The 72,089-nt window shown below is 40.3% G+C and overlaps 2 protein-coding genes across 4 annotated transcripts; one reads left to right on the top strand and one right to left on the bottom strand.

Annotated features, from left to right (window-relative positions):
* The first annotated feature begins 16,585 nt into the window (after window positions 1–16,585).
* Window positions 16,586–43,717, top strand: rps6kb1a (ribosomal protein S6 kinase b, polypeptide 1a). 3 transcript variants are annotated; one of them, XM_050040179.1, is made up of 15 exons: window positions 16,586–16,818; window positions 17,856–17,899; window positions 18,884–19,004; window positions 22,542–22,610; window positions 24,400–24,547; window positions 24,735–24,792; window positions 26,853–26,953; window positions 27,114–27,204; window positions 27,492–27,582; window positions 27,707–27,814; window positions 27,920–27,982; window positions 28,103–28,180; window positions 28,268–28,375; window positions 30,150–30,262; window positions 43,266–43,717. In XM_050040179.1, the coding sequence occupies exons 1-15, from the start codon at window positions 16,747–16,749 to the stop codon at window positions 43,288–43,290; spliced, it is 1,290 nt and encodes a 429-aa protein (XP_049896136.1). In that variant the 5' UTR covers window positions 16,586–16,746; the 3' UTR covers window positions 43,291–43,717. The 3 variants fall into 3 exon arrangements, with proteins under 3 accessions (XP_049896136.1, XP_049896137.1, XP_049896135.1); XM_050040180.1 differs by lacking the exon at window positions 43,266–43,717 and adding an exon at window positions 35,223–40,684 and having other exon boundaries at window positions 18,919–19,004; XM_050040178.1 differs by lacking the exon at window positions 43,266–43,717 and adding an exon at window positions 35,223–40,684.
* Window positions 43,718–44,180: 463 nt separating this feature from the next.
* rnft1 (ring finger protein, transmembrane 1) lies at window positions 44,181–51,138 on the bottom strand. Its single transcript, XM_050040948.1, has 9 exons — window positions 50,950–51,138; window positions 48,704–49,167; window positions 48,552–48,628; window positions 48,358–48,458; window positions 48,092–48,245; window positions 47,825–47,983; window positions 47,051–47,116; window positions 46,860–46,961; window positions 44,181–45,299 (listed from the first exon to the last, which is right to left on the bottom strand). Exons 1-9 carry the CDS (start codon window positions 50,973–50,975, stop codon window positions 45,165–45,167), a joined length of 1,284 nt encoding a protein of 427 aa, XP_049896905.1. The 5' UTR covers window positions 50,976–51,138; the 3' UTR covers window positions 44,181–45,164.
* Window positions 51,139–72,089: the final 20,951 nt, after the last annotated feature.

Here is a 72,089-nt window from a genome sequence, read left to right as displayed (position 1 = left end):
CACCTATTATTTCCATGCAGTGTGGATCAATCAGTCAATCAATCAGTGATGGAAGCATAGATGTTGCACCTGAGTGATGATTGTAAACCATAAAAAAACAAAAGCTAGATATCATGAATAGACTGGCTAACAGTTGCTGCAGGAAAAGCTTTATTAGCAACTTGAAATTGTTGCCAGTGGTCAACAAAAAAAAAATCCAACATACATGGTGTTTGGTTCCAAATGTGTAAAAATAAAATACACAAATACAGTTTTGAAAAAAGGCACAAAAGGGAAAAAGAAATCACAACAGTGCAGAGTTTCAGGCAGTCCTGGTCCAGCTGCTCCTCTTCCTCATCCTAACAGTTTTTATTTCTGTCTCTGCTCCTCCAGGGTGTTTGGTTAATAAAAACAAAAAAATTACCTTGTTGATATATATTTCCATTTAATTAAACAAACTGGACAGCCCAGCTGTTGAGCTGCTGTTGTTGCAGAAGTACAGACTTTAACTTTTACTCTCATTTAAATCTCACATGAAAAAAACACCTGTGCCATAGTTAGTTTTGTTTATCTGTTATTTGTAAGTGTCTGTTTCATATATGATTATTATATCTTCTTGTTTTGTCTGTTATACTCCCATGTTCAGGAGAGAAATATTATTTGTAAAAGAATAGATTTGAAAGTCTACAGGGGAGGTTTTCACCATAAGCCCTTTGAGATATCTTACCACTCCTGTTTCCTACCATTCCCTGCCACGTTTATTTTTATATACTTGTTTTTTCTCCCATCTTGTGTGCTAATACAATTCAAATTCAAGATCCATAATGTTACAGGGTAGGAAAACGTTTTGTGGGACTGACTACACACTGTGAAAACAGCATGACTTGTGTTTTGTTAAGTGTGGACCAAAGGATGTTAGTGATTATAAAAACCTGTCTTGTAACACATTTGTGACTAAATGTTGTAATCACAAGCAGCAATGTCATGTTGCTAATATAAACCTTTAACTGCAGCAACTCTGTCACTTAATATTTTTTTTTATCCTGTAAATTCTATAAAGTAAAAATTATTCTAATTATTCTTGATTCAGATCCCATGTAGCTGCCACTAAGGTAGCAGCTACTCTTCGTGGGGTCCACACACAACAAATAAAACAGAAAATAAGACATAAAATATAAAAAGTCTCATTAAGAATGTGTCAAGCCAACAGCTAAACATCACAACACGTGACATTGCATTAGACATAATTCATAAAAAGTCGACAACAACATATTCAAGACAAAAACTAAACATAACATATGACATTGCTCTTTAAAAAGTTGCCTTACTGGGTGCTGCAGTGATCATCTTTGGAAGACTGTGATGCATCGTGATGGCTCAATTCATCACAGAATTGCATAAAGAGATCTTGTGTTTCAGAAATACCAGCATCTTTGCATGCTTTGAAACCCACATCTGAACCAGACTGTGCAAAATCAGGATCACATACAATAGGTGACTCGGGAGTTTTTTAATTTTAAGAAAATGAGCTATGGTTTCATGAAATGTGTTGAAACAAATGAGGGAAACTGTAATGAAGACAATGTGGCTTTGAGTAGAGCATTAGCTGTTTGGATATTTGTGTGATGTAGGTGTGTTAAGAGTTTAGAAAAAGGTAAAAGCTCGTAAGCAACACTCTGCTCCAAATCAGGTTGTGTATTCGTCGTCGTACTTTCATGCACAGTTGAAGAACTCTGCAATCACAACATAAATCACGGTTCAGCTGAATTTAAGCTTCGTCTGGCTTCGTTAGTTTGTGGTGAAGCTTTCAGAGGAAAATATCAGTGACTAAACTTTGTGTACACTGTTCAAAACAAATCACAAATAGGCTGCATGACTTACTTCATGGGTCGAACACAGAAAATCCTTTTCTCCTAATGTGGCTACGTGTCATAACAAGACAGACAGAGAGGAGTCATAATGGCTCGTCATGCTACTCCCGCCTTTTGTGTCCCAGCAGGAGTTCTGCCAGGCAAACTGCGTCATTCAGGTGTGTCATAAATTCACAGGGGAGAACACGACTGTGTCGTAAGACGAGATGGCACAATAATGCAGCAGCATGCCTGAGAGTAGAGTGGGCGTACAGCTCCAGAAATGTACCTAATACTCCAACACACACACACACACACACACACACACACACACAGAGAGTCAGAAACAGCTCTTTGATGTGAGAGGACGTCACTGAGTAAACCTTTGGAATGCTAGTAATCTGACAGTATGGACTCTCCTCCGCAGCCGTGGCAGATTTTATCCTCGGGCGCTGAGTGCAGCTTAAGCACAGCTTTACATGTCAGTGCAGGTTTCTGTGTCATGACATGATGCCATCTCAGAAATATTACTCAGGAATGTCTCACACTGCCTTCCAAGCATACCAGTGATGGGAATATGTGGTCTGCCCTTTCTGCTGGATGCAAATTAGGCAACACTATACAATTACGCTGAAGAACGACCAGTAGATGCAAATCTGAACAAAGGTTTACGTTCAGTGGATGGCACTTGATTTATTGACAGGTGTGGAAAATGCTAATGGCAATAGTCACTTTCCAACTTCAGGTGGTTGCACAAGAGGAAGTCACCCGAGTCAGGAGGATTCTTTCTCAGGGGACGGTGCGTTTTTATGCCTCTGTGCCAGCCGTGACCGGAGGCATTATGTTTTCGGGTTGTATGTACATACGACGTACGTCCTGTTCTTGTGAACACAATATCTCAAGAACAACTCAAGGGAATCTATTCAAATTTGTCAGCAACGTCTACTTAGACTCAACAATAAACTGATTAGATTTTGATGGTCATAGGCCAAAGGTCAAGGTCACTGTGACCTTGTTTGTCTCATTGTTAAAGCGATATCTCAAGGACACCTAAAGGGAATTTTTTCAGATTTGGCACCAACATCCTCTTGGACTCAAGAATGAACTGATTACAATTTGGTGGTCAAAGATCAAGGTCACTGTGACCATGAGTTTGTCTCATTCTTGTGAAGGCAATATTTCAAGAAGACCTTGAGGGAGTTTTCTCAAATTTGGCACAAATGTCCACATAGACTCCAGGATGAACTGCTTACAATTTCGTGGTCAAAGGTCAAGGTCACTGTGACCATGCATCCCTCTCATTCTCGTGAACGTCATATCATATCATTTCCAGTTTTTTTTTTACATTTTTTAAGCCAAAGAACAAATTATCAGCACAAATTTCATTTTACATCAACACATTCTCATTCCAACCTTGTCACATATTGACGCTTGCTCAGTACTTTCCACGTCCATACAAGATGTGTGGTGCGTTGGTTGTTGATGTTCTGGGATGCCGTGCCAAGTTCTGCCTGTTACATCCATTGTCTTTTTTCAAAATGCACTTCCGTTTTCACAGGAAACTTAACGTTAATAAATGCACTACGTCAGTAAAACACCACGAATTGAGTTGAATTTTTTTTTCCTTCAGCAACAAAAACATGACGTTAGGTTTGCAAAAAAAGAGCAGGGTTTGGCTTTAGAATCTTATGGGACGAGATCACCGCTCTCTCTGGAAAAAGTCTGTTTGTTGGACCCATCCACCACCCCTCTGCCCGCCCCAGTCGGACTTTCGGCACCTTAACTTTCGGCCTTGTCCTGCCGCATTTCACCCTGACGCCATCGGGCGCCATTAAACTGTAATGGCAACCGGCCGTGTATCATGCCAACATTAAAGGACACCTTTTTTTGTTGGTTTTTGTGACGCTGCAAGTCACTGTCCAAGCGCCAGATTTTGATGACTTCAGAGAGAGACCGGGCTCTTTACATAGAAGAGTTTTCTCAAATTTGGCACAAACATCCACTTGGACTCAAGGATGAACTGCTTATAATTTGGTGGTCAAAGGTCAAAGGTCAAGGCTCACAAAATATATTTTTGGCCAATATTTATTCATTCAAATTCTAATTTTGACAAAATTTCACACAAATGTCCGATAGAATAAAATGATAAAGTGATGACATTTTATAGCCAAAAGGTCAAAGGTCAACAACATTTGGTCAGATACTGAATTGGTGACACTAATCTTGGGTGTCCACCTTGAAACTGTGCTGCCAGCTGTGAAGCATCCATGCTTTCACAGACATGCATGTAAACTGAAAGTGCAACTTGACTGGTGTGCGGGGGTGTACAGTGGCAAGGCGGTAATTCTAGTTTTAACTAATGCCATGGCATTCCATCCAATAGTGGTCAAGACAGCTCAGGTAAAACCAAAACTGTTAGCTCATTGTAGTCTGACTCACCAGACTCACTCACTCTTTCTTTGCGACGTTTCCTGGTATGTTTTTTGTATGTTTTAGAAAACCTGTTCGGCCACTGCGGACAAATATAAATGCATTTTCAGACCACTTTGTTTCAGGTTGTTAATGACCCCTATACCCAATGAGGTACAACCAAAATATTACAGCTCACAGATCGAACATTTTATTTCTCTCCAAAATAAAAGTCCTGCCATTCCTGCTACCACAGAGGCACTTTTGTGCGTGTGTGTGTGGGACTAAGATTTGGATCATGCAATAAGGCAAATCTGCTCTGTTCTTTCTGTGAATTGTTGTAAAGATCTACAACGAATAAAACAACTTGTGAATACACCTTGGAAAAGCTCAGATTCCGCTAGCAGGACTTTTGTGCCTGATGTTTATCTGTTTTCTGACACGGCCAGTCGGAGTTGATTTGCCACATCTTTTTACCCTTGCAGTCCTCTGTGGTTTTAACAGGTCCAGTGAGCTCCTCCACAGCTCAAGTTTAGTCAGGCTTCACCTCTTGGGCACCGATTATCAAATTATGTTTGTCTTTTTTCTATGAGAAGTTGAATCACACAGTCAGCATTCTGTTACTGTTTTTTCTATGCTTGCAGAGAGTTGCCATTTTGATGACAGTGCTCGACGCACCACGTCCAAAACAAGAGAGGGGTTCGCCAAAACCAGTAGGATTCTTCCCCTTGGGATCATTAGTGTGCACAGTCAATGTGCGGGTTAATAGAACAAGTTTGAAAAATATGCATATTTGCTGTCTTTTTCAAGAGTTATCCATTGTATTAGATTGGTACATCCTAATTCATTAAGAACCAAAGAAAAAAAACGTCCCTCCAAACTGAACATTTTGTTTTGATGTTGAACAAAATACAGAAATCTATCAGGCACACCACAGTACCCCCTGTGTCTGTATACCGCCATCAAAAACATATGACATTACTATTACCAGCTCAAGCTCTCAGCCTTTATGGCATTGCAATCAGGGCTAATTTTAGTCTTGTCCACATACTCTGCATGAGGTCTGTTTACCGCATGCAGCGCGGTTGTAAGCAGCGTGCCCATCAACGTGCTGCAAACAACCACAAAGAGCAAACAAAACCAGACACATCCATGCCAGACTACACAACAAACACACTGTGCTCCCAGCTCATCTGGACTGACTTTTCTGCAGGGATATTCCACCAAAGGACTTTTACTGCTTTAACAACCTCACCTGAGCCTCACAAAAATACTTTAGCTGTGATAATCACCATGTCTATCCTTCACCTCCACTGATCCTTTCAATACCAAAAAGGGGGACTTCTTTAAGAGGAGACAGGACTCTGCAGACAGCAGGGTGTCTATAATTAGTGCCACATACTGACAGGGTTTTACAAAAAACTTTGATTGATTATAAAGATATATCAGTGCTTGACTTTATTTTCTAATCTAATCACTGTCCTGATGGAAATTAAATTTCTTGAAGGAAATTAAACGTTTACGTACTTATTTCTCTTTTAACAGCCCAGTCAGCAGAATCAAATGCTGGCATTGTTTGTTTCAGCAAACCACAGCTGTGTTACATTTGTATGTTTCATGTATATCATATTAACATTTCTTAAGTGACGTTGTTTCAGATGACATGTATTTGAACTGGATGGTGTTACACCCACGTGAGATGGCTGCCAAGCAGCAGACAGCAGCAGACCAGTGTTTAAGACTAGCATTCAACAAAAGTAGATGCTTTTAAACAACAGGTTTTGACATTTCCATCTGTATCTGTTGCAACCAAACCAGGTATTTTTTAACAGCATATTGAGACATTTTCCGCCATGTTTGTTGCAACCAAACTAGCCATTTTTTAACAGCATGTTGGAATATTTTCAGCCATTTTCGATCGCTACCAATCTGGGATTTTTTCAAAGGCATGTCGGAACGTTGCCAGCAGTGTTTGTTGCAACAAAACCAGGTATTTTTAACGTCATGTCAGGACATTTCCAGCCGTGTTTCTTTTTGACAAAACTGCATATTTTTAACAGTATGTTGGGATATTTTCAGACATAGTTGATGCAACAAAAGCATGCATTTCTTAACAGCATGTTGGAACATTTTCAGCCATTTTCGACTGCGACAAAACCGGGCATTTTTAATGGCACGTCTGGACATTTCAAGCTTTGTTTGTTGCAACAAAACCAGGTATTTTTTCACATCATGTCGGGACATTTCCAGCCATGTTCTTTTGACAAAACTGCATATTTTTTAACAGTATGTTGGGAAATTTCCAGCCACAGTTGTTGCGACACAACCAGGTATTTTTTAACAGCATGTTGGGACATTCTCAGCCTTTTTTGATTGCGACCAAACTCAGAATATTTTAAAGGCACGCTGTAACATTTCCAGGCTTCTTTGTTGCAACAAATTGGGTATTTTTTAACGTCATGTTGGGACATTTGTGTCCAGGTGTGTTTTTTAAGAGTATGCTGGGACATTTTCAGCCATAGTTGTTGCAACTAAACCGGTGTAAGTACCGACTGTGTCCGGGCTGCCAGATTTGTCCTGGGTCCTGCGCTAACTGATGACGTCATGCATTATGATTGGCTTTATGGCAGACACAAATCCTGATTGATTGTAGCCATGGTTATGACTGGAAGTTTGAGGAAATTGTTGTAGAGAGTTTGAGGAGAGAAATAAAAATAATAAATCGGAAATTTTCTCTTCAGCTGTATGCTGAATGAAATATTAAAACATTAACCTGACAAGCGGCAAACATTAACGAGATCGGCTTGGTTCGGATTAGCCTTCTTACGAGATCGGCTCAGTTCAGATTAGCCTTCTTTTAAGTTAGCATTAAGCTAATGGCTAGCAGCTAATCATAAAACAACTAAAAAGAAGAGAAATGCATAAGAAACATAACTGTTTCTGTTAGATCGGCTCGGGGTCGGAGGGTGTTTCACAAATCAATGTACAATGTTTCACAAATCCAGGGTTAGTGTATCATACACTATATTTATGTGTAGGCTATCTGTATACAGTATGAAAAATAAATAAACATAACAGCATGTCATTGTAAGTTGGTGGTACGTGTTATTTTCAATATAGTGTCTCAATTCAACATAGAAATTAAAATTTTCCCAATTTTTCTCCATCCTTTTCAACTCGCCTGCCACTAACGCTGTTTTCCCTCTCGCATAACGCTGTTTCTCTCACATTCAAATGCAGCCACTCAGCCAATGCCGTTTGTCTACGCACCACTCAGCCAATGATAGTATGTCGCGTCATCAGAAGTCGCGGGACCCCGGACAAATCTGGCAGCCCGGACACATTCGGTACCTACACCGGGTATTTTTTAACAGCATGTTGGGACATTCTCAACCATTTTTGATTGCGACGAAACTGAAAATATTTTTAAGGTACGCTGCGACATTTCCAGGCTGGTTTGTTGCAACAAATTGGGTATTTTTTAATGGCATGTCGGGACATTTAGAGCCATTTTTGTTGCGACCAAACTGAGTTTTTTAAAGTTGAACCCAAAGTTAACTCAAAAGTTAAACTTGTCAGTCTCAAACACAGCTTTGCTGAGTCAATGCCCGGCGCTGAGTGCCGCAAACACTGCAACAGATGTTGTTGTTTGTTGGTCTCGAACGTCGCTCTCCAGGGTCAATTTGGTGTTTGCTGGACCCATTTACCTCTCTTATGTCAGTTGCTCTGAGCATCTAATAATGACACAGATGGGTTTACACTGGATTGGTTGGAAAGCCTGGTGCGTCTTAGTCAGACGCCTAATGGTGCCCCCAGCATCATTATTGTGACGCCGAGGGCAGCCTTCTGACGCAGAAGGAAGGGTTCGGCGGTTAGGTCACTAAAAAAACCAGCCAGCATTGAGCAGCACAAGCATGGCAGTAAGAGGGGGTTGGCGGTTCGGTTTAGGCAAAAAAAATACTTGGTTATGGTTAGGATAAGATCACAAATGCGGCAATGGATGTTGTTGCTTGTTGGTCTCAAGCAACGCCCTCCAGGGTCAAAGTCCGGTGTTGTCCACCAGTTTAGAAACCAGTGTCAAAACATTATTAAATATATGGTTATGCCTGTGAGCTTCAGCTTCAATTCTGTTGCACAATTTATTCATCTCCTACTTTGAGGCATTGTGTCGGGTTAGACATTTCAAACACGGTTTGCTGTTTAATTGTTCCCACACAGATCTGAGCCAAAATCCAACACAGCTGACCTGACGTATGGCAGAGACCGTGAGAGGAGTGGCACAAAATAAACAGGGATTTGCTCTGCAGCCCATAATGTCTTTCGGAGAAAACACTCCCTCACCTCCTCCAGTATGTTGATGTAAATTCTGCTGTCACTTTTTCACTAGATGTTGCTGTTGGATCTCGGCTCTGATCAGATAGCTTATTGTGATTATTTGTGTCAGTTACAGGCTGCTGTACCGTTAAATGAGAACACCTGCCATTTTAACAGTTTACAGGGCAACTGAGCGTCACAAAAACAGATACTGTTTTCTGAAGTTATTGGTGCTTATTGTTCACATAAAGAACGTTCAGATTACGATAAAAGAACAATCCACAAGTCTTTATCCTGCGATAAACACCAGTCAATCATTCAAGGAAAAAAGAAAACATTACATCAAGACGCTGACAGCTTTCGCCCTCCGTTTTAAATTAATGACCTTCCATATTGACAGAGTCCAAACATGAGAACACAGCGCAGTCAGTTGATATGCAAAGTGATTTTTGAATGAACACAACACTGACCTCAAGTCATCACACAGACCCACAACAGAGCTCCGAGACTTTCTGACAGTGTCTAGTCTGTTCTTTTGTAAACATAAACAAAGCTAAACAAAACAGAGAACACACACAGAAAACAGATTCTGTTACCCACTGCAGCTGGTTTTGATCACCGGGCAATCAAAGTAAAACAAACGATCAGATGGAATTGAGGCAGAGCTCAAAGTAACGCCGCCCTGCAGGGGGCCCGTCCCGAGCCTCTTGGGGGAGAGGTTTCAGGCAAACCCCCACAATAAAAGAAGCTGTGGTAGAGAATGACCTTCTCGCTCCGAAACCGAGGATGTAATGGGAATTTCATCTGCAATCATTGTCACTTTTACTAAATTATGGTGGAGATCAAACATGGTTCAACTGTTCAAAGACTCTTTTAGGAAAAATCTCATCAATACTGATGTCGTGCTGCAGCTGGAGAAGTATATTGAAGGAAATCAGCAGGAAGCGATTCTTGAAGATTACGTTTATTTAAAGGTCCATTGTGTGGGATTTAGTGGCATCTAGTGGTGTGGTTGCAGAACTGGAACTTCTACTGCGTGCCAAGCGAGTAGGGGAACTACGTAAATGGAAATGACCCTATCTAGAGGCAATGATTGATTCGTTCCGTCTGAGCTGCAGAACAATAACATGGCAGACTCTGTAGAAGACAGGCTCCCAGGAAGTGCCCTGGGCTTTGAAGCCAATTTGAAATAGTGGCCAACAGTTAAACCTCATCCAAAACTCTGCTGCCAAAATCTTGACTGGGACTGGAAAACATGACCAAGTCACACCAATCCTGGCTTCCCTATACTCGTTACCTGTTACTTTTAGAATTGATTTTAGGATTTTATTGATCACTTACAAAGCAAACAACGCTTTTATTGCCCTATGTTCCTCCTGGCACCCTGAGATCCTCAGATGCATCTTTTCTTGTTGTTCCGAGGTCTGAAGTAATTCACAAAGGTGACAGAGCCTTTGCAGTTAGAGCTCCATGACTTTGGAATGACCTGTCAGAGGAGATCAAGGCTGCAAACTCAGTCTCATCTTTTAAATCACTTCCGAAAACTTGTTTAAAGTTGTCTTTCAGTGATTTTAACTGCTTTATAATTGTGTGTCTGTCATGTGATGCTATTGGGCCCAAAAAGATTTTTACCATAGCATCACATGCCGAAAGAATTCTCTGTAAATCAAAGGATTCATTGTTTGAGTGCCACAACCCTCGCAAAAAGACTTGTTTCACCTTTGAGATTTGATCTGTGCGGTCTGAAATACTTTCAAAAGTCTAGAAGAGCTGCAGAATTGAATAATTTTATCCCGATTCAAGTTAGTGGAGGGCTAAACCAGAAACGCATTCTCATCCCAAGTCGTCACTCATCAGAACTTTGTCAGTAGACTTTCACATCTACATATTATGCGGTATCCTCTTGAGTCTGCTGTTGACTTTCCAGGATGTTGCTTCCGCACTGGGACATCAACAAAAGCACATGTTAGGTTTAGAAAAAAACTTCATGGTTTGTCCCTACATTCATACAGGAAGCAAACACCGAGCTCCTGGGTGAAAGTCCGGGGTTTGTTGGACCCATCCACCACGCCTCCAACCTGCCCTATAGGGACTTTCCAGCTCCTTATATTACGTTGTTGCTGGCAGTGTTTCTGTGGTGTATCATACCGCTGCGACAGGTGCCTCTGGCTGCATTATGAACTGACGCCACCTGTCTGCGTATCATACTGTAACGACAAGTGCCATCCGACCATCCAGTGGCGTACCATAACACTGTGAAAAGTTCCATCCAGCATAGGTGTCTGACTCCAAATCATCCAAATCAAAGCAGTGGTATTTGAAGGCTCCGGAATGAGAACGGACTGGTAGAATTGGAAGTATCGGGACCAGCTAGTGGAAGTCTGTAGTGCACCTGCTCTATGGGCCAAATAATGCAGAAGATCCAGGTAGTTTTACACCCAGGAGGTTGAAATATTTTGGAACAGTGAGCAGAGCCCCGCCTCAACACTGACTAGGTGCGTTAACCTCCCCCTCCTCACTTTCACTGGTGGTTTCTGAGGTGGACGGTGTGTCAGAGTCTCTTGCTCGAATAGTTACAAAACAAGTCAGAAATACCGGTAGAAATACAGCTGATTGGCCAATACGTGAAACAAAAAGCTAGCACACATGATTGCACATGATTCATGGATAACAGTTAACTTTTCATTAGCCTCTTTTACACTGCCTGTTTAAGGCGGGAAATTTGCGCTGTAATGCCACCTCGCTGTGCTGTATATATCTAACCTTTAAGTCACCATGGGAGGTAGTAACAGTGCTGCAACAGTGTCTTACTAAACAGGACAGCTTCAAGATGGGATCACGTTTTGACGATGTGTTATGTGTGTGACCAAACGCAGGAGATTTAAAACATAGCTGTTAGCAGTTAGCAGCTAAATCAAGGGGAAAAAAACAGCCACCATAAATGTCTGCAAATTAGGAAAGCAATGAGATTCAGGAGCTCTTTACTTTCTGAGAAGAGGACAAGACCAGCCGCCATAAAACAGGGACGGTAAATGGTTGTTACTGCCATGTTATGCCATTGTTGTTGTTTATAAAGTGCTGCTGATGTGTTTGTTTTATGTCACACCAGAGGCTGACGCTGTGGTGCTACGTCACACCTGTCATGCCTCTTTTGATTTTGCAAAGCCTTGATGCAGTGTATAATCACACACTGGGGCAGAACGATGCTGTTGTTGATTGGTTTTGTGTAAAATTTGGGTCTAATTGAGTCTTTATATTAACTTTACATAAGTAAGTCACATGTGCAAATTATTTCATTCACAACATAAAGACCTCATCGGGGTCACGGACCCCTGTTGAAGACCCAGGTTATAAGCCATTTCTGCCAATAGATGCCCCTAAATCCCACACACTGGACCTTTAATACGCACTTACAACACCTCCTGTTTACCCCACTATCATCATGAATAATCGTGCCCTCAGATTCTGAAAAACACTGACCTAAAGAGTGAAACTGTTTCCCTCATATCACTGTAAAAATCCTACAGATGACTTGTTTCATTGTTGTGCAGTCAAAGCGAGTCATCTGCTGCTATCTGACACGAGTGTGTCCTATCTGTACTGAATTAGCTTTTTAAAGTCCCCCTTCACTCAAAAATGTGTTCTGCTTATCGTTACTTCTCCTGATGCTTCATCTTCACTGTGCACAATGGTGGTTTATGTGCAGAGTTTGACACTAGAAGGTTGTTTTCACATTCATCCACAAAGGGGGGGAAGTTTCTTTGTACCCACCTTAAACACGTGCGTAGGAGCAGGATTTTATGACATCACAAGTTCGTAATCCAGTCATGGTCTAACATGAAATTTACATGAGTATGATGTGGAAACTTGACACTGAGAACTTATTTACAGTGAAGCAGTAAAACTTTCAGATTCTGGATTTGATGGAGTTGAAATAATTGATTACAGTTTGTATTAAAACAAGTCTGGCTGTGATCTTTAAAATTGTTTAAATTTTATCAAATGAAAAGGAAGCAAAATGTTTCTGATATTAAGAAATTAGTTGGAATTCAGCTGAGGTGCACTGAACTGGATAAACTCAGATTTTTAATATAGTTATCACCACTTTTGTTGTTAAATCTTCAGATGAAAAATTTTATTAGATTATCTCAAAATCAGTGTTTGTCTATCCCCCGTTATCTACTTTGGAAACCGAAATGCAAAACAACTGCTTTGGAATCTCCAAATCACATTATCTTTTAGCTGAGGAATCCTCTGAGTCTTCTTCACTAAAATCTAATGCCTGGACATCAGCTTTACTAGAGGATTTCTCTTCGGAGAACCAGGAAAGCCGCATAAGCACACACAAAATGTTAATTCTCGGCTCAGATTGCTGGATGCATCCATGTGACACCAGGAAACCCAAACGAGTACGAGAAATAGCTCCATCCTGGACCTGTGTATTTGGTGTGCACAGGAGAAAGGGACCTGTCTTCATTGTTTTTGGTAATTTGATGATGTGAAAGAGTTCTGGAGGGAGATTAAACAAGCTCTGGAGAATATATTAGGCATTTGACCCAAAGCTTTTCATTTCAAGTTTACACCCTGATGAACATCATACACCCAATAAAGACACTGCTGTCTTAGATCTTTGTTTACTGCTTGCAAAGAGAGTTATCTCACTCTCTTGGAAAACAGCCAGTAAACCAAATTTCATTAACTGGTTTAAAGAATAGTCCATTAACTCTGCCTCTGGAAGTGATTTGTATTTGTATTTTTATGTTTCTGCCTTTCAGTCACATTTTGCTGGACACAATAAGTTACTAGCTATCATGCAATCGTTCATATATTTATATCAAATTTGTATTTTATATTTTTCATAGGAATCATTATTCATGCATTGTTTTTACTTTTTAATCACCTTACATTAGCACTTACAGTGACAGCTCTCAACACTTCACTGCTGTTTTTATTCCGTTTCTATTCTTTAATCCTGTGTCATATCTGGGTGATTCAATTGTCATGACCTCTGTGTCCATGTCAGAAAAAAGAAAAAGAAAAACATGTTTCTTTTTTCATTTTATTCCACACTTAGCTGACACCAAAAGGAACATATAAAAATGAAATGATAGATCAGTCATTATTTTTATTATTTAAAAAGTGTCCTTCTAAGTGTGGTTTTTGCTATATTTCTTTTGTTACCGAGCCAGATTTTGACCTTCAATCTTGTTTAATTCTGATTTTAATATTAACTTGAAATACAAATGACATATAAATTCCCATTTTAATGAAATGCATTATGTGTTATAAGATATATCAGCATTTTTTTTTCATTAAAACAACACCTGTACCTTGGGGTTACTGTCATTTTCACCACACTGTACAAAATATCAATTCAGGGAGTGTTAGTTTACTTGTTGACCTACAGTCATGTGAGAGGAGAGCACATGACTTCATAGAGGGAACTGAAACATGACAAAATCAAAAAATATGTCTACTGGCTGTCACTTTCAGACTTTCAGCTCATATTATATTATATATTATATTGTGTAATTTGTGTATATTTAATGCTATCTCTCTCTCTCTCTCTCTCTCTCTCTCTCTCTCTCTCTCTCTCTCTCTCTCTCTCTCTCATGCCATTTATTATGATCTAAGACTGGACTGAAGTGCTTCAATAACACAGTCAGATATTAGGATGAATGAAAAATGGCTTTCATGTCCTGAGGAGGATTTCCTTTTCCTCTCTGCCACCTACTGGTGAGACCAGGCTGTTGTAGACAGACCCTGCAGTAAATTACAGGGACATAATCTGATTATGACTGGGTGGAACCCACTACAGTCTTCAGACTTCACCTCTTACAGTAGCCAAAAATAGGTCTTTTTCACAGCAGACATTGTGACTCGTCAAAGTAGGAAAAGCACAGGTGTTACTAATAACATTAACGATGGCTCTGTTTTATTCAAGTATCTCCATAGCAGGTGTCACACACTTAAATTTAATGCTTTTAAAGAGCTTTTTTAAGTTAATTTTTGACCAGATTCAAAACAGATTTTTGGGTAAATCATCTTTTTCTTATTCAAGCATTGAAGGTAAGTGTAAAGTTATGTATGTAGTCTTGTGCAGAGGTAGGTTTTATTTAGGAATATCGTTGTTAGAGTGAGATAAGGCTAATCCACATTTTGCCAAAGTAAAAAGACAGTAGGTTCAGGTAAAAAAACTGTAATATCAGAAACTTTCACACAGAAGTGCTTGACTCATTTTGACACATGGACATTAAAGGATGGATAAATTAAACCAGATAAAATATGTGTGGCAATTATGACCTCATAAATTCAAATTTCATACTATTTAATGACTTTTAATACCTGATATTTTTATAATTTAATGGGACTTGTTAATGATTTGCGTAAGCCAATCACAGTGTGTAAGTGAGGAAGCATGCATGACAGTAAGACCATGAAACTGGAACAGCAAAATGGAATTCAGCCATGATAAGTTTTATTCTTTAAACCTGTGTTTGCCACTGTGATAGTTACAGTGCTTCGCTGCTGTTGTTCCTGCATTGGATATCAGTGATCTCCACTCAATAGACAAAAAAAAAAATTGTATGTGACCAAATGAAAAGAACTGGAAAGACAGGAAGTCCTCTGCTCCAAATAAAAAAAAGTGTTTGTTTTTCCACGGTGTATTTCCCCACATTGCTGACGGCCATGTTCTGTGTCATATAATGACCAGATGTGTCATACAGAAACAAATATAAATGCTGTCCCACAAAATGACTTGCTGACATCACAGAGTAATGTGTTCCACTGTTTGGACGGAGAATTATTCAAAAGAAAACTATGGTTAAAGAAAACAGTGATGGAGGAAGTACTCAGATCCTTTACTTCCTCCTTCTTTTGTCATTCATACTGGGAACCTGTTATTGGCGTAGTATATATTGTATGTATCAGACTGCACCTTATTTGCACCTTACTGTCATGTTGTTTAGGTATATTGTAACTGCTGCACAATAATGTCCTCAGGATAAATAAAGGTCTGATTTATCTTAGGGTAAAAGTACCAATGTTGGACTGTAAAAATATTCTGTTACAAATAAAAGTCATGCATTGAAAGTGTTACTAAAGTAAAAGTATGTAAGTATAATAAAGAAAATGTACTTTAAGTATGAAAGGTACTCAATGCAATATGATACAATACTATATACTTTATTGTCCCTGTAAGAAACTCATCTTGGACTCAGGAGCTGCACAAGCATTGCTGCCTTACAATGATTGTCCAAAAGAAATGAAAAGAATACACCCTAAAAACATTTAAAAAAACCCCCACATACTACACATAACAGTATTGCACATCAGCAATTCATATATCATGTGTGTATCATGATATATACAATTTATCAGAAATTATTATTACTCTCATGCATTAATGTAAAAGCAGGATTGTAGTTGTAGGTGGAGCTTATGTTTGTATTGTACAGGACTGCAACTGATGATTATTTTTCTAATGGTGTAATCTGCTGACTATTGTCTAAAGTGATTGTTTAGATTGTGAGAAATGCCTGTCGATTAATCGCTGCAGCTGTACTTCTATACACTGGTGGGTAGTTTATTGGATGAGAGAACATCTCTTACAAGCTCTCTGTATGTTTGAATGCAGAAATCTTAGTGTGTAAGGTAACTAAAGCTGTAAAATAATTGCAGTTAAGTGAAAAATACAGTATTTCCCAGTGAAATGTAGAAGTAGAAATGCAAGGAAAGGAAAATAAGCTCCATTTTCTTTAATTTAAATTTAGCTAAAGTACTTGTGTAACTGTATGTAGTTACACTGCATTACTTGGACATAACTAATACAAGTTTGACTTCAACTAATACAATGCATTTTTTGAGTGATGAAAAGTAGATATTTTTAATTAAAGGCCAGCTAATTCAGTTAATTTGCATGTAAATCTTTTTTAATCCATATTATATTATTATTGCAGGTTGTCACTTCTTCACTAGTGTGTTTTATGTGTCTCCGGCGCAGCCTGCGCAAAGTAGTGCCGGTGACCGACACTAGAGGCTTCTCCTGCCGCCCGGTCCCTGCCTTGTTTTGGTTAGCTGGATGTTAGCCCATGCTTTCTGCCGTAGCCGGTTGTAACGGTGATGGCTCTCCCATGAGGCGGGGGAGCGGGACTGTGTTTTCTGACTAAACGCCGAGTGAAGTGCCGTGGCCATGGCCGGGGTTTTCGACATCGATTTGGATCAACCGGATGAGAATGTCTCTGACGACGAACTTGAGGACGGGGTGAGTTTACGTTAACGTTGAGGCTAACACCGCCGCTGTTAGCCGCTAGCCGCTTAGCTAGCCGGTTAGCTAGCATTTAGCAGCTCCGAGGCCTGCCTTGCTAACAGTAGTGATTCCATCATCGGACGTGTCCTCGTTTACCCTCTTTCCCGCGGAATATGGCAGCGCCCCCCAAAAGTCACTATACTGTATTACAATAAATGTCCATCGCTGTTTTTACTTATTTAAATTGTTGAACAGTCTCATCATCACCGACACTTGTGGTCAAGCACATTCCGCTTAATCCCAAGTGTTGACCGCGGACAAGTTGGTGTTTCCCGGCTTACCGTATGTTACGTTCAAGCGCACAACCTAGTGAAGCCACTAACGCCTCCGTGTTTGTAATGAGTTTTAGGAGAACAAATAAAAAACACGACGGTAGGAAACAACCTCACTGAAAGCTGAATACAAAGGAAAAAGTTGCCGTTACGTTTCACCGGGCGTTGCTACTTGTCCGACAATGGAATCATGCACAAAGCGGTCTTCCGAGCTGCATCGGCATTCGCCTGTTGTACGGGTGTACATTACCGTGTCGGTAAATTAGTTACATGTAGGTTACGTTTATAGTTTAACAACTACTTTGACAATGTTAAAAAACGCAATATAAGTGAATTCAAAGCAACAACAGGGTGAAATCCTGCCAGTGCTAACCGGACTGTAGCTAGAAGGAGCGTACTCCTTGCTAGCTTCCCCACCGCTCACCTAACGTTAAGTTAGTAGTTAGCTTCATGTAGCAGATATTGGCTTTCAGTCACAAACATAAGCTTTTTAAATATAATGTTGGTTGGAGAAAGTGTGTTTCTATTCAGCCAGTCTGATAAGATAACTTGAAACAAAAGCTAAAATGTTTTGCAGGGGAATAAACTCATTAACCCTTGTGGTAAAATCAGTGTCAGGTCCATTAAATATCTATAAATAAGCTCAGGTTGGCTGGGAAATAACAGTCCTCCCCTGCATTCCTGTTGCTGAGATTTTCTGTCCTGTGCCTCGTTTTTCAGGGCCAGCTCAGTGAATACATGGACCAGTGCAGTGGCTTTGAATTGTAAGTACAAGCAAAACTGTAATTCACCAGGTTTCCAAAGGGCCAACTAAGTCATGGTGACTGGAAGTTATCCTCATGGGGTTGTAAATAACTTCTAGTCAGTGGTGGAGGAGGTATTTAGATGTTTTGGAAATAGTCCAAGTACAAGTCCTGCATATAAAACCTCACTTCAGTAGAAGTGTGTAAGTGTTAAAAGCAAAATGTACTTAAAGGAACAGTGTGTAAGATTTAGGAGGGATGAGCATGTGAATGGATAATTGTTTTCTCTATATCACTGATTTGCTCCATTCTTCCATTATTTAAATTGCTTTGTCGTCTCTTATGGTCGTATCTCACTTGAACTACGCTACATTGTCTCCGTGATCCCCGGGGGTGCTACTCCTTTTCGTTGAGCATAAATGAGCCCTTAGGGTTAGTATTCTCTGCTCCGTAGATGTTTACCGGGAGGCAGATAATCTGCAGAGGTCTCTTCATCTCCAAATAAAATGGACCGAGTGATTAAAACTGGTAAACACACTGATTGAAACTAGCTCTGTAGATGATGATGCACCCTCTATGTAAATATAAAGGGCTTAAGGCCACGAAAACATAAAAAATCTTATTTTCAAGTGATTATACACCAAAGAAAACATCCTTATTATATTATTTTCCATTTCTCCCAATATGTCCCCCTACACACTGGACCTTTAAAGTATTAAAGTAAAGGCATTCATTGTGCAGTAGAAGAGTTTTCTTTTATTTTTCACCGATCCATATGGACCTACTAATGATTTATATAATCTTGAATAGGGTCTCTTACAGCAGTAATAACTAAGCTGGTCACTGCATTGATGTGAATCTATGTTAAGGCTCAAGTGCTTGTAACTTACACTGATAATACTGTTGTGTGTCTTTGAAACTGTGAACACAATGTTGACTGAATGTTTTAAATGTGATTTTTTTTAATCCACTTTATTTATTTTTTTGTTTGTTTTGTTTTGCCAGTAACATGGATGACTGTGAGAAGTTTGAAATTTCAGAGAACAGCGTGAACAAGGGAACAGAGCAGATCAGGCCTGAATGCTTTGAGCTGCTGAAAGTTTTGGGAAAAGGTGGCTATGGAAAGGTGAGGCACCTGATTGTCCGTCATGAAAATGTACTTATGAATACAACACCTCCTGAGTTTTCCTCTTTATAATGCAACATGACTTGAATTTGGATGTTGAAGGTATCAACTATATATTCTATGTACAGGTTGGAAACTAAGTGCAGAGCTGTACAGTTTAGTGTTACATTTTCAGTGGGCACTGTATGTTAGCCTTTACTTACACAGTTATGGACGCCCATTCCCCACAGTGTGTTGGGAAATAAAAGATCACGTTAAGCCGTGAAGATACTAAGTCATTATTTTGAGATACTAAGTCATTATTTTGAGAAACGAAGTCATTATTTTGAGATATTAATTCATTATTTTGAGAAGTCATTATTTTGAGATATTAATTCATTATTTTGAGATACTAAGTCATTTTGAGAAAGTTTCTCATTATTTTGAGATACTGAGTCATTATTTTGAGATACTAAATCATTATTTTTAGATACTAGGCCATTATTTTGAGAAACTGAGTCATTATTATGAGATATTAACCATTATTTTGAGATACTAAGTCATTATTTTGAGACACTAAACCATTATTTTGAGATACTGAGTCATTGTTTTAAGATACTAAGCCATTATTTTAAGATATTAAGTCATTATTTTGAGAAAGTTTCTCATTATTTTGAGATACAAAGTTATTATTTTTAGATACTAAGTCATTAATTTGCGATACTGTCATTATTTTGAGATACTAAGTCAATATTTCGAGACAATGCGTCATTATTTTAAGATACTAAGTCATTATTTTGAGACACTAAACCATTATTTTGAGAAAGTTTCTAATTTTTTGAGATACTAAGTCATTATTTTGAGGGACTAAGTCATTATTTGATAAAGGTTCTCATTTTGAGATACTAAGTCATTATTTTGAGAAACTGAGTCATTGTTTTAAGATACTAAGTCATTATTTTGAGATACTAAATCATTATTTGAGAAAGTTTGTCATTACTTTGAGATGCTAAGTCATTATTTTGAGATACTAAATCATAATTTTGAGGAAGTTTCTCATTTAAATGACTTAACATGATCCTTTTTTTTCTCCATTACACTGGCAGAAATGGACTTCCATACACAGTCACACAATTCAGTTTTAATAAAAAATACATGTTTCTACTCAAGGTCATTGAAATGCCCGGAAAAATAAGATTTTAAAAGTGTGGATAACACCCCTTTGTCTTTCGTGTTTTGGCCTTGGACCTGCCAACATGTTGCCAGTATATGGGGGAGGATTGCAATCATCTTGAAATTCCAATGGGTGGGGACTTTTTTTAACGAAGTTGCTGGAAATTAAGTTTGCACACAAGAAACCAGAGCAGTTTTGTTCTCAACAACCTTTTAATCCCCAGAGAAATATTACAGTGTGTTTTTGCTGTGGGGAAAATAAAAAAAATCTACTGCACCTTTTCAATAAAAGATCTGGCATCCCAGAACCATCTCCTCCATTATCCATCTCAATGTAATCCAGAGCTGTGATCACCAGCACCCACCTGTATCTCATCCTAACACCACTGAGATCAGAGAATCTGCCTCCTTGTTATGGTTTTATTTTGGTGTCAACATCATGTTATTTTGGAACACTGGACATGTTCTGATGTTCTCATTTCCAACCCTAACAATGAAAGTGCACATCAGTTATTTTGGAAACACTTTTCGCAAGCAGACGCATGACTTATTCTTCCTTGAAGTGGTTTTGTGTACGATGACTAAGAATTTTCTGCAGCTTGGGAATTTCTCAGCATTACAAAGTAATTATATTTTTTGAAACACACTGTCATTGTTTTAAGATTCCCGTGTAGTTACAGTATATATTCTGGCACAGACTTAAAGTTCCTTGGCCTTATAACTGAGAGCAAATAGTCTTTTAAGAGTTATGCTGGTAAACAGAAACTCAAAACACAGACTTTGGCTCACGCAAAGTCAGAGCAGTCCCTGGTCACTCTTAAGTCAGAATAATGGACGAATATTTTCACACACGAAGTCAGTGACCTTGGTTGATTCATTGCTTAGCAGAGTGAATACACATTATGCACAATAGTACCTTCTGAACTAAAAAAATCCCTTTTTTCCCAAATCATTTCTCTGAATGCCCCTGGCATGACAAAATGTATTTTTTCAAGTCATACTTTAGACATAGAAGAAAACATCTGGTCTATACAGCCAAAGAAATAGTGATGCAAGGGTATCTGCAGGTCTTAAAGTCTTCAAAAGTCTTAAATTATATCTATAAAACCCACTTAATATTTTCTCTAGCCAGACGTAGGCAGTAGTGTAAGTTATAAAATGTTTTTGTATCTGATTGTATGCTGTTGGGAGAAGTCATACACTCATAAACTAAACTAAAGTGTGAATTGTGCGTTGTCCCTGCAAATGAGAAAAGAATTGGCAAACTAGCCACCACACGGTCCTGCCGCCTTGCTCCTCGCCGCTTGGGTTGCTTCCCCGGTAGGAGAGCAGGCAGCAGCTCTGTAGAAAGACCTTCGGGCGGTGTTTTTAGCGGCGCGATTCTGACCACCGCAAACTCAGTGCCAGTTGTCACAGCAGCAGCACCAGATCCAATCTGTGTAACAGCAGCAGCGAGCTTTCAGATCTGATGGGGAGTCAGAGCTGTCTGGTCTCCTGGAGCTGGGGTTTGTGCTGTTGGATTCTGGTTGCCGTGGCCACTGACTGGGGGTCTGTCTCCAGAGCGGCTGCCTGCTCTCATGGCGAGGTGGTCTGTGGTGATGGGGAGTGAGGCAGAGGACACACTGTGAATCATCAGCTACATAAACGTGAACTTGAAGCCACAGCAATGAGCCTTAAGTTCCGGTTAGCAAAAGGCTAATCTATGAGCAACACTGTGCCTCCATCTCTGAACGCTTCGCCGATATTGACGCAAGTTTTATTGCGTTTATTGTCTGACTCTTCTAGGCTCTCTTTTTGATAAGTTTATCTAACTTTTTTGGGGTGCAGGAAATGCTGAAGTAGCAACTTCATCTGCAGGATTTTTCTCACAGTGAATCAGGAACAAGGAACATGAATGCGCATCTGAATTTGTAGAGGAGCCAATAGGAATGCCAAAGTCTCCCGTCACAGCCTAGACTTTTTAAAGCCTGAACAGAGCCAAGGGAGGAGGTGCAGATGTCAGGTGTTCTCTCAGTCCACTTGAATTACAAGATGCTCAGAGTTTATTATGGGAATTTAGCCCAGTGAAGCCAAAATGAAACTGTCTACCCCAGCTTTAATTTTTTAATTAGGTTCATCCATCCATCCATTTTCTGCCAGATGCAGATCACATTAGTTAAACGAATTCTATCATTAGGAATTATTGGTGTATACTGCTGGAAAGTAGAAGATGAAAATGTGACATAATATTAAATAATTCTTGGCATTATTGACATTCATGGTCTTCCAGCATACTTTCACACTCAGGTATTAAATTGTATTCTGTGTTTTTTTAAAAAAAAAGTCTTAAAAATCTTAAATTTAACTTGAAGAAACCTGTGTAAATTTCTATGTTCATTTTTACAGGTGTTTCAAGTTCGGAAGGTAGCAGGTGCTGCATCTGGGAAGATATTTGCTATGAAAGTTTTGAAGAAGGTGAGTGAATCTGCATGTCTCAGGTTTGGTTGAAAGTTTTGATAATAATCAACAAGAATACCCTCATCTATTTTAGAGAGTAAATCAGTTATGCTCATTAAAGGTGGGTCAGACCGCCCCCTGGTGTTCATACAGTACAGTGTAGTGTGAGAGGATTAGATTCTGCATTATCTAATCTAGACGTAAGCAAACACAAGTAGTTTAAATCTGTAAGGAATTGGCATCTTAAAGAGTTGACACTGAGGCCAAATGCAGCTTATGCCGGGTTTCCAAGCAATTTTACCATTGCAGACAAATGTACAATGTTGGAATAAAGTCTTTTAGAGCAGTGGTTCCCAACTGGTGGGTTGCAGGTCCATTCTGAATGTTTTTTTATTTTATTTTTAAGTACAGTGAAATTCTGGCACAGAGCTGTGCCATAGAGTGAGTGACTAACGGACAGCTACTTGACAGAGATAGCAAACTAGCTCGAGGACATGGTCAAATGCTAGAATGATGCTGAGTGTATTAAACTGTGTGGAACCTGAACTGTAGAAAAATGTGGACGCCGTGTCTGGACCAGTTGGGAGCCACTGTTTTAGAGTTTTACCTCAGTTGGTGCGTGCTCCTGTGAGGTGGTCATCAAACTCAGTCCGAATTGTCTTAAGTCAGTCTTTTCTTGTTTTGACTACTGACAAAAAAGTTCAAAACATTGTCAACACCCAACAGCTGCTCTCTGACCAGCACCAAACAGGAAGAAGCAAACCAGGTAGACAGCAAACAGGGAGGAGACCCTGGGGAGGTACAAGAACAAGTCTCTGTTCTCTTGAACTGTGGAAAAGGAGGAGAAACTGGCGGAGTTGAGGAGTGAACAAGAGTCTGATTCTGTGTGTATCTGATCTACCAACCAGCACTTATTTTAGTGAGATATCTTAGTTTTTGAAATGGTTCACCTCATATTTCCACAGTCTCCGCCCACTAAAAACGTACAGCTAACCAATGGGGGCTGGTAGCGAGTTGAGGGGACAAAATCTAAAATGTAAAGTTTGTATGTAAGTCTTTAATCTTTGTGGATTATACTGATGCCAAATTGGCAAGAATAATGTTGACATATGATGCCTTTCATCTTGTGTTTCTGGAGTTATGTGTTTTTGTGGACATGTAAGGAATTGTTAACATGTCATAAGGGAGTTTTTCCACCAGGACCAGACTGGGAAATGATGTCAGAGGGAATCTAGTCTTAGTCTTGCAAATAGTGACCCTGCAAGATCCCCAGTCTTTGAAAAATCTTATAGTGTGTGACTAAAACTCATAGATGTGAGAGGATGTCAGACTTTAGTCTTCTAAAATTGTTCTCAGTGTCTTCTAGTATATGGTAGGCATTAACTGTACAGTGTTTCACTTATACTGTATGTCACTGTGTGCCTTTTCTGGTGGTGACACATTGGTGCATTCAGCTATGAAGCCAGAAGCGAAGGGCAGACCACCCAAAAATAATGGCAGCAGGTTTTTTCCCATGAAACCCCAGATCTGCCGCTTCTGTTCAGCTTGGCCTCCTCTCTGCAGCTGACACAGGGCTGGTGCCAGACTTTTACTTGAAAAGCCAGCTCATATTCCCCGAAGCTTGAGGTTTTGGTTAATGACTGTGTTTATTGGCTTAATGAGACTTGACTGTAGCTACCAACCTGGTGTCCTGATTCCTGCTCTGCCTCTGATGTTGAAGCTGCCCTGACACCAGCTAATTGGGTTAGAGTTATTGCCTGAATAGTTTCACACCCCGACACTCCTGTGCTTTTCTGTCCCTTGCCAGGCCATGATTGTGCGCAATGCGAAGGACACAGCACACACCAAAGCAGAGAGGAACATTCTGGAGGAGGTGAAGCATCCTTTCATTGTGGACCTCATCTATGCCTTCCAGACGGGGGGAAAGTTGTACCTTATCCTGGAGTATCTGAGCGGTGAGCAAAGAGATCAGACACAAAGAACGAGACAAACCCCGACACTCTAAATTGTTTTTGATCATTTTATGAGCATGAGACATTGTCTGTGCACTGGACAGTGGCGTTTTTCTTTCACTGAAGTAAAAAATGTGTGTCTCCATTTCCACTGTGAATACATTTTACTGATTGTTTGTGGTGACTGCAGGAGGGGAGCTGTTCATGCAGCTGGAAAGAGAGGGCATCTTCATGGAAGACACAGCATGGTAAGTTAGTTTGTCTGTCACTTGTAAAGCCTCAAAGGGTAACTTCAGCATTTTTCTACCTGGACACTCTTTTCTTATGTTTTTTTTTTTTGTCAAACGGGAACTACAATTTTTGAAAGCGTAGCTGTCATCAACTCAAGTTATCTTCACCTCTCTGTCTCCACCGCGGCATCATTACTCCGTGTTTGTGTGTGTAAAAGTGGCGCAGCAGCCAGGACGCACAGACAGCAGGAGGAGACGCTGCAGCATGAAAATAAATCACACCCAAATGTAAAAACGTAGGCTAACAGTTACAGATAAAAGGGCCGGTAACGTCGGAGCTTCTCAATACTGCAGTCGTTCATAACTTAGCACTGCGGCTCGTTTACTACCGGTGAGATTAACGGGGTTAAAGCTTCACACATCGTGGGAAAAAGTGCATATTAGATCGATCTCGGATTTTACTAATCGATATTGGGTCATTCCAGTGAAGATCGATTTGAATCGGATGAATCGATTTTTTTTTAACCCAGCCCTAAAGGTCAGTGTGACTTTGTCTGTCTCGTTCTTTTTAACGCAATATCTGGGAATTTCAAATTTGGCGCAAACATTCACTTCAACTGTAGAATTAACTGATTGGAATTTGGCGGTCAAAGGTCAAGGCCACTATGACCTCACAAAACATGTTTTTGGCCAGCCATAACTCAAGAATTCATACCCTAATTATGACAAACCTTTACACAAATGTCTGACTGGATAAAATGATAAAGTGATGACATTTTATATCTAAAAGGTCAACTTCACAGTGACATCATAATATTATGCAAGAAACACTCAATGTCTTAACTCAGAAACAGAGGGGGTGACATTTGGTCAGAAACTGAATTGGTGACACTAATCTTAGGCGTCCATCTTGAAACTGTGTTGATTGTATAGATCTTCAGTGAAGCATCTACTTGTTCACAAGCAAGGATGTAATCTCTAAAAGAAATTTGACTGGTGTGCAGAGGCATACCATTGCGGTGCGGTAATGCTTGTTGGACGTATATTGACAGCGTGCACATGCCTCAAGTGGTTTTCTTTGCAACCTGTTTTCGCAGCTGCCGGCTACAGCAAATAGGGTCCAGGTTGAAAAGTACTGAAGTTAGCCTTTAAACATCTGGCCAGGGACAACATTACCCTTTTGCCTTCCTCTGACTAATTTACAGTGTTTCTGGTGGTCGATGGGAGTTTATCCTGAGGAATTTTTTAAAACTATCCTGTTACAGGATGTTTTGCTTAAACATGTCAAATCTAAATTTGTTTGAATCTTTTCATCCCCTTTGTCACTCCCATCCCGTGTTTGTACACATATTTTAAAGGCCACCGCCATGATTTACAATATAAAACCATTTCCAAATGGCAACAGTGTGGGCAAAAACACACAGTGTTGCCAGTTGTCTCCTAGTGGTCTTTTTTGCTGACTCATGTTGTAAAGGGCTTCTAATGCCAGATGATGTCTGAATGGCAGTGTGATATGTTGTCTCTGGCAGTCTAAGGCCCAGATCAGACAGAGCGTGTTTTGTAGCTTGTTGCATCTTAAAATTATTTTTTTACTGTTAGGAACTGTATGCACGTACGTTAATTATTACTAGTATTTGTTGTGATATATCTTGCAGCTTTCCTAGGGCGATTTTGAAAGTGAACTTTCCATTAACACAAACAAGATTGCCTCCCGGCCTCTCACTGAAAACATATACAACTCTTTTAAGGTAATATTAATTGTGAAGAATTCAGTTTTGTGAAAAGAGGCAGATGTGTGACACTGTTTCTGAGGCGTGTGAGGGTCACTTGGAACAGGGACAACGCACTTTCAGTACCTGATGTTGTGTTTTATAAACACAGCCTGTGGGTGAAAACAGTGATTACATGAACCAAGCTGCTGAACAAATAAGGGTGTGTAGTATTCCTGGAATAACCTAAATGACATTCAGCATAACACCTTAACTGCAGATCACAGAGGAGCATTTAGAATATCTTGTAAAAACAAATTCAGTTGATGTCAATAAAAGTTTGCCTCTTGCTTTTTCTTCTGTTGACAGTTTCTACCTGGCTGAGATCTCAATGGCGCTGGGTCACCTGCACCAGAAAGGCATCATCTACAGAGACCTGAAGCCTGAGAACATCATGCTCAACAACAACGGTACACAAACCTCAAGTGTTCCTCACAAAAGGCAGATTAGAAAAACTAGATACATGTTTTTTCCACACATGACCATTTGTTCTCAGATTTAATTCTTTCTCTCGGTAATCTGATAACTGAGTTTCTCTCATGGTCTTGCTTTGGCTCTGTTTCATTTCAGGACACGTGAAGTTGACAGACTTTGGTCTATGCAAAGAGTCCATCCATGACGGGACAGTCACCCACACCTTCTGTGGCACTATCGAATACATGTATGTCACATAAACATGCATGCTCATTTTTGTAGACCTATATAGTAGGGATGGCCATTTTAAGAAACTTCCATTTGTGCACTCGCATTAAATTATTAAAGAGTACTCATGTAAAAGTCATGTTCACATGTGGGAGATTAGGCAGCGATTACTCTTTGCCTTGAAAAAATACTGATGTCCAAATCAAGTGCTCATGCCCATCCCTAATATATAGTCGCATTTCCTACCTCCTACCCAGTGTAGTGTATCCGCTGTATTCACTTAGTCACTCCCTTTTCCTTTGTCAGGGCTCCAGAGATCCTAATGAGGAGTGGACATAACAGAGCAGTGGACTGGTGGAGCTTGGGAGCTCTCATGTATGACATGCTGACAGGAGCAGTAAGTCCACACCAGTTGATCCCCAAGTATCACTGTTAAATGAAGGAAACTGTAAGGCTAACTGAGATAGGAAGCATGTGCTACTCTTTCTAACTCTTGTTCCTGTCCTGCTACTTAATCACAGCCTCCATTCACTGGTGAAAACCGAAAGAAGACAATTGATAAAATCTTGAAATGCAAACTCAGCCTTCCACCTTACCTCACACAAGAAGCCAGGGACCTCCTGAAAAAGGTGAGATGTAAAAGCCTTCTTCTGCCTCATGCTTCACCGGACTTGCTGTCTCTGCTGAAGCATTTGGAGTGTCAGAAAAATAAGTCTCTGAACTTCCTCTTTCAGCTGCTGAAACGAAATGCCTCGTTGCGACTTGGGGCTGGACCAGGAGATGCATCTGAGGTCCAGGTAAATATATCTGTAGAAAGTAGAGTGACAAGTGTATGCATGCATCAGAAAATGAGACTGCTTCTAGGAAAACCTTATCATGAAATATAAAATCCCTGCTGCTGTCATTGTGTTTCCAAGGCCCACCCTTTCTTCCGGCATATAAATTGGGACGACCTTCTTGCTCGCAAAGTAGAGCCTCCATTTAAACCATACCTGGTGAGTTAGTCTGTTCACACAGCAACGTCTTCTGTGACTTGCCCCCTGGCCCTGCAAGATGATTAACAGACCTGTTTCTTTCGGCAGCAATCGGCTGATGACGTCAGCCAGTTTGACTCCAAGTTCACCAGCCAGACTCCAGTGGACAGCCCCGATGACTCCACGCTCAGCGAGAGTGCCAATCAAGTCTTCCTGGTGAAAATCTAGTGCCGTACCTCTGAGCAAACAGTGGACATTTGTGCTCCTCTGTCTCAGTTTCTAGTGTAGAGTTTCCAGAATTTTTCATAACTTGATGATAGATTATGGAAGCAATTATCCATGATAAAATGTACAAAACAACAGGTGACCACATGGCCACTCAAGCTAATTGGGGCCACTCTAGGCATTTCAAAACACGGCACAGCACGTTTCAGAATCGTCCCAGAAGCTAATTAAAATACATGCCTTGTCTAGTTTTGACAGTGCCGCTGCATGTTGCACAGAGCAGATCGATTTCTCCTGCTAACAAAATGGCAGTGAACATAACATTAAAAAAAATGGGGATATATTCGTCTCGTGTCTTGCCTAACATTGGTGGATCATGACATATCAGGTATGGATGCTCCGGTACAAAATGAGACCAAACCTTTTTTATGGATGTCAGTTTTTGAGCCGTAATGAAGACTAAAATGTGGCCTGCAACAGACTGTAAGGCTTGTTGTTTTCAGAGTTAGTGAGTCAGTCACAGGTAGACTTACTCATTTTGCGTCTGAACACCTGGTCGAGTGTGGCTTGACAAGGCTGGCTGCTAGCGTTAGCATCAGATGCTGTGCTAGGTTCACTGCTAAATGTTTTGAGGTGATATGTCAGGCAAGAAGTACTCCGATGGTATGAAAATTCCTCACTGCAGAAATTTCAGAGTACAGTTCTCCTGTCAACAGTTCCTTCTAGGCTTTTTTAAAATGTAAATGTTCTTTTTTCTGTGTTTAATTATCGAAATTAAGGTGTTATTTTTGACAGCCCTAATATTTATTAATTTAAGAGCAGTCGTAGTGAGTGCCATTTTATTTTTCGAAGTTGCTAAAAGTTCCCCAAAAGCTTATCAAAATACTCATTTTTTAACCATAATTCTTATTTATTTATGATTTAGTTAGAAGTTAAAGAAACTGGAAGCAGATCAAAATATTTTATAAATCATTTATTTCATATATATAAATCCTTTAAAGATAATCTTTCACCCCAGAAACAGAATGAGTGTGTTGATAACTAATCATTTTCCAGGCTTTTTTGGTAGGACATGAGTTGTCTCAATTCTCAAGACTTGGTAAAATACAATAATAATATACAAGTGAATAAAATTAAGTCTATAAACTATTCTTGATCACAAGTGTGGCTGAATAGGTAGGTTTTAAGTTTATGGCTAAAGATTTCAACTCTCAAATCCTCAGGCAGACTGTTCCAGTGGCTCGGAGCATGTTAACTAAAATGATGAGGCTGCAATGTCAGGTATCAGAAACATAACCCATGTCTGAAGTGGAGCCAGTCACAGTCGAGTATTTTCTTTGAACATGGTATTAGCGTTATGTGACTCATAATTTTAAAATTAGAATCAGAAATATATGATGGATATTTAGAGAAAAGACGGAGGGTTGTTAATAGAATACTCTGGCATTAACTTTTACACTTTAACTCCTCCTGTGTTGTCTGCAAACAAACATACAAACGGAGGCCAGCCTTGTCTGGACATAATGTTTTTTATTTCTGTCTCAACAAGTAGGTCTTACGAGAATCAGTTAATGTGTCCCATCTGGTGTAGTCCTGTTGGTTTTCCTGGAAGCTTCACTCGCATTTCCACCACATTGCATGATATGGTTTACTCAGCGTTTCATTGCTCATCATCAGCTGTGGGTTGTTTTTGGAAAGACGGTCTTTGAAGAGGTGGACTCAGATCTCTCTCTCTCTCTGTTTTTGTCCCCCCTCCCCTCCCCAGGGTTTCACATATGTAGCCCCATCTGTGCTTGAGAACGTCAAAGAGAAGTTCTCTTTCGAGCCAAAGGTGCGCTCACCACGGAAGTTCCCTGGAAGCCCGAGAACACCTGTGAGGTAACAGCAAGTTGTTTTTGTTTCTGGTTCCACCGAATCTGTTACTCGAGCAAGTTTTTCACAAAAATCAATGACTCATTTGCTGACCTTGTAAATGTAGCAGGCTAAAACCATCGCTAGAAGAGTAAATAAAAGCTTCTTCCCAGAGGCAAACAGGAACTTCACAGGGCTTGAAAATAATTCTTCACTTATTCAGAGGAATTTTAGCTGAAAGGAGAACACTTGCTTGTCAGACAGATAAAGGAAATTTATGTCTGAATATCTGCTGACTATTTCAACAGTGGTTTCTTCTGAAATCATTACTTCATCAAACACAGCTGCATTCACACTGGTCCTCTGGCAGTTTTAGAGTAAATATTATGTGTGCTGTTTTCTCACTACACAATCACATGCCTGGTTATAGCTGTGTGACACATGGCATGCTCAACCAGAATCAGTCAGATGTAGCAGCAGCTCAGTTTTAGATAAATGTGGAATTCTGTCAATGTCTCGATTTTTGGTCATGTTGGGGTTTGTTTGATTTTAGATAAACAAAACTTGGCTTTCAGAATATGAAACTTTTATCGGCAAATTCAGACAATAAATACAGTTGGGATGCTTGTAAATGCACGATGACAAGCCTTACAAGCTTGACTCAGCGCCACTTTCCCTCCTTCTATGTCTTCCTGAAATTATGAATGAAAGGTTTGACGTTATAGTAACATGGCAGGGTCTGGAGCAGTGGGTTTACGACGGATTTCATATAAATGAAGTCTATTAAAACTCACCGGGTCAGCCAGTTCTAAGTGGCTTTGCATTGCACATCAAAATATATTATTAAATGTTAAAACTTTTGTTAATATGGACAGGCTACATGTCGTTAGCTCTGTTAGATTTTCCACAGTTTACTCGCTCAGTTCATTTTACAGAGCCTTTTTAAATAGGAATTGTGCAAATTTGCAGGAAAGCCCAATCAGTCTTTTGTCAGCATTGGCAGTATAAAAACAAAATCGGGGAGTGCAGCAAAATGCCGCCTGCCTACTTTTGTTTATACAGAATGCGCCTTTTTCGGGGCAATGGGGGGCGTGAGCAAGTAACTAAATGTGTAGGTCAGTGTGTGACGTAAACAGTGACATGGGAGGGAAGCCGCGGCTAGTCAGGTGGCGATTCTCTCGTAAATCGGCCCGTTCTTTACCGTCCCCATCTGACGGTTAATGGCCTCTTCATTTGCAAGGGCAAGGAGGGTGCGCAATTCCTTGTCTCCCCAGTTGCTCATCTTTACAGTGTCTGTCAGGTTTGCGTTTCCCTCTTGCTACAAGCTGCTCACTAATTCCTGCTATCAGCTGTTTCCTGTTTATCCACCGCCAGTGGGTCGCACGTGCGGCGTCATCAACAGCTCCTCTCACAAGTCTTCAACAGCCCCTCCCGTTGCGGAAGGCCGCCTCGGTCTGTTTAAACTAAAAGGGTTCTGCCACTATGTCTACCCTACGAGGCCGAAAATTGGGCGCCTCAGATCAACTCGCCATTCCGCCTCTGTGTGTATAAACACTCGCAGCTGGCCGGCAAATCGGACTAACATTTGCGGAAAATCTGGCAGTGTAAAAGGGGCTACAGAAACCATGAGCACCAACGATTTATTCATTCACATTTACGGGTCTGGTAAACGAGGGACGAAGAAAGTGGTGACTCCATACCTTTGAAGTTCGAATATGTGTCCAGTCCTCGATTAACTATTTGCTAACTATCCTTTAGTCCGTAAAAGGGTCCACAGATTAAAAGAATCAAAATGGTTTTCATAAATTTAAACCAAATTGTGAATATTGTCATGTAAAGTCCATTAACTTTTTTGGACTGTAGTTCTTCCGATATAAACTATACAGTATTTTTTCATCTTCCTGCACCGTGTTGTTGGGTAAGCTTGTTTTTGTTACATTGCTGGTTATGAAATTAAAGTTCCCGCTCCCACTTTGGAGGGCCAATTGGCTCTGTCGCATATCTTTGCAGCCACTGGACTGCAAACTCTGAAGGCCTTTTTATTTAAAACAAGGCTTGGTGACAGCCGTTATGTAATATGTATTTTGGTTAATATGTGGAGTACAAAAACAACACAGATGTTATTAGAAAGCATAAAATCTCCTCTTTGCAAATGTCTTGTCTCTCAGTGAAGTCAGCTTTATTTATACAGCCCAATGTGACAAATCACAATTTGCCTCAGGGGGCTTTACAATTTTTACAGCAGACGACATCCTCTGTCCTTAGACCCTCACAAGGGGCAATGAAGAACTCACCCCAAAACTTTTACTAGGGAAAAAAATGGAAGAAACCTCAGGAAGAGCAACAGAGGAGGGATCCCTCTCCAAGGACGGTCCGCCAGGAAATAGATTTCATGTGTACAAAAAGACAAAGTAAAACACAGAATGTGAACATATATGAAAGATGGATCTGGGAGGATGTCAAGCAGCTTCCAGATGTCGGCAAACGGCTCGAGGCTGAGATACAAGCCCTCCTCTCCACCATGTAACCTGGAGAGAAGACAGACTACACAAACACACAGGATGCAAAGCTTAATCACGGTTAAATAACACAGATAGCAGAATGACACAAACACAGAGACAAGAGAGACTTAAACTCCTGGAGTGTGGAGATCTACTTTCAACATGTGGAGTAGGCAACAACAGCCAGGGGAGAGAGAAAGAGAGGTCTCATGATGGCAGATGGTCCAGCACAGAAGTCTGAGTTCAGAGAAAAAGAGACAGAGAGGCACACAGCAGTGCTTGTGGGACACAAACGGCAAAGGGTTATGAAGAAGCAGTGGCTCAAAGCTAATGTTCTCGTCTGCAAGACTAATAAGCTTAGATTACCGAGACTGAGACCGACCCGCCAGCTGGATAATGGAAATGTTAAAGGATAATTGAACGTTGAAGGAATACTTCACCCCCTAAATGACAACTTGTATATCAGTTAATCACCCTGTGTTATATTGGATTTGGGAAGAGAATTGTTATTCTTGCATTCCTCCAGCAAACAAAAAAATCCAAAAATTGAGAAAATTCTGTATGAATTAATGTCTCTGCCTTTAACAACATCAAAACCATATCAAAACATCCGTTTACAGACTCTCACACAATTTTGCAGTCTAATTTAAGTCTCATTTATCCAGTCGTATGCTCAGGATTTCCAAGACAGACAACCCTGTCTGATGGGGAACTGAACTAAAACTAAAACTTATCTATGCTTTCCTCAAAGCCACATTCCATCAGTAATTTTACCTCACTGAACATGGGAGTTGCTGCTCTACTAGTGCCTCAGTCGCCAAGTTTGTTTGTGTTATTGTGTAACTTTGGCGTTTAAATGGTTACTTCACACAGTAACACAAACAACTAACCAATCAAGGCAGCGGTAGACCAGCAGCTCCTGTGTTCAGTGAGGTAAAATGACATGTCATCAGAGTCAAAGTTGGAGAGAGCATAGATACCTTTTACTATTAGTTCAGTTCCCAATCAGAAAGGGCGTCTGTTACATACGACTCAGTGCTGTACAGTGCAACATATATGTCGCATGTGCGATTGGGAAAAAATGTTTGTGCAATGAATTTATTTGCCTAGTAGCACGCGTGCGACAGGCTGCTTGCGAGCTGCTTGTGTGTGTGTGTGTGTGTGTGTGTGTGTGTGTGTGTGTGTGTGTGTGTGTGTGTGTGTGTGGGGTCTGTTTTTTTTCTCGTTTGTTTCACTAGACGACAAGAGCGTCCACTGCTGTGCATCGTCTGGCAGCCAGGTGAGTTGGTTCATTAGCGTAATGAACAGAGGGAAAGCTCTTGTCATCGAGTGTCTTTGTCTCTGTGGGGGAGGCGGGGCTATGGGCTACACATACACACACAGTGCGATCTTCGTGAGGGGGAGACGAGGCGGAGAAAAAACAGAGTTGAGCGTAAGAGAAAGACAGGGAAGTTGTTCCTAAACCAAATGCCACGGCCCCTGTGTGGGAGTGTTTTGGATTTAAACCAAATGACAGAGGGGAACCCAATAATTTGACGAGCTGGTGTTTGTTCTAAAACCATCTCAACAAAAAGAGCGAATATGACCAACTTAACTGCACACCTGAGAGTGAGAGACTGAGAGTCTTTTTTTTGTATTTATTTATTTATTTCGATAATTTTACGTGTTCTTTCGGATAATTAAATTTTCTTTTTTGCAGTCCTAAATATTCTTGTTAAATAAATGTTTATTTCTCTTTTAAAAAGGTGTACTTGCATCATTATGTCTTTATTATCATTATATAAGTTTAAAAAATGGTCTAAAAACAGCAAAATTACAACAATAATAAAAATGGTCTTAAAAGCACAATATTACGCAATATTATCACATATCGCAATAATTTCTGACGCAATTAATCGCCCAGCAAAATTTGTTATCGTGACAGGTGCTATAAACTTTCTGGCCTGTGCTACAAAATTATCACCCTCTGTAGCACTAGTGCTATGGGCCAAAAAAGTTAACGTACAGCCCTGCGACTGGATAAATGAGACTTGGATTAGGCTGAATTCCTATTTCCTTGCACTCACGACAACAGTCACTTCTGGGTCCAGAAAAAGCAGTGAAAATATTCTAACTAGCATACACTTAAACTGATATTGATTTTTTTTTTTAAGGTGAGCCTCCTTTTTAATGGCTAAAAACAAACCAATTAAGGCAGTGCTCAGCACCATTTTATTTTTGAACACGAAGCTCAGTCTATACTGCACGAATTGTTTGAGAGTTCCTAAACAGATGTCTTGATATAGTTTTGCTGTTGTTAAACGAGGCCCCGCTTTCCTTAAATTCATCAAGAATTTTCTGTTTTTTTTATTTATTCTTCGTTCACCATGAACGTGTTCACCAAATAACATGTGATAAGAAATTGATATACAAATGGTCATTTGAGGGATGAGGTTTTCCTTTAAGGCAAAGGATGATTTAGGATCTAACGTCTCCCTCTTCCACAGTCCGGTGAAGTTTGTAGGAGGGGACTGCTGGCCCCGGGGGCCCACGCTGACATGCAACACTGTGGAGCAACCCATGGAGGTGTCGACAGTGGAGCAAATGGACACGAGCAGCAGCGGCACCACAGAGGCCTCTGCGCCACTTCCCATCAGGCACCCTTCAGGCATCAACGCAGGGCCCTACAAAAAGCAGGCCTACCCCATGAACTCCAAGCGGCCCGAACATCTACGAATGAATCTATGACGCTCGGCTTGCCCGCGAACATTTAGGACTCTTCCAATTCCTCATCCTCTTCCCTTGAGTTGTTTTCTTTTTAAGAGACTTGTAGATTTTTTTTAAGGATTAACTGACACTGTCAGTGCTGATCACCAGCTCTTCCAGCAGCGCCTTCTCATCCCTCCTGACTCGGCCTGGCCTCCTCAATCTGGTGCAGATTATCAGCAGGTGAAGTTCAGTAGACATGTGGTCAGTCAGAGTTGTGTGAGAGAGGTGCTTTTCGGTGAAAGTTGGCTGGGTGGCCTTCTGATGAGTGGGCTGAGGTGGTTTCGGTGTACTCAACTGGCATTATCATATGATTTAATGGTGCTCTTTTATCCACAAGTCTGGACAGTGTTACTTTTAGTGTTAACAACACAATCATCACAGTGAGAGAATTTAATTACATTGAGTAACATTTATTTCTCCCTCAGTATCCCAGGCTTTTTTTGTTTCATCTTGTGATAACAACATACAGGTCACACTGTCAGTAAGTAGAATTATTGGATATCAATCCCACAGTGAACACAGTACTCCTTTACGTTTGAGGAAACCAATCACATTGCCTTCGTCACTCACTGGAGCGTGTGGTCACAGGTAGTTGGAGCACGACTTACGGAAAAGCAGCTATAAAAAGATAGAAGTGAAATTTCATCTGAAAGCATCACTTCCACCACAATCAATACCAAATGCTGGCGCTGCTTTCTGTCGGAGGCCTGTCCAGAGGCACTGTTCAGTTTCTTTGTGTTGAATGTAAACAGACTCTAAATGCCTTTTCATGTGTTATTTCAAAGGATAGTTTGGATTTCTTGAAGTGGGGTCGTATGAGGTGCATATCCATATGACAGTGTGTTGCCTACAGTAGATGGAGGTGGGCATGCTCCGAGTTTGGAGAAGCAGGCAGGAGCATCGCTGAAGCTAAGAAATGTACTGCTGTGGATAGGGGCAGCACCAAAATGTATTTTCAGTTACTATCTGTCAAAGTGCACACTATATTTAGAATATTTTTACAGCCTTACCTTACCGTCAGATGACCCGATCGCTAGTTGGCACCAGAAATAGGACTGGGCAATACGAAGATATTATATCATTGTCGAGATATAAGACTATATATCATCTTAGATTTTGGATATCGTAGTATCGTGACCTGGTATAAATGGTGTTTTTTCCACATTTTAAAGGCTGTATTACAGTAAAGTGATGTAAATGTGTTGCCTTAACCCACTTGGTTGTTATATCCACATTATTGATGATTATTGATCAAAAGTTGCATCAGACAGGGTATTTTGCTCAGAAATATTATGTTCGATTTTGTCTCCCAGTCCTAGCATTAATGAAATGCTTTTGAGGAGATTCAAAAGTATCGAGATATATATCGTGTATCGAGATATAGCCACAAAATATCGTGATAAAATTTTCAGGACATAGCGCCCAGCCCTGACAAGAAATACCAGTCTGTTAAACATATCATTAAATCCAAATTATTTTATTTATGAACACATTAAAATTACACAGAAGTACATATTCTGATGACTGCTTTTTTTAAATTTTATTTTTATTTTATTTTTTACTGTAGGATAGGCTGTTTAGGATGTGAGTTTTCACTCAGAGAAAACGCCGTTGTCATAATCAGGCTCGTTTCTTGAAGATTTATTTTCCTTAATAATACTGTTTTTAGTATGTTGTTTGTTAACTTCTACTTATTGAATTCTTGTCATGTTTTATAGGATAATTTGCAATGTTCCTAATGCACTGTGCAAAGTGCCACACATTTAGCACATTGAAAAATGTGATTGTGAATGCGAGAAAGTGCTTCAGTACAGTTGCTAGCTGCAGATAACCGCCCTTAGTTCATCTCACCTGTTCTTTTTCCTCATCAAACGGCCACTTTAATTGCTTTAAGTGGGGGTCAGTGACAACGCTAAGGACACTGGCTTCATTCGTGTCTGACACTTGCCACCTCCTTTCAGTTTCCTCCACCTGTTTCAAAAAACAAAACATTTGGTTACTGATTTCGACATTGATTTCCATGGCAATGATTTAAGCTTCGAAGCGTTCGGGTCAGCCCTATTAGCGTCAGTGTTGGCACTCTGCAGCCTGCTTCTCCAAACTGGAAGCGTGCCGACCGCTGTCTACTGTAGGTAATACACTGACTATGGATAAGTACCTCATACAACCCCTCTTCAAAAAAATGTGAACTATCCCTTCAAATCTCTACGCTTAGCTCTGATGACCCCTGCAGCATTATATTTTTTTAACTCATGTATTCCTGCAGTCTTGTTGCCACTGAGCAACAAACAGGTCAATCCAAAAACACTCAGCCAAATTGATATCACTGCCCTTCATTAAGTCAGGCAGTGTTCATGTCTTATGTGCTTGGGTGCTTTGCTTTTTGTGCATTTACACTAACAGGGCTCTCAGTGGTGGGGGGATAAACCGTGACTTATATGAGTGGACCATCTACTATAAATGTATGACCTGTTTGTGTGATGTAAAGCTGCTCTATGAGCCGTGTGGAGTCAAGCCATTCAAAACTTCTCACCCTAAAACTGAGCCCACTCTCGCACACAGATTGCAGCGATGCTAACTGAAAACTGAATGGATGTAAATTTAGTTTGAATGGCTCCCTGATGTTTCTTGTTATCCAAATACTTCGGCTACATCTACACTAAGACCCTGTCCACATGTGTACAGATATTTTAAAAAATGGATATTTCCTGACTCCGTTTACACAAAAAAAAATCTGTCCAGATGACCTTTGTTCTACAAAATATCTCTGTACACACTAGCACGCAAAAATTACTCCAAATGCTCACAGGCGTTAGCTGTCTGTCCTCATGTGTGTACACCACCTAATGTTTCCTTTTTCATAATACCGACTAGAGATCTCGTCATTGTTAAATCCCCTTAAATATAAAGACAAATGCACTCACTCAAAGATGCAAGTGAAGCTCTCGACCTGCAACAGATTTCCTTAAATTCCTCACTGACAACAACCACTCTGGAAAGCGTCCCACCATCTGGTGGTTCGATTGGGCCTGATCCAAAACTCGTTTCTGGTGGACCAAATAACACTGGGTGTCTGGAAACTTGTGCAGCAGTACTAATATTAAGTGTAAAGCATTCATTAGACCAAGCAGTGCTAAAGAAACGTAAGCAAACCAGTAGTCTGACGTTGCTGTTTATTTCTTATGCCCATTACATAGAGCAATAATGGGCATTCCGAAACACTCCATTATACATGTCCATGCGGATTCAAAGTAAAGTTTTTAAAAAATATCCACCTTAGGAGTTTTAAAGTGTTTTAGTGATTTATGACCCGGGTTGCTTGGAGACACAAGGCCAAAACATAGAGGAAAATATCTGCATATGGGTGGACTGGGCCTAAGGCTACATCCAAACTAATACATTTTCTTTTTACAACACAACTGTGGCTACGTATATGCCGAATGCAGTGGTTCCCAACTGGTCAGATCCAGATTTCTCCTTAGTCATCAGCTCAAGGTCCACATAATACATTAAGGGTGATACTTAAGTTTGGCCTCATTAGTCACTCAATCTACGGCAGGAAATGGCACTTCAAAATAAAAGCTATGTGCCGGAAATTCACTGTACTTAAACATAAAGTGTGTTTTTTACAAACTCAACACATTTCCAAGTCGCTTACAATCCATTCAGAATGGACATGTGACCCACTTTTGGACCGCGACCCACCAGTTGGGAACCACTGGCCTAGCGATCACACTACTGTGGCGTTTCTGAACCCCTAAAACGGAGATTTTTGAAAACACTGCTGACCCTGTTTTAGTTTGAAAACTCGGCGGTCTGGATGGGCGGATATTGCCCTTGTGATGTAAGTTATTTTAGTGTGAATGGTAATTTTTGCATTTCATTTTCACTTAAAAAAAATTGATGATAGCACCACAATTCTTCATTTATAATGTAAGTTTTAAAACATTTTACCTTTATCAAAAACTGCGGCTCCTGCGATTTGGATATTGCACTTGGCCATATTGCAATTTTGATAATATTTCGATTAACTGTGCAGCTCTAAACGTCTCCCCGTCTGTTTTCTGCTGCCTTGACTGCTTTATATTGGTCTGTTACCTTCAGTATCAGTTCCACCTCATCGTTAGTCCAAGCAAAGAAATCTCTGGTCTTTTTATTTTATGCCTCCTCTGTAGTGTTTTCTGAACCTACCCAACCAACCACAGAGTAGACAATCTGCTTCCTGTATACACTCCAGTGTACATGTGACATGAGTTTCCAGGTGTATCGATTTGGATGGAGATTAATTCTAAAATGGTGCTAAAAGGCTTGTGTGTACAGTGATTGTTTTTAAAACGCTGTCTTAAAATGAAAACACGTGTTAGTGTGGATGTGGCCTCAGTTAATTGACCAAAAGCACTGTTTTAATGAACCAAATCATTTTTGCTGTTAAACAAACAAACAAACAAACAAACAAACCAACAAACCCTGGGCAAGTGTGTTGCAATTTTATTATCATTTTTAGGAACTACAAGATTCAAAGGTCAAACACGTTTTGTGAAAAGTGTGATATTTGATGACACTGACTTTGTTCTCCACTTGAGTGCTCGCAGAGGCAGTTTAATGTTTTTTGTTTTCTACCATTCCTGTACAATGGTTGTTGTGAAGGACCAGTCACTCCACTTCCTTTCTTTGTTGAATTGTTACAATATTTATTTTAAGTGCCATTTTGTGTCCACTGCATTGTTTACACTATGCAAACTGTGTATTTATTATGTAGTATTATTTAGATAAGGCAGCAGAATGTGTGCTAACTTGATTTGGCATTCCTGTCAGAGACTTATTTTGTCATATTAATAATAATAACAAGCATGCACCGTATGATTTTACTCCTGCAGAACATGTCTTACAGCATTCTCAGATTCAGCTTTTTTCTTATTCCAAAACTGACGACGGTGACCTAATTGTCTTACAGTATTTATTGTGTGGCATAGTATCTTATTGAAGGGGGATTTCCAAACAACATTTTCACATCTTCAGACTTTCCTTGCTGAAAACTTGAACTTCAGTTTCCTGTTGCAGTGCTTAATGCAGGGGCAGTGACTGCGAAGAGAAATGAACTGACGCAAAAACCAAGGATGATTTCTTTGCTTCATATATGATCTGTGTGTGTGTGTGTGTGTGTGTGTGTGTGTGTGTGTGTGTGTGTGTGTGTGTGTGTAGAGTCTATGAGAGAGGTTGGGTAACTAACTAAAAACTAAAAAAAATTACTTCAGGTTGGAAACACCATTGATTGAATAACGTTATTCCTGTTGCTTTGTCACCCTGAGATCTGCCCCGTCAGATGGGGAATGTTAATATGTATCATGTACATAATGAAGTCAAAATAAAAAAAATAAAAATAATAATGGGTCTTGTCTCTGAGCAGTGGCAACGTCACAGAACGAATAGTACAACGCAAAAGTGGCAAAATGTTAAATGTAAGTGGTTTTTATTTTAAAGGCGCTGTATGTAAGAACGTGGCCAAAACGGTTACTGCACTCAAATTCAAAATACTGCCGCGAGTCGTGTCCGCCCCTCCCTCCCCTACAGATTCAAGGTTGCTGGACAGCGGCACGCTGGAGACTGATTTGTTTGCTCACGGGCGGCTGCCGTGGCAGGGCTGCGTCGCCGCGTCCTTGATCTTTGGTTTTCCAGCAGACCGTTCAAGCAAGTCCGGCTTCTCTCGTGCTAACGCTGCTGCCGGGATACAGCTGAGGAGGAGCCGGCTGCTAATGCTATGTACCGGGACACTGCTAATGCTGCTTGCTGTGCTGCTGTAGCTCAGTCGTAACCAACTGATGCTGAGACTCTACTGACTGCGTGACTGGTAGACGGCGGTGGGTGGCGCAACAGGCCAAAACACAAATTCAAAACATTAACATGATTTGCGGACCGTAAAATCTTTTTTTAAATGCGAATATTCTGGCTGTACTATTGTTGTCGGTGAGATCAGTATGTTATATGAACATTATTCCTTAGTCTCTGTGACATATTAGGAGGATTTTACGACTATTTGCTTTATATTTCTTACATATAGCTCCTTTAACTAAAAGTGCTTGTTTTTGCCACTGACAGGATCAGATTGTTATAAGTGTCTGACTACATCATGGAAAGGAGCCCGACAAAGATAGACCTTTTGTTATAGAGTAAGATCAGGGAACGGCCTCGATTGTTAAACCCATCAGGCTCCATTGAAATAAAGAGTAATTTTGGCGAGTATAGAGGCAGCATATTTTCACATCTAACTGGGTGAATTAGGTTTTTTTTTTTTCAAGCAAACCAGAATTAACAATTGTTAGAAGAGTGGAGAGATGAGACAAGGTGGTTTTTGTGAGTTTTAATGTGTTTGTCGACTTCAAATGAAGTGTGTCTTCATGATGATAAATTGCTGTTGATTAAAATAGAGTCTGGCAGCTTTGCCGACGGTGTCAAAGTGGATATGGAAAGCATCCCGTTAGAGACAGACCTTTTTGTTCAAGAGTAAGATCCTTTATCTTTAACCAGAAACAGCCACGAAATCGCTATCACCAAACCCACCAGACTCCATTTAAATAAACAGTGACTTTAACGTGTATAGAGCCAGCATATTTTCACATCCAGCTGGGTAAATTTAAGGGTTTATTTCAACCAAACCAGAGCTGGTGATTGTTGGAACAGTGGAAACAAGACCAAGATGGCTTTGTGAGTTTTATTTTGATTCTCTCAATTTTGGATGAAGTGTGTTTTATGATAATAAAATTAATGTTTATTTAAATGGAGTCTGGTAGGATTGGCTAAGGCGATTTTAGGGCTGTTTCTGGTTAAACAAAAGGATCTTACTCTTTAACAAAATGGTCTATCTCTGTAGGGATCCTTTCCAAACACTTGTAATAACACAAAATCCCCAAATCGATACTGCCATACCCATTTGATTTAAATAAACAGTGATTTTATCATCATAAAAATACCGCATTCAAAGCTGAGAGAAACTAAATACAACTCACACAACGTCTTGGTTTGTCTTTCTACTTTTCCAACAATCACCAACTCTTGTGTGGTTAAAATAAACCCCTGATTTCCCCAGTTAGATGTGAAAACATGCTGGCTCTATACATGCTAAAATAACGGTTTATTTAAATGGAGTCTGGTGAGACTGGCTGTTTCTGGTTAAACAAAAAGGAGCTTATCTTTAATAAAAAGGTCTGTCTCTGTAGGGATCCTTTCCACATTGTTGTCAGACACTTAAGATGATAATCAGAGCCTGTCAGTTGCAAAACAAGCACTTTTAAGGGGACACACACTCACCAGCCACTTTAATAGGTACATTTTGCTAGTACCAGGTTGGACCTTCTTTTGCCTTCAGAACTGCCCTAATTCTTGGTGTCATAGATTCAACAAGGTGCTGGAAACATTCCTCAGAGATTTTGGTCCATATTGACATGATAGCATCATGCAGTTGCTGCAGATTTGTCGGCTGCACATCCATGATGAGAATCTCCCGTTCCACCACATCCCAAAGGTGCTCTATTGGACTGAGATCTGGTGACTGTGGAGGCCATTGGAGTACAGTGAACTCATTGTCATGTTCAAGAAACCAGTTTGAGATGATTTGAGCTTTGTGACATGGTGTGTTATCCTGCTGGAAGTAGCCATCAGAAGATGGGTACACTGTGGTCATAAAGGGATGGACACGGTCAGCAACAATACTCAGGTAGGCTGTGGTGTTTAAACCATGCTCAGTTGGTACTAAGAAAATCTCCCCCACACCATTACACCACCAGCAGCAGCAGCAGCCTGAACCGTTGATACAAGGCAGGATGGATCCATGCTTTCATGTTGGTGACACCAAATTCTGACCCTACCATCTGAATGTGGCAGCAGAAATCCAGACTCATCAGACCAGGCAACGTTTTCCAATCTTCTATTGTCCAGTTTTGGTGAGTGTGTGTGAATTGTAGCCTCAGTTTCCTGTTGTTAGCTGACAGGAGTGGCACCTGGTGTGGTCTTCTGCTGCTGTAGCCCATCTGCTTCAAGGTTGGACGTGTTGTTGGTTCAGATGGTCTTCTGCAGACCTTGGTTGTAACCAGTGGTTATTTGAGTTACTGTTGCCTTTCTATCTCACAAGGCATTTTCACCCAGAGAACTGCGGCTCACTGGATATTTTCTTTTTCAGACCATCCTCTGTAAACCCTAAAGATGGTTGTGCAAGAAAATCCCAGTAGATCAGCAGTTTCTGAAATACTCAGACCAGCCCATCTGGCACCAACAACCATGCCACGTTCAAAGTCACTTAAATCACCTTTCTTCTCCATTCTGATGCTGGGTTTGAACTTCAACAGGTTGTCTTGACCATGTCTACATGCCTAAACCATTGAGTTGCTGCCACGTGATTGACTGATTAGCTATATGGGTTAACAAGCAGTTGAACAGGCGTACCTAATAAAGTGGCCAGTGAGTGTAAATTGACAGTGCCAGTGGTTACATTGCAGCCTCTTTCATGGTTCCCATTAACCTCTTATGTGATAATAGGGTCCAGGTTGAAAAATATCAAATTACCCTTAAAGTGAGCTCTGTTCAACCTCTGTACAACATAATTTAAATAATATTTAGACCTCAATGACATGCATGACTCTACAACACTAAGCTACTCAGCAAACAAGTGATTCTTATTTTGTCACATAAAACAGGCCAAAACATTAAAATTGTAGATCTTTATTCAGATAGTTTATGCATCTAAATGGATAAAAATAACAACACAGTGAAATGATTTTTGTACATAATAAAATAGATGTTTCTCTCCCAGTCTTTGGTTTTTACAAAAACGAGGTTATGTCACCTTTGTAGAAAAATAATTTATGTGTAAATCAGTCTGTCAAGCTCAGTTGCATCCTTTTGTATCAGACGTGGAAATAAAATAGTCACCAAAAGCTGAAAGCAAAAGGCAGACTGTTGACTCATCACAGAAAGTTACTCTTCAGCCTGCCATGTTCATCTTTCAGTGCCTTCAGTGGCAAAAGTCTGGTCATTACTGCACCATGTGATGTTACTGTGAACTGTGCTTCCTAAGCTCAACCACACAGCTAAAGCAGAATTCAGCAAGCACTCCTGAGCCGAGGTTTGCAGCTGCTTCCCTCTACACGTTTACTGTTAAAAATCAAAAGTCGCTTCAACAAATTTAGAAACACTGGATAAGAGAGGTTGCATGTGTTGCATGTTTGTTCAAACGTATGACAGAGGAAAAATTCTGTTTAAAATACTTTTTTTTAATATATATCTCTCTGATGTTCCCATATTTACAAGTAGGAGAAATTGTGGAAGTAAAACAATTTGTTGCCACGTGAGGAAAGTTTTTATATTAAAAGGTGAATAAAAGCAACACAACACAAGAGGGATCAACTTAAAATAGAAAAATCACTTTGGGGCATGAAAATAATCAACTGTCCATTGTCTGTTAAAGTGACAAGTTCTGGGAAATAAGCCAGAAACATGTCTACTGTAGGTGCAAGTCGTCTGTCCTTACTGACCCCGGCCCTCAGAGGGCCACAGCCCTTAGCTCATTAACCAAACAGTGTACAACATTACTTGTCAGTGGGGTTTGACAGCCTCAGGAAAAATCACATTAAATACAAGCTAATACCGACATCCCACACCCCAAAAGCCCTCCACCTATACCTCATGAGTCAGTAAATCTGCAGGTGAGGAGATGTGGCTCCGTCCCTCCATTTGTAAACCTTCTCTGTGATCACGGTGCGACAGAGAGGGCAGCTCTTCTCCCGGTTAAACCACAGAGCGATGCATTCGTCACAGAATATGTGCTGCATGGCAGAAAAACAAAAGCATGTCAGCATGTCCTGCACTTAATCGTCCATGACTGATCTGATTCAGGAAGGGGTCGGAAAAGATGAATAATGATGTATAAAGAAAATATGGGTTTATTATTAGGGTTGGTAGAGAAGAATAGTAAATAAAAGACAAGTGCAGTTGTAAAACTGTCGTGTTACAGATCTTCTCTCTTTGAGGGTAAGTTCACTATTTTCAACACAGACAGTTTTTGTTTGCTTTTGTATCTCAGTGACTTATGAGAACCACATTTTTAGATTGGTCCAGTATTGAGCGAGAGTGCTGCAGCTGTCGATAGTAAAACAGGCTGCAGTGTCAATTTACGTCCAATGAAAGTGCTTGTTTTTGCCACTGACAGGCTCAGATTATTTTTTTAAGTGTCCGACAACATTATGGAAGGATCCCTACAGAGACAGACCTTTTTGTTAAAGAGTAAGATCCTTTGTTTAACTACAAATAGCCCCGAAATCACTGTCGCCAAACCCACCAGACTCCATTTAAATAAACGGTAATTTTAGCATGTATAGAGGCAGCATATTTTCACATCTCACTGGGTGAATTAACTTTTTTTTTTTTTTTTTTCAACCAAACCAGAGTTGGTGATTGTTGGAACAGTGAAAGGACAAATCAAGATGATTTTTTGAGTTTTATTTTGTTTCTCTCAATTTTGGATTAAATGTGTTTTGCAATAATAAATATTTAAATGGAGTCTGGTGGGATTGGCGAAGGCGATTTTGGGGCTGTTTGTAGTTAAACAAAAAGGAACTTACTCTTTAACAAAAAGGTCTATCTCTGTCAGGATCCTTTCCATACACTTGTACTAACAATTTGACACTGTCAGTGTCAATCACAAGCACTTTAGTGGATGTAAATTGACGGTTCAAAACATGCCACGAGTGTTTCCATTGCAGCCGGCTGCAGCCCTCTCGCTGAATTCTGGGCCAATTCCTTCTTTATCTTTACTAATTTATAAAGCGCTTTTTAAAACAGAGTTAACAGACAAGACATGAAATCAACAACTTTTAAAAGAACTGATAGAAACACATTAGTGTACTAAGACTGAGGAAATAAAAGACAGTCTAAATTAAATTAAAATTCAAGTCAAATCAGGAAAGGCTCTCAGATAAAAGTATGTTTTAAGAATGGACTTAAACACTCACTGACTGGGTTGACCTGATTTCCTCGGGCAGACTGTTCCAGAGCCTTGGGCCCTGACAGCAAACGCTCTGTACCCTTTAGTTTTCAGTTGGGCCTCTGGAACAGACAAAAGACCTCTGCCCGAGGACCTCAGAGTACGTCCTAGCATGTACGGCACTAAGACGTCAAAGATAAAGTGATAAAGTCTGATAATGTAAAATTGAAGAGGAGGAATGTGTGAGGCAGATGCCTGAAGGATCTTAGTCTGCTTGTTGATGCCCACACAGCACAGAGGAGGCTCATCAATAACTTCAATTACAAATACTACAACTACAATAACAAACCTGATCATTGGTTTGATACGACAGGCCCTGCAGTGAACACTTGTGTGGTTTTACCTGACAGAGCAGAACCCGAGGCTCCCTGTACTCTCCCTGACAGATGGGACAGACATCTCCAGCCTCGCTGCACTGACTCCTAGTGGCCGCTGTGCCTGTGTGCTGAGAAACGGACAAAAGCAACACCTCAGCACAGCTGGTTCCTCAATGTGACGACTCACAAATGAACAAAGAAGTTGTTAACCACTGACCTCGCCCTTTAGAAATATCCTCACAGTTTTCAGCAAAGACGTCCACTGTCCGTACAATCCTAAAAGCTGAGGGGGAGAAAAAAAGAACAAAAATGTAAACAAACAACAAAAAAAGTTTTATATTAAAAGGAATACTTCACCCCCAAAATGACCCTTTGTATATCAATAACTAACCCCGTGATATCTTGAATCCTGGCATGCCTTCATGGTGAACGAAGAATACCAGAACTCAGAAAATTCTTGACAAACTGAAGTCAAAGCCGAGGTCTCTCAATTGAAACAATACTAAAAGACAGAGCTTTACTGTCACCTGTAACATCGGTCGAGTCGTTTTTATACATTTTAATGCAGAAAAGTTACATTTTTCATCTTTTCAGGGCTAGTTCAGAGACCAGGAGCTCCTCTGTTCAGCGAGGTAAAATTACTGTTTTTGTCAACAGAGTCTGGCTTTGAAGAGAGTATGGAGAAGTTTCACTTTTAGTTCAGTTCCCTGTCAGAGCACACAATTGGATAAATGAGACTTGGATTATACTGGACGAGTTGTGTGAGAGTTTGTAAATGTTTTGATATAGTTTTGCTGTTGTTAAAGGCGGTCCCATATGACTTCAGCTCATTTTTGGATTCTTCGCTCACCAGAAGCATAGGAGAAAAAGTTTTTTTCACAAGTTCAACTTAACATGTGGTGAGTGATTGATATAAAAATGGTTATTTGGGAGGTGAAGTATTCCTTTAATGATGTAAAGATCTATTGCTGGTTAGTCTGACTGATCACACCTTCAGTATGAGGTAGAGCAAAGCCAGCAGGACCCCCAGTGTGAGTCCAGGGGTGCCGTCAACCTCCTGGTACGTGACCAGGTAGCGGAACCACAGTGGAACAGGAGCCGTGGCCTGGTGGACCTGACCCAGCTCCTCAGTCAGCATCACCCACCGGCCCTGGAGACAAAAGATGAACTACTGAACCAGCGCTGCCAAGACATAATATTAGAGTGACAGTTCTTCCTTAAAACCAAAAACCCAAAAGGAGAAATACACCACACTCACCTGGGTTCTGTAGGTCACCAGTGAAGATGGCAGCAGCAGAATAAGGCACTTAATCCCCATAAAGAGAAACTTTATGATGAAGTTGGTGATGCCGACTGCCCATAGAACCTCCCAGAAACCCAGCGGCTCAATGGTTGGGCTGAGGAAGATGAGACTAGAAGAAGGTTGCGTTCACGTTAAACGGCTGCTTACTAACAACCAACAGAGAGTGAGATTATACTCCAAGAACAGGTAATTGGTTTGCATTTGGATGCATTGACTCGTACCAATAATGAAGTGTCTCAGTGAGGAAGGTGTAGTAAAGCAGGAGGGTGGAAGAGATCAGGAACAGAAGCAGCCACACACACTGCAGCTTTGAGTGACGATCCTGAGGGAACACACAGGCGATAACATGGTTTACGACTCTAATAGCAATGAACTGTATAAAAGAATCAAGAAATGTTTTCTGTTCTTAACTTACCTGAAGAAAGACTTGAATCTGAATGTTTTTATTCACATACAGAAAAGTCGTGAAGAGGCCAACGCCAACTGCCAGACCTGGTAAATGGATAGAAAGCGTATAGTAAGTTGTCTTGCATTCACTGATGCATTAACTGTGTTTGCTTAACTCACCAAGAGCATGTTGGATGACCAGTTTAGCACACAGTATGATGAGGAAGGGAAGACTCTTTTGGAGCCAGCGGAAGAGACAGCGGAGCTCAGACAAGGAGGTGCTGGGTTCCCCAGAGTCCAGATCAGAGTCAGGCGGGTCCAGCTCAGGCTCTGAGTTCGAGTGGTGCTGCGCCCGACTGTGCACGTGTGGCTGAGAATGGGAGTGGCTGTGGGAGTTGACTCTGGACCTCCTGGATGATGCGCCTCCACTGGACTCCCCGGGCTTGCTGGTCATGGTTACCCGCACCTCATTGCTTTCGGGGTTGACGGCGGCAGCAGCAGCAGCAGCAGGGACTGGCGTTCTGGTAAGTTCTGGTTGCAGAGTTAGGGATAGACCATTTGCTGCGTGAGCGCCCAGCTCATCTGAATTAGGCTGCATTACAGTCGGAGACTCCCTCAGTTTCAGTGCTCTTCTGGAATCACTCCTTCAACACAAAAGACAAACAGTGTGTCTAGCAGTAACAAGTTGTATAACAAATGGAAGGTGCACAGTCGTTAGTTAATCCAAGATATAGACTCACAGCTCTATGTTTTAATGCAGGACTTTGCATTTCACTCATTCTTGAGAAGTGGGACAGTCGATTGATTTTTACTCTTCAGGTAGGCTGGGAAAATATATTTTAAAAGATCAAAGTCTCGACTTTTAAACTTTGTAATAAGCCAACCTCACAGTGATTTCATTTTTTCTTGAATAGCAGACATAATGGATGTCAGAGGTAAGATCTGACAGAGTTGACGTCTGACAGAGTTGACAAATAGTGATAAATATCCATTCATTTCACAGCAGTTGTAGTGAGTAGCTATTTTAATTCGTAAGTTGCTTAGAGTTCTCTTCATGCTAATCAAAATACTAATTTTTAGACCATAACTCTTGTTTAGTTTTGAGCTGTTGTGGTTGGGATACACTCAATAGCAATATTATTTAATTATTTTATCATAAAATAGAAGGCTCACCGGTGCTTAAGCAGCATTACCACCTTTTTGGAATCCAATAGATGAGACAGGAGTCCTTAGATTATAACTAACTCCTTTTATGCATGGTTAAAGGAAGTTTATGTGAAAATCTGATGATCTTGCAGTGCCTTTTTAAAACTGATGTTATCAGTCTGTGCTGTCAGTTTTAGATTTTGAAGTCTAACACATTTTTTAATTGTTTGAATTTGTGAATTATTATCTGGGACAAAGGTGTTTTCTGGCATAGGGCAAGTTTAGAAGTTAAAATAATAAATACAGGTCAAAATATTTAATAACTCATCATTATTTCATACATATAAATCCTTTAAAAAATAAAATGTCACTCCAGAAGCTAAATACGTGTGTTGATAAGTTATAATTTTAAGGTTTTCTTTTTGGTAAGGCAAGATTTGTCCCAATTCTCAAGAATGAGATTCAGATTCAGACAACTTCATTAATCCCACCAGGGGCAATTTGTTTGAACAGCTTGCCTTGCACACATACTACAACATACAGTAGCATGTAGACACATTAATAGATGAGTAATAAATAAAAATAAAAATTTGGGTGGGCGATTTATTATCTTTGAATCGGGGGCTCCCACCAAACAAATCAACAATGCCACTATATGATCACTATTTGACTACGTTCAGGTATCTAAATAAGTGACATTATGGTAACTCTGTGATCATGGGTGTGGTTAATCTGTACAAGTATTAACTTGTACAATAACTGAAAGCTGCAGGTGTAACACTGCAATCTGTGACCCGTCAGATTCTGTGACCCTGAACCAGACTCCGTTAAGAAATAGTAGAGTTCAGTGAGTAGACGAGTGGTTAGGGTTTCTGTTTGTATTTTAGGAGTTGGGTAAGGGATTGAGACTTGTTACAGAATTCGGTGTAACACCGCAAAAACAGACGACAGTGTTTTCTGTTTGGAGTAACAGATAATTATTAGGTTAACGTTAACTTAAGTTTTTATGCTAACTAAAGATGACTAGCAGTCCGTGTTGCAGTATTAATAATCCAGTAAGTCTCATCCAGGCTGTAAGTACAGTGGTTTTGAAAGCTAACTAAAGTTAGCCGAACTGTACGGAGGTTACATCCATAATTTTCAGGAAATAAAAGTAATGAGAGACAGACAACAAGACAGCTGATCGTTTCCTCCACAGTGTACTGGGCTGCCGTTAGCGTTAGCATTAGCATTAGCTAACAGCTGTTTTCTGTCTGCCGGTGCTAAAAGCTTCCGCTCACCTGTCATTCTGCACCCGGAGTTTCATGGTAGGCTTCCGGTCCCCATTTAAGACAACGTCCGAGTCTCCAAACGAAACAAAAGCAAAAGCAAACCAAAAAAAGAAAACTAAACTGTTATGTTTCAGGCTAAGCCATAAGCCTGTCGTTCAGACATCTTGACGTTGTTTACGTCAGCAGACGTCACAGTCTTCTTCTGTTGGGTAATTATGGCGGGTCGGATGTGAAACGTTGCAATGCCTCCACCTACTGGAGCATTTTAAAATTACCATCGACAAATTTTAATAAATTAACAAATTTAATAACAAAATTAACAAAATTAATTTAATTTAAAAAAATCCCAAAACAATTTAAACACACAGAGAACCCTCAAATATGTGTCAGCACATAGTAATGTATAATTTGGAGAAAAGATCATTTGAAATAATATAATAAAAAAAAAAAATATATATATATACCATAATAATAATGATAATAAGAAAATAATGCATTTTTAAATACAAGTAGCTTTACGTCCATGAGCAGTGATTGTGGGAGGAATAACTGGAGAAATAAATAAAAGATAATGGTAACTGTCTGTTAAGCAAAAATAGTAATAACAAGAGAGTACTTATTGGATTATTAATACTGAAACACAGACTGCTAGTCATCTTTAGTTAGCATCAAAACTTAAGTTAACCTAATAACTATCTGTTACTCCAAACAGAAAACACTGTCGTCTGTTTTTGCAGTGTTAGGTGAGGTGGTATTCCAAGTATGAGTGAGATATTAACAGATAAGGTGTGTAACAATATAAAATGATTAAATAAGTTATGAAATAGAATATGAAACAGAACGTTCACAGTAAGGCATCATCTTGTTATCAACTGCTATGACAGGGTAATACATAAAAAATAGATAATCAGAAATGCTACCTATACAAATACTGATGGTCTAAAGGAAAGAAAGAGGAAAGACAATGCACATAATTATCTTGCATTCAAGAAATTAATACAAGTAGACTTCTGTAGCTTTCTCCCCCTCTAGAAATGTCATAAACGCCCCCATATCTTATCAAAAGTAGAATATTTACCCTTAATCATAAAGGTAAGTTTTTCAAGGGCAACAGAGTGTGACAGTCCAGTAAGCCAGGAAATAAATAAAATATTACTGAAGTAAAATATACACTAGTTAGTCGGTGAAGATTCTCAGTCATCCAGGTCATGGTAATCGTAAGTGCTATATCCCGTAAGTGGTCCCACCTGACCCTAACGACTCACATGGTGGCCAGGTGGGTCAACAACTCACATTGTGACCTTAACGACTCTGAAACCAAGAGCTCACGTGACCCCTACGACTCTGCAAGGGTTCACACCCACACAGGGTTTATAGCCTGCAACTTCATACCAGTCATTTAGAACTTCAAGAAACGCAAGCAAGTCCAGTTGCCTACAATATAGCACTTACGATTACACTAGTTAGTGTATAATGTTAATAATGATACACACGTTTGATGCCTCACATCTCTGGATATGCTGGGAAGTTGCTGAGTAGGTATGTCTGTTACTGAACCTGAGGACACAGGTTCACATCCTCTCTGTGTTCTTGAGTAAGACACCAAATTCCTACAAGCTACCAGTGTTGTTTCTGTCTTTGCAACCCTTCATTATGTTGACAACTACAGAAGTGTAGCCTTAGTCATATCTAACAACCAAAATCTTTTCAGATGAAGGTCCCTGAGGAGAAATCTTATCAACTGGGGTATCCTGACCTATTGTGGATTAATTTAGGGGTCGTCGACAGAAGAAAGGTTGAGAACCACTGCTGTAGACGATCAGGCTGTGTGTGCATGTTTGTAAGTGAGTTGTTGTGTGTGTATCCCACTGGCAAGCTAACCTCCATCGCTCTACACTGCAATCACAGGCAGGTATTGCTAATAAGGGCAATGGCGTCGTCGTAAAACCCTCCTACATATTATTATATACTACATCGAATACAAGTTTTCTTAAATTATATGTTTGAATATGCCAATGAGGTAGTATCTAATTAAATATGTGCTGATTTGCATACATTTCCAGATAAAGCCAGGTTCACAATTCTTGTTTCACTTTGTTTCAAAGGTTTCTACAGAGGGAATTTTTTGATATTTCTTTTTATCACTCCATAAATCAGAAAATACTGTCAACAGCCATAACAAAATCAATTTCCAATATTGTTTTTCGGGGAAAACATGCTCTATAAATCAGGCTATGAATGATATATGAGTAAACTCCTCTGTAATATAGACGGGAACAAAACTGCAAAGTCTGGTGTATGCAACTGTCACTAAAGTGGAGATTTTTGGCTCAAGTTATGAGAAAAAAATTGTTTTGAAAAAACTGCCTTCAAAGATATGGATTTTTTTAAGCAAAAATATGACAGTGGGATAAAAATTTAAATAATGCGTATCACCATGAAACCTCTGCATTTGTTTACTTACATTAGGATAATTATTTTTTGTATATCAAGTTGTCTGAAGCGTTATGTGTAAATATGCAAATTATGCATTATCTAAATAAATATGCACTAAGCTGCATACATTTCCAGAACAATTCTAAACATTGGATAAAGCTTGGTTCAAAATTCTTGTTTCACTTTGTTGTCATATTAGAGTTAAAGATTTTCATGGAGGGAATTTTGGACATCTCATTTTATCACTCAGTTAATCAGAAAATACTGAATGAATAAAAAAGCCATTAAAAGAATCATTTTTTTTGCCATGTTTTTATGAATAAAATGTTCTGACTGACTCAGAGTATGAGGAAAAAAAGGAATTGAGAAATTTTTTTTATTTATTTTTTTGAGAAATAAAATATGCCACCATGAAACGTTCCCAGTTGATTACTGACATAAGGACAATTATATTTTGTTTTACGAGTTTTTGAAGTTTTATGTGTAAATATGCAAATGATGTATTATCTAATTAATAATGCAGAACAGAAATCAGAACTAAAATAAACACCTAAATCTGCATTTTGGACAGTTTTTGTTCTGCAAAACAGACCCAAATCTGTTTTCAGCTGTAGTGTCTCGCCTTAAATTACACACCTTTTTAATACTGGCATCATTTTCTAGTAATTGGGATTGTAAATAGCACATAATATAGTCACAATGGCTAACAAATTAGTTTTTGGTATTCAGATCAATGCAGTGCACATGGGCCCAAAGCTTAAGAAATTTCTATTCAAATTTTTTTGCATTTTTCTTACGTCACCTATGAAATCATAAAAAAAATGACAGATGGCTTTTTCACAGACTGGAGCCTGAGCCTCTGTTGAAGCTTTTTAAATGCAGTCCTTTGACCTGTTTCTGTTAAAGAGGTTGTACTTTCTGTAATGTCTGCCTTGGCATCGCTCAGACTCTGTACGAGCGTGCAGTAAGCCACTGTGGTGAAAGGAGGTTAATGTACTACGGCTGTGAGAGCTGTTCCCCGGCTCTATCTGTAATTGTGTTATTGCACTATAGAATTGTCAGTGGAGTTGTACTGCCCCAGTCAAGGCATCGGAGCCAAGTCTGTGGAGGGAGGTTAACTTGACATATAAATTGCTATCTGCCAAGATGAATGGAGCTCGCCAGAGAGCAGATGAGGGGAGCAGTGGCCTGACATTGCTTCTGACAGACTCCGTATATCCCCCGTCATCTTTCTCTTTTCCTTTCTCTGTACACGGTGCCAGCTGCTGCTTCCTCTGATGTCTTACTGGAGCTGCCAAAAATCCAATGCTAGCGCTGTCCAGTCTTGTGTACATGCATATGTGTGTGTGTGTGTGTGTGTGTGTGTGCAGATGCATCAGAGTGGTGTTCAACTGCCATTGGTTATTATCTAGAACATTTTCACTGTGAAATAACAATTCAGACTCTATACTGAATTGTTTTCTAGAGCAATTTCCACAACAGGGAAACAACCTATTCATTCTTAAGATGATATTACTGTGAACCTGTTGATGTTATCGATTGTATCATAATATGTGTGATCACACATGCAAGTTTAGTTATTGCACTCGCTCGTTTTATGGCTGTAGCTTGTTCAATACCTGCAGTTTTTATTTTATTTTTTTACAGGTTTTGCCCCTTGTTGTTGTTATTTTGTATCTCTTTATAGTTGTCAGCATCTTTTTTATGGTTTGTGTCTCTTAGTGGTATTTTTGTCTTGTATCTCTATGTCGTTGTTTTGTGTCTCTTTGTAGTTCCTTTGCATCTCTTTGTGGTCGTGTATCTCTCTGTAGTCATTCTGTGTCTCTTTGTAGTTCCTTTGCATCTCTTTGTGGTCGTGTATCTCTATGTAGTTGTTTTGTGTCTCTTTGTAGTTCCTTTGCATGCCTTTGTTGCCATTTTGTGTCTCTTCAAAGTACAATTATTGTCTCTTTTAGGGATATTTGTGTCTTTTGGTCGTTTTGTTTCTCTTTGTAGTTGTTTAGTGTCTCTTTGATGTGTATTTGTGTCTTTTTTGTGTCATTTGTAATCAAACTGTGTCTCTTTGTAGTTGTTTTGTGTCTCTTTGAGGTATATTTGTGTCTTCTGCGGTTGTTTTGTATTGTTTTGTAGTTGTACTTTGTCTCTTTGTAGTTCCTTTGCATCTCTTTGTGGCTGTGTATCTCTATGTAGTCGTTTTGTGTTTCTTTGAGGTATATTTGTGTCTTTTCTGTGTCATTTGTAGTCAAACTGTGTCTCTTTGTAGTCGTTTTCTCTGTCTTTGAGGTATATTTGTGTCTTCTAAGGTTGTTTTGTGTTGTTTTGTAGTGGTAGCCTGTCTCTTTATAGTTCCTTTGTATGTCTCTGTTGTTGTTGTTGTGTCTCTCTTTGGTGGGAAATTTTTGCCTCTTTGAGGTATCATTGTATGTTTGTAGGTTGTTTTGTGTCGTTTTGTAGTTGTACTGTGTGTCTTTGTAGTTCCTTTGCATCTCTTTGTGGTCATTTTGAGTGCCCTCCTGATTAAAACATGTTGATTTCAGTGACATTTTGCAGGTGAAGGCCGGGGGGGGGGGACACACTTTGGGCCCCCGGGCCTGTGCCTGGTAGGCCTGTTCAGTAATCCATCCATAGTCTCGCTGTATCTAGTTTGTGATTTATGTTGCAGAGTGTACATACATACCTTACATGCCGTCCTGCAGGCTTGTGTTTGTGGTCTTTGGGGGATGGGAAGAGGAGGATTGGATGGCCTTTCAGATCACATTCATAGCAATTGAGACCTTACAGTTTTCTGAGTCAGAATCCATGGATGGTTCATTAGTTATTACTGTTTAGAGCTGGCAGGATATCTCATAGAAAGTTACTTGACATTAAAACATTACGCAATCTTGTTGTGCATTGTTGTGGGACTTTTGATTCATAAATATCTCGAAATAAAGTTACAATGTGGTTGCATTATTCGGCAGACAAAATTGCATTCCCTTCTTTCTCAGACGAGGTGAATGTTAGATGTATTAAAATTATACCGTCTGGTCAAAACATTTCAAATACATCAATCTAATTCACTGTAGCATGTTTTGTAGAATGGATTTGAATTATTTAATGCAAATATTATAGATTTGGACTAAATGTCAGATTCTATGGTGGTGATCAGGAAGACAAAAGAGACCTCATCTTGTATCTTGTGAGGTATTTCACAAAAAAACCGAATAAGCACTTTTAGCCAACTTATTTTCTGTATGTCACTGATAAATTGTGAGATCCTCAAAATGTTTTGTACAAAATAGACAAAGTAATCGCCCTCTGCCTATCAGTTAAGACATTTATGTCTTAAATCTGGGGTAGGCAGTTTAATTTTGGCTTTACTTGGCAAAAATCCAACCTTTGAGCAGAATCCCATTGTGAGAGCAGGCAGCAGCTCCAGACATGGACCCCTACTGGAACTGGTCTGGCTGGACTGGACAGCCCAGACTCTCCGTCAGATCAGCAAACTTTCTGCTGATGTTACACAGGTTAGACCCAGTGCTACCACTGGGCACCAGACCACTGAGGGGTTTGGCTGAATTGGAGCTGCTACAGCTGCTAATTTACAGTCCATCTTCAGAGCTGCTCTGTGCCCTCCTCCCAGGGAAAGCACTCTACAGTGGTGGAGAGCAAGGCGCAGGGACCTCTATGCAACTGCACAGTAACATGAGATATCTATTATAATAAAATTGAATCTATCAATAGAAAACACTGAGTTAGTTTATGGAGTGTGTGCATATGCAGGTGGTTGTCTGCTGGGATGGACTTAGGACAGAGAAGGGAGAGCTGCAGGAGGAAGGCCTTTTTTTTTTGCCTATTTCAGATTTGTGCCTACCCTTAACTTTAATACCGCATTCATATTTATATCCAATTCTACAATGCTGTAGCCACGTAATTATGGTAGATATACTCAGTGGACAACCACCAGGGCCCTCTGGGTCCTTACAATGGGCCTAAGACAGCAGTGTCCAAACTTTTTTTTGAATAGAGGCCAGATTAGATAACGTGAGAATACTTGGGGGGACGCTGCCACACAACATTAGCACTAGTACATACAAAGACAAGCTGCAGGCCATATAAAATTGATCTTCGGGCCACGATTGGCTCCTGGCCCGGCCTTTGAACATGCCTGGCTTAAGATATTCTAAAAATTAATATATATTTTTTTAAATCTATTTTTTATATATTAAGTCACCAGCTCTACTTTTATTTTAACAGTTTATAGTTTGCCAATCAACATCTAAACAAAATATTTCTGAGAAAAATAAACCCTTTAAACCAACCTGTTCAGTTTGTGTTGGAATGTGAAGGGTTAAATTAATACGCACCTTTGTCTCCCAATCAGAATTTGCTGCCTCTACAGTTGCTAGGAGGAACATATAGTTTCAGCTCTGTGATTGGTTGTCCTGTAATAAAAATTGATCAATCATATCTTCAGTTTCAATTGGTGGTCCGACCGCTAACTGTCCAAGTAAAACCGCTGATAAACAAGCTAGCTAGCCCGTTGGAAGCCGTTGGGAATTTATGTCCCACCCAGTTTTAAGATAAACTTTTAATGAAAATTTGGAGTTAAAAGTTGCATGACCCCGCCATCAAACATATTATCCTAAATAACAAGAGGAAGGACTTTTTTTCAAGTGATGCCATCATCAAATGGTAAGTTATTTATCTAATAGGCTGCCATGCTAACTGAATTTACATGAATATGAAAAATTTGGGGGTTTAGTGGCACCCAGCGGTGAAAATCGCAGACTGCAACAGCTGAAACTTACTATGGGGAGCCGAATTATCTGTAGAGGTCTCTTTTTCTCCAAAACAAACAGACCTGGTGATTTAAACCAGTAAATATACAGAATAAAGTAGTTTCAAGTTACAAGTGAGTGTTTCTCTGATGCGGTTTGGTTCAGCGGAGACAGGCGCTAGCTTCGAACCTGCTTTTGTGTGCTCACCTTTTCTCTCTGATACCATAATGTGTGCTCAACAAACTTATGATCCAGACGTTCAGGAGGTTTTGAACGGAAGCCGAATTATCTGCAGAGGTCTCTTTCTTTCCATATCAAACAGATCCGGTGATTTAACTTGTAAAAATACTGAATAAAGCAGTTAAACGTTACAAATCAGTGTTTCTCCTAAGCTATTTGACTCGACTACTGCTTAGTAACTGCTGATGCGTGAACTGCAGTTTAATGTAAAGACACAAGTTTACAGTAAAAAAAAATTGCATTGGATCACTTAAACTGAGTACAGTTTGGACTTAAAGTACTTTGAGTTTGGATTTACTGATACTTGAGTTTTTACATTCTGTTGGGAGTGGCTGTGGCTCAGGAGGTATGGCCGTCTACGAATCAGGATTGTTGGTGGTTTGATTCCTGGCCCCTGCAGTCGAAGTGTGCTGGGGCAAGACACTGATCCCCAATTTGCTTGTGATGGTTGTCCCATTGGTGTCTGAGAGTGAATGTTTATCTGACGAGCAGGTATCACCTTGTATGGTTGCCTCAGCCACAAGTGTGCGAATGATTGTGAATGGGGTGAATGGTGACTGTAATGTGAGTGGTCACTAAGACTATAAAAGCTCAATATAAATGCAGTCCATTTACTGGAGTACACTGCTGATGTACTCGTACTTTCATACCCAAAAGTGTATGTAGCTTTTAATGATTACAGAGTGCTTTTAAATAATACTAGACCTGCAGCTATTAATCATATCGTGTCACTTTACTTCTTAACTTTGTGTATTTTTACCTCTATTTATCTGTACTTATTTCTGCCTTTGAGCTGCTGCAACACTTGAATTTATCCTCTGGGGATGAATTAAGGCTTATCTTGTGTTATAATGTTATATTGCGAATTACTGTATTAAAGTTATAGGTTATTAATAAATTATAATATTATAAAGTTTTAACTTTCACTGAGCTAATGAACCACATGATCAGTGTTGACAGGAGTTCTTTTCTCTCTTCAGTTTGAAGCTGCCATCTGAAACTTCAAACTCCAAAGGAGCCAACAGTCAATCACTTATAAGGTGAGTGGAGCTCAGTTCATGCTGGTGACGGAGTGTAAAGCCTGATTAAGAAATGAAACATTCACGTGTCATTTTCAATTTATACTTTGACCAAAGGCTTTAAATGGTCTCCATGTTAACCAGAAACCTCCTATGCTTTTTTTCCCCCTACAGTCCAGTTATATTTTTGTTGCCTTTAGTGAAGCGTACTTTGCACAGACAGCTGTTAACACAAACATCCCATTGTATATGTGTTTTTAAGGTATTAACCATACATTCACTGATTGATCAACTCCAACTCCAATTTGTCTATAAGCCGCAGACTCCCCTCACTCACTACAGTGGACTGGAAATTCAAATCAATGAATCCATAAATACAAACACAATTGATTTCTTCCTGTGGAGCTGACATGAAAAGTATTTTGGTTCAGTAAATATCTGCTGTCAGTCAGCCTGGTGAAAGCAGTTTGGTTGGCCACTGCTGCCGACATTTGACTGCTTCTGTGGACAGAGACACTGAATGCAGGCTGGAGTTGGTGTGGATTGAAAACTACTATCTCATGGTGGTGTTTGTAACACTACCAATCCCATTGCTTGCAAAATATGGCGTTGTCTGCGACATAACAAAATTGTTCAGGTGTGCGACATGAGAGAAAAGTGTCGAGTGACCCTTTCTTTTTCCTGATGAAAATATGTCTGTTAAGAGACATTCATCAAAAAATGACAAGCACCCGACTGTAATCAGGAATAAAACATGAACACGTTGCTTACTGGGCATAGGAAAGCATTTATTGATTCAAATGAGGTGCTGCTAGAAGTTGAATCACCACATGCTGACCAGAAGTTTGGATTTTCGAGTTGTCATAGAAATATAAAGCATTAAAAAATAATCAGTCCATGTTACTGATACCATAACTAAGTAAATTAAAGCAGACTAAGTAGGATAATATTGTGATTGTACAGTAGAATCCATTCTGTAAAGATGACCCCAGAAAATAGTTGTATGTATTCAGCACTATCTCGTAAACCTACGGTATTACTCTCATAAAATTTTATTTTTTATGGCTTTCCATACAGACATAAAAGTCAGTGTCACTGTGTGCAGTGGGATCAGATATTACCTCGGGCCCTCCACTTATAATGTATGCATCATAAAGACAGAACTGCAGAGCATCAAAGACAATGAAGGACAGATTTTTTCCTCTGACACTTTACACCAGTTCCTTGTTGGTCACTATTTTGCCTAATATCCAGCAGGTGGTGCTGTTTGATAAGTGATGAAAGGACGCTTAAACCAAACACATTATACAGCACATAGTGATACTACACAGTCACTGCTGCTATTAAGTAATGAGTGTAAATTATTCATATATTTTTAAGGCTGCTAATTAATACCCAGCAATAACCAGACTTATTACGGTGATGTGTTGTAAACGTGGGATGCAAACACAGGTGTTTCCTCTAGGAATTGGCCATCCTTATTCACTGCTTTACTGAACAAATGAAGCGCGTAACTCCATATTGGCTCCAGATAGATGTGAGGAGCAGATTAATGTAGTGCTGTGCTCTTTGCACGTCCCCGCGGCACACCGGCGGCCACCAAGGTGACAAGAATCGTTCCACGGTGACCTCTGTGTCTCTGCTTATACAGAACATGCCCTGCCTCCCCTGTCCTCCTCTACAAGTCACTCACACCAGGTCGTTACAATGCCACTGGCACGGCTGTGCAGTTGTCGTCCTTTTTCCTTTCATCTTAATAGATGTGCTTCTCCCCAGCCGCCGTAGAAAAAAAACAGCCTTATCGGCCACGACGCGGCCTCTCAATTGTCAATCTGATCGATGTGTGCAGCCTGGATCTAGGCCACTGCATTAGTTGTGGAGGCTCCTAGCCACTCACCATGGATACACATCGCTGCTCACATCTTGTTGCTGTTGTGGTGTAATTGTTTTGTTATTGCGGCTCAGACTGGATATAACACGGTGTCCATTTAAATGTTCACATAGCACCGGTCGGCTTAACGTTCATGACTTGGAACATGTGTTTAATGTCATTGTGACCGGAGACACAACAGAGGATCCAAGTACAAAAAGATCTCCCTCTACTTTGTGTAATTGAATTTATTAACCTTTAGTAGACACGATACTGAGTAGCAAAACATTATTTTTGTTCTCTATTAGAGGCTGTTTGTCTCAAATTGGACGTCATGTCTTACCAATCTTTTTATCTCTATTAACTGAAACTCCCCTTCCATAACTTCAAGCATTTAATGTCCACCTATGGCTGTCAGAGTTAAGAAAGCTGTGTGAAGAGGGCATCTCAATAAACTCAAACACAGGTTAAAGAGCTATTGCGGTCCTTTAAAGGTCCAGTGTGTAAGATTTAGCGTGATGTAGTAGCATCTAGCAGTGAGGGTTGCAGATTGCAGACAGCTAAACTTCTCCCAGTTGGAATTCCTTCAGTGTAGATTTTTCAGTAGATTCACGAGTCAGATTATTTGCAGAGGCCTCTTCCTCTCCAAAACAAACAGACCCGGTGATTTCATCTGGTAAAATGACTGAAAAAGGCAGTTTCAAATTAAAAAATCTGTTCCTCCAACATTCTTGTTGCAGAGGGGCTGCAAACTACGACAGCAAACACGACAATTTTTATTTTCAGGTGATCATACACTAGATAAAACATACTTAATAAATTGTATTTCTGCCAATATATCCTCCTAAATCCTCCACTCTGGACCTTTAAGAGGCACCGTGATGTTTTGTATTGATGGCATGCAATATCTCAGCAGAGGTCCTCCTCTTCCACCGCCCTCTCCTCCTCTCTCCCCTGCTAGCTGGAGGCCAAAAGCCTGGGCCCGCCATGCCAGTCCTAATAAATCCTCAGCTGAGAGTGGCGGCGGCAGCAGTAGGTCTGCATTCTTCAGGAGCCAGCGCTTCCCCTAATCTGCCCCGGAGATGGAGCAACAGTTGGCCTGGCTGCTGGGGAAAGGGAGAGCAGAGGAGGAGGAGGAGGAGGAGGAGGAGGAGGAGAAGGGGGCTCCCCTGGTGACAGGAGCATGATGTGTTTGTAAAAACACTGGGAATGTTGGAATTGGATACACTCACACTTTCGCTCTCCCTTAAGCGGGCTTATGTAGAGATGCAGGGGCTGATTTTGGCAGGTATGTTCATTTTTATCCAGCGTCCTGTGCTTAACACAGAGGCAAACAGAAAGAATTTCCCCACCTGCCACACAAGTTTTTTTCCATGATGTTCAACACTTTGATCCCCTCTGGTGTGTGTGTTTTTGTTGGAGAGAGCAAGAGCAAGAAAAGAGAGGAAGAAACTCAGAGGCGCTGGACTAGGAAATGCCTTGCAGATGTGTGCAGCAGTGTAGCCACTTGTGTCAGCCAAGAGATCTTTGTTGGCGCTGAGAAGAACATAATTCTATGTCCTAAACTGGTTGAAGGGTTTCATATCCCAGCAAACATTGTTCAGACAGTGGTGTTGTGTCCCTGGCCAAAAATGCTATCAGTCAGACGCCAAAAACTGCAACGTGGTTATGACACAGAGGACCAAATGGTGATGACCAGGAAATATTGATCATATTATTGCTATGAAAACAGTGTTTTTCTTTCTTTTTTAAATATGCAGATTTTGCACAGTCATGGAAAACCTGGAAAAGTTGCGTTCATTTTGTTTCGTCCAATTTCATTTTCCAGGCCTGGGCAAGTCATGGAATTACCTAAATCCTTGAAAGTTTCAGAAAAGTCAAGGAATTTTGTTTTCTGTAATGGTAATCCAATCTTACCCTTTCACATTCCATATGCACGTCTTCATTTTCTCCCCACGTTCCGTCTCTCCCTCCATCTATGCCAGCTAGCTAGAATTATGTTTGAATAGTGTTTGGATCTGATATGTTAGAATGAGAGAAACATAATCTTGTAGCGGCTTGATTTAACATGTCCGATCATAATTTCCAAAGTTGCTCTCCTCATGCTTTGCCCCAGTGCTACGTTTAAATTTTACTGCGTATTTAAGGTGGAGCAATGTTCGTTGCATACATTGTGAATGGTGATGGAAATATTATTGTTGGTCCTCAAGAAGTCATGGAAAAGTTTTGAAATTTTGGCCATGAAAATGTGTGCGAACTCTGTAAATGATGTTTGATAAGCAATTTTTTGGATGTGAAATGGTTGTGATCGGACACTGCAGCCCCTAGATAGTGTAACGTCAGCCCACCAACGTTAGCTACGTTAGCGAAGCAGTGTTAACTTAGCTGACGTTATTTGTTTCACGTCATTTGTTTTAACAGTACTGTTGGAGCAGCTGAGAACTGCGCAGGTTCTTCCTGATGCTTTCAAAAGTAACATTACATTGAAAGTAAAAGTAGAAAATTGTACACTTCTTAGGATAGCTTACATTTAAATATGGTATAATGTATAGAGACACTTTGCAGGAATGGTAGCTTGTTTTCTTGTGGTTCTTTGGGTATTCGCAACTTAAAATGCTACATGTTCTGAAATGATATAATAATATAACGTCCTGTCTGACGCAGTTGTCTGCTATGTTTTTAATTACGTGTAGTTTACAAGAAATTCCTGCATAATAAACAATCAGGCAACACCTCTGTCATTGCCATTGATATATAAACCTTTAAGGTCCAGTGTGTAAGATTTAGGAGGATTTAGTGGCATCTAGTGGTTGGGTTTGCAGTTGCAGTCTACAACTGGTTAGAATTCCTTAAGCATCCGTTGTTCAGGACGTTTTTTAGCGGGGCCAAATTATCCACGAGGTCTCTTCCTCTCTAAAACAAATAGACCAGGTGATTAAAATTGGTAACAACGCTGACACTGTATGGCATGTCAGAGACGAGCCACCAGCCCAATATCTGCTATTGTGTGCTCACCTATTTTCTTTGATAACTTAAAGGAGCAATAAGCGAAATTCATCATTTCTAGATTGAAGGAATTAAAAAATTGCTATGTGAAGAACTGGAGGTGTAATTTCATCTGGAGTATAGCATGACCTCACACACCCTCTCTCTGTGTTGATCTCCAGCCCATTGTTTACAAGCCGGTCCGGCTGTGCGTTCATGTACGTTCATGTGAATCATAAATTTAATGTTACAATCGTAGCATGGGTTAATGTCCGGAGCTTGAGTTATTAGCGGCTCGGTCCCAGCAATGGGTCAGGCGTTACGGTTGTGTTAGGTGAGTAGCCCGGCAGCTCAGCTAACATTTGCAATTAGCATTGTAAAATGTAGCGGGCAGCCTTGCGGCTGTGTTTAGCTATTCCCCTGCCTACTTCAATGATGATGGTCCCTGTAATAAATGCAATATATTTGCTGAAATGGAGGCGAGGCTCAGTGACTAGAAGAGCTGGTAGAAGCGCTCCATAGCTGCAAGCTACTCCAATAGCCGTAGTAGCTCTACTGCTAACTCTGGGAGCTAACTCTAACATTCCTCTCTTCTCCGTGAGCCCACCAGGTTCCACGCTAGAGCTCGCCGGAGCCGAGAAGCAGGGTCCCGGAACTTTTATGGCAGCCGACTGGTGCTAACGCTAACGTCCCCACGCTTCTCAGCTCCGACTCACTGAGCCTGGCGGAGAAGTGTGGGGACGTTAGCACTAATGGGCTGCCATGCTAACGTTCCAACTCTTCTCCGTGAGACCGTGAGCCCAGCTCCCGGCTCAGTTGGAGTTGGAGCGTTAGCGTGGTAGCCGAGTAGTGCTAACGCTAACAAGAAAGCAGGGAAATAGCTTGGAGAGCAGAGGTAGAGGGAGGAGTGGCTCATGACACACTTTGTTTTGCTCTACAGGCAGGGCACAACAGCGAACCTAGCGGTGAAATGATTTCGCTTATTGCCCCTTTAAGATCCGGACGTTCAGGAAGTTTTCACCTGGAGCCAAATCATAAAGGTAACAAAAGCATTCTTATATTCATGTGATTACACACTAAAGAAAACATACTTATTATATTCTATTTCTGCCAATATTTTCCCCTAAATCAGACACACTGGACCTTTAATTATATTAGACTTAACCTCCTGACACCAAGATCTACTTTATCAGTCCCAAATGATCCAATTAACGCAACCTAATCTCACAGAAATCCATGAAATTACTCTGACCTCTTAACACAGCAGTATACATCGCAGTGGAAAGTAATGTGTTAAAATTACTTGCCAGATCAGTCACAGCCTGAGCTCATGTCCAGATAACATCCTGAACGTCGGCACAACTTTCATTTTGAAGATATTTTTGAACGATAACGGGACGTTTCGCCGTTCAGCATCTCAATGTTTGCTCGTATACAACATGGAAAAGCTGATTTGCATCTCCTTATAAGTGCGCCCCATTAACTGACTGTGAAGGTGATTAGCAGACTGATTGCGTGACAGACCCTGGTCAATCTGTGTGGTTTTGTCGAGTTATATAGCTGACACAGCCTGTGCGGTCTTTATAGAGGAGATCAAGCCCCATGAATGAATTCCTCTCTGCTGGTCTCTAGTTTCAATTGATTGCTTTAATTTGGCCTATAATGAGTAGGATGCCTCCTGCCTGCAATTAGTATATGTGTGTGTGAGAGTGTGTGTGTGTGTGTGTGTGTGTGTGTGAGAGAGTGTGTGTATTTGTGGGCTGTGTTTAATTACTGCAGTGGATGGATGCTGCGTGGCCCAGCAGGATCCTGCAGGAATGGGAGGATCCACGGCTGTGCTTGGCATCCACTGACACCTCTACCCACAGTGTATCAGAGCCAGGACTTAACTTAATGCCTTCCTGTCTAAGGGAAGTAGGCAGATATTTTTACCTTAATACCATGAAGCCCAGTGTTTTGACCTGCTGAACTGAGCTCTGATAGACCATGAAGTGAAGTTTGTGAGTAACTCGGGACAAAGTGTGTGTCAGTGGAAAGTTCTTGATAGCTTTACCTTCCTATCAAGCAATTTGACGTCTTTAGATCTGGGCTGTGTTCATTTAAATGGAAAGGATTGAGAGGACTTGAAAAGAAGGATCTAAATGGCAAGGCCACAAACACACTCACAATGGCCCTCTTTTATGAAACGAACGTGCAACACAAAACTGGCCGTACGGTCATTTCCGCACAAAGCTTGGCGTTTTTTTTACCAGGAGCTGAAATACCCGCAGAGGTCTTTACCTTGTCAAAACAAATGGACGAGGTAATTCAAACCAGTAAAGGCAGTTTCATGTTACAGATCAGTGTTTCGCTGATGCTGTTTGGCTCATCTCAGAAACCCTGTTGTCGAGGATTTGCTCCCTATGTAGATATAAACACCTCATTCTAAGGGTGCTTTCAGACCTAGAGTTGGCTTGCTTTGGTCCGAATCAGGGACTCATTTTGTTACAAAGTTGCATAATTGCCTAGAGTTGGTTCGTGTTGTCATGGCAGCATTTACAAGCGGACCAAAATGCCTTGCACAAGAAAGCTGCTCTTGATTGGTCAGAATTTCCATGTGGGAAAAATCCAGGAAGTAAACAAAATGTTGAAGAAGAGTACACTTGCAAGATAAATGTGACACTTTCTAATGTCACAATGGAGGGACAACTACGCAGGTTGATTTTAGCGCTGCTCATCGTGGACTATATTGCTGTCATTGTTCATTTTAGTCAAACCATACAGTTTGAAAACGAGGCGTGGTTCCAACTAGAAAACAATGTTTTGATGCATTGGATGTGCTGAATGTGCATATTAAGGCAGTACAGGAGGAGGTGCACATTAATAATCCTCCAGGACTGTAACATGCTCATGTTTAACCCAAACAATGTGTCAGGTGACTACAGTTGGTTCAGATCTAGGTTGGAACACGTTCTCACCACAAACGAACCGCATCAGAGTTTGTTTGTAACCAAGACCACCTCTTCAAGTCCATCTTGTCCATCTCCATATTTCCCTGTCACCCTGTCCTTCCTCTACATTTAAGACAAAACAAGTTCAAAAGTAGTCTCCAAAAACAAAAAGTAAATGCGTCAGAAAGTAATTGTTCTTCAGGTTATATGCTTTGGACAGAAGAAAGTAGAAATACATATGTATAAATTCATTTTAGGCTGTCCTTTAGAGACATACGTCTACAGTGAACACCATTATTACGAACAGGAGCTGGAATAAAGATACTGTATCTGTTATTGTGAGTGCGTGCTCGAATTTGAGTGCGTGTGACAGAACAGGAGGGAATTTACAGACACCAACAATAATACAACTGTGAAACCTGCATCCAGACATCCAGATGGTTGGCTACCAAAGGAGCTCATGTCCTCAGCATAATGAAAACAAAATTCACCCCCAGACACCCTCCCTCTGTCTCTCATTTGTCTCCCTATCGCTCTGTTTTTGTTTAATAAAATCGTGCTTGCTCATCAGCAGAGGAGGCCGGGCGTCTCCTCTTTCTGGGCGATAGCAGCAGCAGCTCCCTCAGGGCATAGTGGTGGTGGTGGGCTTGGTTCGGTGTGTGCCGTCACTGTCGGTCTGTGGTGAATGCAAATGAGGCTCTGCTCTCTCTGATATACTCTCTGTGTATACCCAGGCACTAACTCTATCACCTACTATCACACTCTCTCCCTCACTGTCTCTCGTCCCATCTATCTCAAGGTCCTGAGGGTACACAGACCCTCCTCCACCTTTGTTTAAATCATGATAACAAGGTGCACTTAGCACTCAGCTGTCACACGCGCACACACACACACACATACACACACACACACGCATGCAGCCAAAATGGTGGCTTTATTACACTATAGGCATGCAGATTACTTGTGAGAGATACCAGATTGTGATCATGCAGATCATGAATGTTTTTTGACACAGTGCCTGACGAGGCTGCAGTGTTGTCCGCCAAAACAGGCTCCCAAATACAGAATCCCAGACAGTGGGACAGTTGGACACTGGTTTTAGTTTATCAGGTCAAAGAACTGAAACTCTACTTCACCCTCAAAATGACCATTTGTATATCAATATCTCACCACCTGTTATGTTGAATCCCAAAAACGCAAAAATTCTTCATAAACTAAAGTAAATGGAAACCACATATAACAACAGTTAAATTATATTTGTCAAACTCTCACACAACTCGTGCAGTATTATGTTAGTTGTGATAACTATTCAGTTAACATTTAAAACCACGTCAGTGCAAACAGCCTCATGCATGGCAGAGTCATGTGCCTGGGAACGTGCCTGCGTTTGACCTCTGCTCAAGCTGAGCTCAAACTCATGGGAGAGCTCAGGCACCCGCAGGGCATGCTACTCATCAACTGAAGTATTTTATATTGTAACATTTTAGCACAAACACCTGTCTTTGGGAAGTACCGACCACACGACTGGATAAATGAAACATGGAGTATTCTCAAAGTCAACTTCCAACATGTTGCTACGTGACTGTGCCGTGTGAGAATGATCACTTTCAGTTTGTAGTAGTGCAGAAAACTGCTTTGAAAAGCGGCAAATTAACACCATTGTCTGACTGACAAGACGAGACAAATTCAGGTCTCCAATTTTATAATACACCCGCAGAGAAATAAGGACAGTTACGCACATCTCTCCCACTGCTGGGGAGGAGAAGCAAACCCTGCTAACAAAGTCGCCTTGGCCCCCTCAAACCCAGTCGGGCTTGGGCAGCGAATCAGAGCTCCAGATCAGGGCGATTTTTCCTCTGTATCTAATCTTAGATCATCAGAATGGACTTCAGAATAATTATGCGCCATGTTGGCCTCAATATTCTTCAATCAAAATGTAACTCAAAGTTCTAAATTAACCAGAAAGGATGAAAAAAATGAAGCTCACTCAAGATGTTGCAGTGTACGGATCCTCTTTACTCCAAACAAAGATGGTGGCGAGAATTTCGTGAGAGTTTGTAAAAGGATGTTTTTATATGCTTTTGCTGTTTTAAGGTGGACCCTGATGACTTTAATTCATGAAGAATGTTTGCTCCTTTTGGTTTCTCTGTTCACTGTGAAGGCATGCAAGAATACGTTTTCTTTATGACTTCAGTGTAACACGTGTTGAGTAACTGATAAACAGATGATCATTTTGCTGGTGATGTGTTCTTTTAAAATAGTGAGAATGGGACTGTTAACTGGACCTTGATTGGATTTGAATGCTCCTATTAGCTGAAAGCATGTAGACCTCCCAAGCATGAACAGCCCATCTTGGTACGTGTTAAAAAATAGATCAAACTTTGGATGATTGTTTATGCCTCATTAATAAGCGACTGTGATTATTTGTTCACAAATCTCCTATCTCCAGTAGGCCTAACCTCCACCTCGGCTTAATTATCTGCGAGCTGTTTCATGCTAATTTGAAGTGTAAAGCAGGCGTCTTAATGATGTTGTGTGTTTGATCGCTCTGAAGCTGCTCCACCAGTAGGATGGATACCATTTGTTTTTCTCAGTCATTAAGCAGATAATCTTGTGTTGATTGCCAAAAGCTAATTACAATAGCCACTGCTGGAGTTTTCTGTGTAGTGTAGAATAAAACAGCCGCACAGGTAGAGCTGAAGGAGCTTTTAGCGGAGCGGCCCTGCTGTTCCGCCATCCACATTCTCTTTATGATCCTCATAAATATTGTTTGCAGAAGGAAAGGAACATATAGCTTCTTTATTCACCGCTGCTCATCAGCAGTGAAACTTGATTGATCCTGCATCCTAATGTATTTTTATAAGCTGATCCTATAGGACCTTTGTGCCCAGGGAGACTACAATAAGATTCATACAACAACAGTATTGTCAACTATTTATGGCCTGTTCAGATCGTGTGATACAACGTGACACAAAGAAAGCATATTGCAGATGAAAAACCCTGTTTCTCCCCCCCAGCTGCTGGTTATTGAACGCATACATTATAAGCATTAAGAAGTCTTGGTGCTGTTATATTTTACAATGTGGTTGTTTATGTGTTGCATTGAAGTTAAACATATAAGTCAGAATAAAAATGGTCTTTCTTAAAGGTCCCTCTAAAGGTCTATGTACCTTTTAATGGAGAAAACCTTGTGATTTGAGTTTCAGTTTGAGGCAAAACATCCTTTATGCTTCACAAGGAGTTGAGTCAGCTCTAAAATATGATCCTGTCCTTGCACAGAGTATGCTCCTCCACACCGTTCCCACGCGCTGGCCAAATGATCGTATTAGGAGTGACCTCCAGTCATACCTGCAGCTGCTCCTTGAGAAGCATCGCCGCTGCAGATGAAACGAGCGAGCGAATGCAGTGATGGCAAACCTTTGTGCACTCAACTCAGTCAAGTTAAGTCAGTGATAGAACATTTAAATAACCACTGGGTGTAATACAGCTGAGTCCTGCAAGGTGTCAAGAATCTGTGACATGTGATCCTGATTCAGTTTTGAAGTGTTTTTAATAAATGCTTCCAATGTTTAAGACATTTTAGGACTTTTTAAGGACCTGTAAACACTTTGTGTACAGATAAAATAATGATTGAAGTAGAGGTGGAAATCACCAGAAGATTCACAACAGGATATTATCTGGGGGTGTAATGATCCGTCAATCTGGATCGATATATCGATTCAATGATCAGTGATGCAGTGTCATCGATGGAAGGTGAAAACATCGATCCATATCGTCATCTTTAGGACACACTTTTATTTTGAAAGTCTGTGTCAACGTCAAACAGCAGCGGCAGATGGCAAGCAGCCGAAAGAAAGACGATGAGGATAATGCCATTTACTTGGGAATAAATCAGTGTGGGTTAGCGGAGTCAATTTAGGTCACTTAAGTGGTTACGATTGCTTACAATATTTATGTGTTGTGTTTATCTTTGATGGCCAAAAGCAAACAGGTAGGGGTGGCAGCGTCTCCTGTAATTGATTGTGTTAAATGGGCACACAATATTGTCTCATATTGATCGCAGGCCCCTGAATCACATCATTTTGAAATCGTATCATGGCAGACTTTCTAATATCGGCAAATATCGTATCGTTGTCCAAAGAATCGATATGATATCGTATCGTGATGAAACCAGTGATTTACAGTACACACCTAATATTATCACAGTACTTAAGTCACGATATAATATTGTGATTTCCAAATTTGTTGCGATATGCTGAGTATTGCGATAAAATATATTGTGATTTATTACCTTTTTCAACTGTAAATTATGTCCCCAAAGGAAAACTTTGTCAACATCCATTTTATCTAATAATTTTTTTTTCAGCACCAAAATGTATCTAGTGGACTGAAAAAGCAATTGAGTATATTATTCTAGTAGGCTACCTAAAATTTAATTAGTATTTTTAATTTTAATCATTTATATAACAAAAAAATTGATACCTGGCATTGTGTGACGATATGATATTCCCACATTAAAATATTGTGATACTATGCTGTATCGATTTTTTTTCCCCTCACCCCTAATTTTAAGTAATGATGATTGAATAATTTAACCTCTTTTTACAGCGTGTAAAAACACATCTGTTTCCTGCCTTCCTCCTCAAGTGCCTGCGGTTATTTCAGGACATGCACTGGCAGCCATTCACCTTAGGGCAAGTCTTTCTTACTGTACCCACTAAAGAAGGACATTTCCAACATCTCTCCGTGTCCCCTCTCTTTTACATTCTCTGTGTGTGTGTGTGTGTGTCGTCCATTTATCCCCGTGCTTCAATCCCTCCACCATCATAATTGTTGTTATTGCCCTTGGCCTCAGCTGTGGTGGCAGATATCTCTGAGATAACAGCTTACTCTATCTCTCCTCCTCCGT

Source organism: Epinephelus moara, chromosome 3 (genome assembly GCF_006386435.1).
Source record: "Epinephelus moara isolate mb chromosome 3, YSFRI_EMoa_1.0, whole genome shotgun sequence".
NCBI lineage: Eukaryota > Metazoa > Chordata > Actinopteri > Perciformes > Serranidae > Epinephelus > Epinephelus moara.
The sequence above is the reverse complement of the archived record's forward strand: the minus strand, read 5'-3'. Positions and strand labels throughout refer to the sequence as shown.

Coding starts and splice junctions, on each gene's coding strand:
- rps6kb1a (XM_050040178.1), top strand. CDS start 16,747: ATGGCCGGGGTTTTCGACATCGATTTGGATCAACCGGATGAGAATGTC. Junction 24,793..26,852: donor TTCATGGAAGACACAGCATG/GTAAGTTAGTTT, acceptor TTCTGTTGACAG/TTTCTACCTGGCTGAGATCT. Junction 27,205..27,491: donor TGTGGCACTATCGAATACAT/GTATGTCACATA, acceptor TTCCTTTGTCAG/GGCTCCAGAGATCCTAATGA.
- rnft1 (XM_050040948.1), bottom strand. CDS start 50,975: ATGAAACTCCGGGTGCAGAATGACAG. Junction 49,168..50,949: donor CTCCGGGTGCAGAATGACAG/GTGAGCGGAAGC, acceptor TTTGTGTTGAAG/GAGTGATTCCAGAAGAGCAC. Junction 48,246..48,357: donor ACTGAGACACTTCATTATTG/GTACGAGTCAAT, acceptor ACCTTCTTCTAG/TCTCATCTTCCTCAGCCCAA.